The sequence below is a fragment of the Lepidochelys kempii genome, chromosome 7, assembly GCF_965140285.1.
Source record: "Lepidochelys kempii isolate rLepKem1 chromosome 7, rLepKem1.hap1, whole genome shotgun sequence".
NCBI classification, from domain to species: Eukaryota; Metazoa; Chordata; order Testudines; family Cheloniidae; genus Lepidochelys; species Lepidochelys kempii.
This window is the reverse complement of record NC_136386.1, coordinates 11,347,334-11,403,801: the sequence shown is the minus strand read 5'-3', so window position 1 is coordinate 11,403,801 and position 56,468 is coordinate 11,347,334. Positions and strand designations below refer to the sequence as shown.

Here is a 56,468-nt window from a genome sequence, read left to right as displayed (position 1 = left end):
GAAAATTTATGTTCAAGAGTTTATAAATAAGAAATGTTAGTTAATCAAACAGTTTTTGAACAAAACTATGCAAACAAATATTTTTAAAAATTACAGAAACTCAGATTTTCAATGCTTTCCATTACTTGTAATGGAAAAGCTGATCCTTTCAGTTTGAAACTCTGATTTGGCAAACAGCAATGTGCTTAATTTTGAGCATGGGTGGTTCCCATCAATGTATTAAAGTCAATGGGACTACTCACATGCCTAAAATTAAGCACATATGTAGGAATTTACAGGATGAGGACATTAGATTGAACATCATCAAATGGGACTTCTGCCGGGAAGTTTAACTGAAATGACAGCCTCCGCTGACGGAGAAAACAGATCCAGGAAGTGAATACAGATACTGAAGAAGTGTGATGGACTTCTAAAAGCAGTTTTAGAAATGTCTTTTCAATATATATTCTTGTAATGGTCCATAAATTTCCCTACACAAAAACCCACAGAGGACAAACACCACAACTCTGCAAGCGTGGTGGTAAAATCTGTGCAGTCTTCCCCATACTTCCCTGGACTGGGTCTCAGAATCAGCAGGGGTGTAAACTGGCCTATGAACAAGTCCCTAAAATTGAAGCAGAGAGGCCTGGGATTCATGGGAATCTGAGCCCCCAGATCTGCAGATTTTAACCAGCCAGCCAGTAAACGTGTCTACTGTGAACACTTCTGTAGAATTGAGGCACCCATGGTGATTATTCCTAGAAGGAAATGGAAATGCCCATAAAAATGAAGTTGTAAATATAGTAGCCAAATATTGCAGTCAACTGTTATTCTAGGCATATGTGAGCTGGCACATCTGCTGTAATTTACTATTAGGTAAAATCCTGAATAGGCCTGTATCATCTCCCATGTGCTACCCCAGATCTGTATATGCAGAGACGTGTGCATATAGATTTCCCTCCTCTCACACAAAAAGGGGCAAGGGGGAATCAGCGGCCTCTGTGGCACCATCCTTCCTCCTCCCACCACCAACTTTTCCTGAAAGTCCAGAGTATGTATAGCATGAGATGGAGATTTGACAGCCTACGAGGAAGAGTGGGAGGGCCAGAGCATGGCTGGTCATGACATACATTGTCCACTCTCCAGCCCCAGCAAGATTTCCTGGAAAAGATAATACAGCCTCAGGTTGTGTTATCTTTTCTGTATAGTCCAGTCCAGAGTCCTTGATAGAACAACTCCACTAGAGCTGCATTGCCAGGAAGCTGGTGTGGTGGCATAGGAGATTACCCAGATTTGTGTACAGTCTATTCTCTGGATAAAGGCAAAACCAATAATCCTGACAATAATACAGAGTGCTCTGGCTGAGGGCTACCTAAGCTCCCCTGTGTGAGTTTTGGCATGGGGCGGGGATGATCCAGTTCCTAGAATCTAACAATGTCCTCAGGCATGTTTTTTCTACAAAGAAGGGAACCACAACCCTTATTTTAGAACTTCATGCGTTCTAGAATTGAGAACCTTGTAGAAATTTTGGACCTTAGAGTACTATTTAATAGTGAGAATAATGCTAGTTAGCACTTCATATTTACAACATAGTGTACAAAGCAGCTATTTTGTGATGCAATGTAAAAAATATGCTTAGTTTAAACACACTGTATAAAAAGAATTCTAAATGTTTTGTAAACTCTCTAAAATATTTTTCAAACGTATAGAAGTATCTCAGATTTAACACTTTGCAGTTCTCCCTGGCTGAATCTGGAAACCTGGTAATAACCCAAAGGCAGTAGTTGAACTGTAAACATTTTACAAAAGAATGTTATTTTTCATGCCATCGGTCATTCCTCAATTTTAAAAAGAAAAACAGCATTGCTCCCTGAACTCAATTTCAAGAGAAAAACAGCATTAATGAGAATAATAGTACTTAGGATTTGCATACTGCAGCATTTTTCATTTGCAAGGTATTTTCCGCACATTACGTAATTCTAGCATCCTTTAAGTATCATTAGCTCCATTATACACATAAGCAAACTGAGGAAAAGAAGCTGTGATTTGCTCAAGCCATGGAGGGAATCAGTGTCTGAACTGGAGTTAGAATGCTGGAGTTCCCAGCTCCCAGTCCTGTGCTATGCCGACGCTACTCCCTCAGGAGATCTATAGTGGAAAGTTGAGTGGCAGTGAAAGGAGGAAGGAATGTTCCCACTGGGAAAATCATTACTGGTTTTGTTCCTGCTAAGTTGGTCACCCCATATTGTTAAAATTTTTCATTACTGGTGATTTTGCCCTTGTAGCATTTGTTGCCATCGGCCACTTTAGTTTTGTGCATGGGGGAACATGAAGGTGGAGCAGGGGGTCTGCGCTATAGCAAACTGTCCATCAAGCTGCAGTTAGTTCAAGTGGCTCATTGCCACGCTTGTGGGCAAATCATTACATTAAAAACCTTTACAAATTAAAGCAATGTTTATTTGCTTTTATCTTAGGGCAATATTCTGCTCTCTCGTTCATTGATATTCTTAACCAGTAACATCACTGGGAGGGCCACATGTAGAACTAGTGCAAAATCTGTCGTAACGGGAGGAGATCCGCATCATAGCTCTACCGCAGTGGAGGAAGGAGAGAATTTTGCCCACCAACTAAGTTGAGGGCAGGAGAAGGATTTCAAGGCAAGGAATGGATATGCAGTAGCAAATGTAAGTGTTGTGGCTTGTGAGCAGATACACCAGCAAGGAGAAGGGAAAATAAAGGTCAAACCACAGTTCAGCCTAAGTTCCTTTCCCTAGCGCCTGCCCTGCTGTATTAACCTAAAGGAGATGCCAAAACACAAAGTAGCACAAAACACTAGCAACAGCCAAGTAAGTCTCCAGCTTTCACCAAGCAGGGAGGGAGGAAGCTTCTCCTAACTATCTCCTTATGATCCATTACAATTCCCCCATGAACTAACTTCTCTAGAGCTCTCCTAGCCCTTATAAAGTTCCCAAAGGTGGTCACCTGATTCTCTGATCACGTGACCTTGACTCGGTTCCGTGTGGGGGAACTACATTTCCCAGAACACTTGTTTTTAAAGGGCCTATGAGTCATAACAGACATACTGGGACGTATGCATGGGCCCTGTTACATTGCCCACTGCAGAAACATTAGTAGGCCAAATCAGCTGGCCTGTGCAACACCCTTCCATTCACTGGTGTTATGGAGATCAGCCTATGGCCCATATTCTAAGTGTCCATTTGAAAAATTATGTACCAGCCTGGGTCAAAACAAAACAAACAAACAGAAAGTTCCCAGGAAACTTGTGTTAAAATAGCTCAATGTAGTTCACTGAAAAGCACGTTACAGACAACGAGGACTGGGTTTTCTCTACTCTGTGAATATTTCATTCGGTACTATACTGCTATCAAATACAAATCCTCATCAGCCTAATTTGTAATAGAATTATACAACCCCAATACAGTTTTTATTGAATATTTCATTTCTGAGCCCAGAGAAATACTTCAGTGCCATAAACTGGGATTGTGGAAGATTCGGGTTTGTCTTCTAGAACCTGGCAAACAAGTTCTGGGGATGAATGCAGAATTGTCTCAATGTTAGTTGGCTGACCCTTCTCATTTAAAGATCAGATTGAAATTCTAGTTTCTTATTGTACTTGCATTTGGAGCATGGTCTTTTGGACTTGTGTTTTACATTATTGACAAGTTATACAGTCCATTGGCTTTGCTGTGTGAGAAGGATATTGCTATCTTAGGAGGTAGGAAAAGTCATTAGTGGCCACCATTGCCACAATTACAGGAGGATGTAAGTCACCACACTCCTCCCTACAGGATCTGACTGTTAGAAAAAAGGCTACTTGCAGCTTCTCCACACATGGGTCTTGTTATCTTATGAGTTGGAAGTAACCAAGGGCCTCTGATCTAAACCTGTCAGAGGGAAAAGAAACAGCTTACCAGCACCAGTTCCTCAATGAGCTCCTCTGGTTTGTAGCACTCACCACTTGCGTGTGTATCTTGGCATATTAAATAAGACAGTGTAATGTGTCCTTGGTACAACAGAAGAAAGAATGTTGCTTCACAATGCAGGAGAGTTTTAACCAAGGAGCACACTAAACCTCATTCTTCACAGTCTTGCAACTTGTGTAGTCCTTTACATCTGTGCAGACTGGGAGTAAAACGCTACCATATCAGAATGGTACCATTTTTCACCTTGAACAGATATATAACTATGCAAGGAGCAGGGCAGTGGAGAATTGGGCCCATTGGATCCTGTCATCTTGACTTATGTGGGTAATCCCATTCAAGGTAATAAGACTAATCACATAGTTAACAGTTGCAGGACACTGTGTCAGGCTGTGACACTGGCAGACCAGGTGCCAGCTCTTGCCAAGGTTGTAGGCTTCAGCTAGGCACTGACAAATTCATAGCTGGAAACCAAACTAGTTCACCTATATGTTAGTATTCAAAAGAGGTATTAGACTTATAAGGATGTGTTTAGACTCTATGGAATGCTTGTAAGTTGCTGCATGCTTTAATTTCACTTGTAATGTCTGTATCCCATGCTATAAGGTGATATGTAAGTTTTGCTTTATAACTGTAAAAATGCTTGCTCTGAATCTGTGAACCAATAAGAATGGTCCATGGCCCATCAAGGACTACCAAAAGTAAATGGGCCATTGTGGAATATCATGATACAAAGACTTGGTTAATGGTCCTCTCACACCCATGAAGGTGCTCCATGTAAAAAAGCTCATCTCATCAGCTTGAATTCTGGAAGAAGGAAATAAAGATAGCTGACAAGAACATTTTAAATCTCTTTTTGCTGTTTGGACTCTCACAGGGCTGGAGCTTGGAAACAGAAACAGAGATCAACTTGGGTTAGCCCTAAAAGACATTCAGTGCTCATGGGCGCCAAGTTTGTATAATTTTTGGTGGTGCCCAGAACGGGTCTAAGCAGAGCTGTCTCATCCATAGGACGGACTGGGGCAACTGCCCCAGGCCCCATGCTTTGGGGGGCCCCATGCTTCAGGGGGATGCCGGGTCCAGGGCAGCCTCGGGGGTTAGTGGGGAGCCTGGCACCAGCAGAAGCGAACAACCCGGCCTCAGCCTGCCCAGCTCCACCCCACTGGCTCCCGGCATCACTCGGGGGAAGGGATGGAAGCCAGAAAGAGGCAGGGTGGAGGTGGGGGCTTGGGGGAAGGCATGGAATGGGGGTGGAGAGAGGGTGGGAACAGGCAGGGTGGGGGCTTAGGGAAAGGGGTGGAGTGGGGCAGGGTGGGGGCAGAGCAAGGGTAGCAGAGGCGGGGCGGAGCGGAGCAGGGAGGGCTGGGGCTGGGTCGCTCGCTGCTGCCAGTGCCAGGCCCCCCGCTCACCCTCCAGGTCTCCCTGGACCCCACATCTCCCTGAAGCACAGGGCCCCGCAAAGCCCCGGTCTATCCTATGGACAGGATGGCTCTGAAAATGTAGGCCCAAACACTGGTGGAGTGGGGCCCATGTTCCTGAATATTGGTGAAGCATGAGCACCACAGGCCCATATAACTCATCTCCTATGTGGATTGCTGACAGATTCTACAAGTCTGTCACCTTTTAAAAATACAGACTCATTTGTGCATATACGTTGCCTGCTTTAACCTGTACATAACTATCATTTCTTTTTTATAGTTAATAAATCATTAGTTAGCTTACTATAGGGTTAACTACAAGTGTTGTCTTTAAGTGTGAACTCTGAGGTACAAATTGATCTGGGGTAAGTGACTGGTCTCTCGAGACTGGAAGCAATCTGTATCTTTTGTGATCTTTGGTACATAGCAACCAACTATCACTAAGTCAAGCTTGCCTAGGTAGCAAGGTAAACTGGAATGCCCAAGGGGACTGCCTGTGACTCCTTGGTAAGATGGTTATAGTGCTTCAGGAGTTCACATTTGTTACTGGGTTGGCGAAGTCTGATTATAAAATATACAACCAGGTAGGGGTCTCTGCCCTCCTTTTTGACAGTCTGCCTTGAGGATGGCACTCACAGTCAGGAACCATTCCAGGCAGGGTAACACAGGCCCATAACTGTATTGTCACCCACACAGTCACTGAAAACCAAAGTCTGGAAATCAGGCAAAACTCCAAATGTTGATTACAAATACAGGTATCTGAGACTTAGAATCAGTAGAAGAAAGCATTAATCATACTGACAGTTGAAAAGAGGAATATTACTAGATTTGGAACTGTTTCTTTCAGAGCTGCAAGAAAGATAATGGAACCTATGCCCTGAAGATATTACATTATCATAGGCTAACATGTTTATTACGTTGTGGGAAATCTGTTGGAGTTCACAGAGCTCCCTATTGGCGCTTACATGGTTTTGGTCTTGTACAGCTTAATCTGCCTCCATGTAAGCAGTGTCAGGATGAGCTCCACCCTGACATCTGGTGGTGAGGTGTGGCAAGTTGTGGAAAAGAACTTCAGGGGCCGATCTCATTTGCATAGGCACACCCACCACGCCTAGAATGAGACCATAGCTGCCCAAATGGTCACTTTGGCTGCTGTGGGATCCCCAGTGTCTCTGTTATTGGGGCAGGAAGAATAAATTGTTATTACCCTGATTATGGGAACTGTGCTTGGAACTGTACGTGGCCTTTTGTTACGATGGAGGGATTCACCATCATCTAAGTAGCACTCGCTAGGCAAGGGTCATGGGTTCCAAAACTGTGTGAATGGAGAGAGGCTGGGGACAAGTATTAATACTGGGTGGCATGGGCCCCTTGGTGAGGGCCTTACATGCTGATTGCACTTCCTCCTCTCTCCACTGTGGAATATCAGAGCTAATTTTGATTTAATTAGAAGTCTAGTTATAGGCTGCTGAGCTCACTTTGGGCTGACAGTGCACCAGCACTGGGGCTCCCCTACTATAAGCTGAATTCACCTAAGAGCTGAAATCACTGAGTGTTGTGTTAAGTAGTGGGGGAGCCTGAAGATATATTGTGGAGCAGTTTGCGGGACAGCTGGTGAAGCGGTTCGACGCGGAGCAGTGTGTGGATGGCAGGAGCTGCTTGTGGGCCATGGAGCTGAGCGAAGGAGTTCGTGGGGCGGCTGGCGGAGCGGAGCGCAGCTGAGCGAAGGAGTTCGTGGGGCGGCTGGCGGAGCGGAGCGCAGCTGAGCGAAGGAGTTCGTGGGGCGGCTGGCGGAGCGGAGCGCAGCTGAGCGAAGGAGTTCGTGGGGCGGCTGGCGGAGCGGAGCGCAGCTGAGCGAAGGAGTTCGTGGGGCGCATGGTGGAGCGGAGCGGAGCGCCGCTATGGAGCTATGGGGCGGTCAGCTTCAGATCACGTAAGGTGCCTCTTACCCCCGTCCCATTTCCACCCAGGTTGGGAGGTAAAGCTCCGCCGATAAACTTTCGAACTCTGGGGCTGCCCTGACCAGGGACAGAGACTTTTGGGGCATTGGACTTTTGGGGTTGCTGGACTCAAGAACCAAAGGGAAAAGGGCATGCCCCAATTTGCCTGGGGTGGGGTTGTTTTTGCTCATGGGTTGTGTTATGAATCCGGTTGGTGGTGTTTCCCCAACATAATGCCACATTGTTTCTCTCTGTTATTAAAAGACTTTTGCTACACTCAGACTATGTGCTTGCGAGAGGGGAAGTATTGCCTCTTGGAGGCGCCCAGCGGGGGTGGTATATATTTGTCCCAGGTCACTGGGTGGGGGCTCGAGCCGGTTTGCATTGTGTTATTGGAATGGAACCCCTAGATATTGAACCCGGCCCTTGTTGCTGCCAACTCTGACGGGCAGAAGGGTTACATTTTTGGGGGCTCGTCCGGGATCGCCTGGGTCAGTACCCCTCGCAAGCACCTGTTGAGTGATCCACTACATTGGGAAACAATTTATATTTTTTTTTGTTTGTGCTTATATTTTGAGGAAATTACTGTTTGTATAATGGCTAATATGTCAGGTTTGTTGGGCCCTGGCTCAGCAGCTTCCAGCTCGGAGGCTGCAGCCTCGGCTGATGATTGGACAAAAGCTCTGGGGCAAATATTGGAAAAGGTTGTGCTGCCCCATGCTGAGTCAGACTCTTGTCGTAAGTTAAGATTATTTGCTGGGGAGGAGGAGTTTGAACCCTGGTTAGAGCATACCACTGAAATGCTGCAAGAGTGGGCCGTACCAGATGCAGAAAAGCGAAGATGCCTTATAGAGAGCCTTGGCGGCCCAGCATTAGATGTGATTCGCACCCTGAAGCTCATTGACCCTGGGGTCAGTGTGAAGGACTGCCTAGAGGCCCTTGAACACAACTTTGGGAGCATAGAGGGCCCTGAAGACAGCTACTGTAAGTTCCTTAATTCCCGACAACAAAAGGGCGAGAAGGCTTCAGCCTACATACAGAGACTGGAGAGACTGCTTCAGAGAGCTGTCATGAGGGGAGCAGTGACTGCTGAGCAGATGGATCAGACCAGACTGGCTCAAATTGTAAGAGGAACTCAGTATCAGAACCCGATTCTACTTCATCTCCGGCTAAGAGAACGACGGGAACATCCCCCAAGTTACTCCCAGCTGATAAAAGAGGTCCGAGAGGAGGAAGAAAGGCAGGCTGCCAGTGAGTTTTGGGAAGCCCAAACATCGGAGCCAGCCAGCACAACACCACTGCAAATGGCCAGTGTACTGATGGTGAGCACCAGAGAGGAACTTGCCCAACAAATGCAGGTCCTGATGGAACGGATAGCTGAGCTGCAAAGTACCGTTGACCGAGTTAAGACTTCTAGGAATAAGAAGCCTCAAACTGTGGCGATTGAGAAGCCCGCACTTAGAGCCACCATCCCCCCCAGGCGAAGGGGGAAAGGTCAATTCTTCTGCTACCGATGTGGTCAGGATGGACACAGTGCTGCCAAGTGCCATAATGAAGAAAACCCCTCCTTAGTGTATGGAAAGCTGAGGATCAGTTGGGAGAGATCCGGTAGCTGCCAGAGGGTCTGGGGACGGAGACCCCCCAGGTCTGCAGGATTTGAAGATTCCCCCAGAAAAGACTGTCCAGCTGGGATCCCTGCAGGACTGATAGGGCCTCGAGCAGAGGTCATGGTGAGGATCGAAGGGGTGGAGTGTAAAGCAGTGCTTGACACTGGATCTCAAGTGACTATTATATTTCAGTCATTCTACCAACAGATGCTTAGGCACCTGCCTATACAGCCACTGACTGGCCTTGGCCTATGTGGCCTCAGCATGGATGAATACCCCTATCAAGGGTATGTCATAGTGCACCTGGAATTCCCAGAGGAGGTTGCTGGGGTAAGAGAAGAGGTAGACACAGCTGCCTTAATATGCCCTGACCCTAAAGGGACTTCTGATGTGTCTGTGCTGATAGGGACCAACTCCAGTCTCTTCAAGGTACTCGCGGATTACTGCAGAAGGCGGGCTGGGGACCAGTACCTGAATACCCTGATGATCCATACGCTTTGTGCTGAAGCCTATAGGAAAATTGAGAGCGCTAAAAGGGACACATCTGAGCTACCGCTTGGGGCACTGAAGTACGCGGGCACAACCCCCTTAGTAGTGCCTGCAAGGACGGAGCAAGAAGTGCTTGTCATGAGTACCTGTCTGAAAGGCAGTAAAGGGACGTTAGCAATGATAGAGCAGCCGATGGGAGGAGAGCTCCCTGAAGGAGTGCTGGTCCCCAGTGGAGTCATAACCCTACCTGCTGAAGCCCAGGAAAGGGTGACTATACTGATTGCTAATGAAACGAGTCGTGATATTTTTGTGAAGCAAGGACAAAAGATAGCAGACCTCTTTGAGCCTGAGTCGATTGTAAAACCCCAGTATGAAACTCCAGTTCCGGCAATAGACCCAGCAAAGTTTGACTTTGGAGATTCACCAGTGTCCGAGGACTGGAAAGATCGCCTGAGGAAGAAACTTTGTGAAAGATCCAAGGTGTTCTCACTGCATGAGTGGGATGTGGGATGTGCAAAAGGAGTAGAGCATAATATCAGACTACATGACTCTCGACCTTTCAGGGAGAGATCTAGGAAGATTGCTCTCTCTGAGATGGAAGATGTGCGACATCATCTTCAGGAGCTGGCTGCGAATGGCATCATTACAGAGTCCCGCAGCCCATACGCCTCACCCATTGTGGTAGTCCGCAAAAAGAATGGGAAAATCCGGATGTGTATTGACTACCGCACCCTAAACAGCCGTACGGTGGTCGACCAGTACACTATGCCTCGAGTGCAAGACGCCTTAGACTGTTTGCTGGGAAGCCAGTGGTTCTCTGTGTTGGATCTTCGAAGTGGATACTACCAGATCCCTCTGGGAGAAGAAGATAAGGAGAAGACAGCCTTCATCTGCCCATTAGGGTTTTATCAGTTCGAACGCATGCCCCAAGGGATTTCTGGAGCACCTGCCACCTTTCAACGTCTCATGGAGAAAGTTGTGGGAGACATGAATTTACTGCAAGTGTTAGTTTATTTGGATGACCTGATTGTGTTTGGAAGAACCTTAGAGGAGCATGAAGAAAGACTTCTTAAAGTGCTTGATAGGTTGGAGGATTATGGTCTGAAGCTTTCAATTGACAAATGCCAGTTCTGCAGAACCTCAGTGAAGTATGTGGGTCACATTGTGTCCCAAGAAGGTGTGAGTACTGATCCTGATAAAATAGAAGCACTCACTACATGGCCACGTCCAAGTAACTACAGAGAACTCAAGACCTTCCTTGGATTTAGTGGCTACTACCGCAGATTTGTGAAAAACTATGCTACGATTGTAAAGCCTCTGAATGATCTTACCAGGGGACATCAGTTCAGCAAGAACAAATCTAAGTCCAAGAATAAGGGGAGGTCCCCAAAGCCTCCTGTGCAGAGACACAATGGCCCCTTTGCACCATTTGGGCCACGGTGGGATGAGAGATGTGAAAGGGCTTTTCAAGAAATCATTACTTGCCTAACTCATGCTCCAGTCCTAGTTTTTGCTGACCCAAGCAAACCATTTATCCTGCATACTGATGCCAGTTTGGAGGGTCTGGGAGCAGTCCTGTACCAGGAAGTGGAAGGCAAATGTAAACCTGTAGCCTTTGCCAGCCGAGGATTGTCTGATAGTGAAACTCGCTATCCCACCCACAAGCTGGAGTTTTTGGCCTTGAAATGGGCCATCACTGAGAAATTTCGAGACTACTTGTATGGTGCTCAGTTCCAGGTGTGGACAGATAACAATCCACTGACTTATGTGTTAACAAGTGCTAAGCTGGATGCTACAGGGCAGAGATGGGTGGCCGCCTTGGCTAGCTATGAGTTCAGCATTCAGTACCGATCAGGGAGAAGCAATGTAGATGCAGATGCATTGTCCAGGCGTCCGCAGGCTCCAGAAGTTGCTGTGATACCCACAGATGGAGTGAGAGCTATTTGCAGTGTGAGTCGCCGAGAGCCAGAGGCCCGTGAAGACTTTCAGGGATGTGTTGCAGAAGCTTTGGGCCTGCCCCCTGAATGCATGCCTTCTGCTTCGGTGAACTATATTGCATTAGACCAATCTCCTTTGCCCATGCTTAATGCGGCTGACTGGCAAGAAGCCCAGCGGCAAGATATTGACATTCGTGATACACTACTTGCCAAAAGGGAGGGGCGAAGCCCAACTGCGGTTGTCCCACCTAACCCGGAGGGTAAACTACTATTGAGAGAATGGACCAAACTAAAACTGATTCAGGGAGTGCTACACCGAATGACCACTGACCCTTTACAAAAACAACGAGCACAACTAGTACTGCCAAAAAAGTACAGAGCCCTGGCCATGAGGGCCCTGCATGATGACTTTGGGCATTTAGGGATGGAGAGGACCCTGGAACTTATTCGTAGTAGGTTCTATTGGCCCCGAATGGCTGAAGATGTTCGCAGGAAATGTGAGACTTGCGCTCGATGTGTTCAAAGGAAAACTCTGCCCACGAGGGCTGCATATCTCAAGAACATCACCAGCAACAAACCTTTGGAGTTGGTATGCATTGATTTCTTGTCTGTAGAGGTAGACAAGAGGAATGTTGGAAACATTCTAGTAGTGACTGACCATTTTACACGGTATGCACAAGCATATCCCACACGTGATCAGAGGGCCACCACCATTGCTCGAGTATTGTGGGACAAATATTTCTCAGTCTATGGATTCCCGGCTCGGATACACTCTGATCAGGGGCGGGATTTTGAGAGTCACCTTCTGAAGGAGGTGCTGAAGATAGCAGGAATTAAAAAGTCTAGGACAACGCCTTATCACCCCCAAGGTGATCCTCAGCCAGAGAGGTTCAATCGAACCCTATTAGATATGTTGGGAACTTTGCGACCAGAGCAGAAGGCAACCTGGAGCCAGCATGTCGCATTTCTGGTGCATACCTACAATGCCACAAAGAACGATGCTACGGGAGTCACCCCATATCTCTTGATGTTTGGGCGAGAACCAAGATTACCCATAGACTTGTGCTTTGGTGTATCAGAGGATGGAGATAGCTATGAAACTCATCAGCAATATGTATCCCGACTAAGAGAAAAGCTGCGGGATGCTTATCGCTTAGCTACCGCTGCGGCTCGGAAGAACGCAGACCGCAACAAACATCGATATGATGCTAGAGTGCGTTCGCAGGAGCTCCAGCCGGGGGACAGAGTCCTGCTGCGAAATTTGGGTATTGCTGGCAAACACAAGATAGCTGACAGATGGAAGGCAATACCTTACCTGGTGATGGAAAAGCTGGGAGATCTGCCGGTCTACAAGATCAAACCTGAAGACGGTCCAGGGCAAATAAAGACGGTGCATAGAAACCTTTTGCTCCCTGTGGGGGAATTGGTAAGCACCCCTTGTGAGATGGGCCACGGCAGGGCCGCCGGGCAGAACAGAGATGCTAGACCAAAGCCGCCATCCAACACAGACAGTGGGCCCCCTGCAGCTAACTTACCCCTATTCTGCACATCTGAGAGTGAGTCTGAGGAGGAAGACACAACCCTGGTGTATCCAGGGATGGAGACAAGATTTCAGTCTCGATCAGCTGAACCAAACGAGAGTTTTCCCTCTTCTGCCCTAAACCCAATGGCGGAACTATTTAGGCCCCTTTCTGATACCCCGGTGCTGCTGATGAGACCCCCCTGTGATGACACACACAGGTTATTGGACAATGGGGACAGACAGGTAGAGGATGTCCTGGGCACCTTGGACCCTCCAGCGTTAGAACTAGGAGTGCAGGGGCCTACGCCAGTAGCCGAGGGACCCTCCAGGGAAGCCTCTCCATCCGTCACTCAAGAGGATGTTCCCCTTACTTCGGCAACAAAGATTCTCAATAGACGAGACAGGGTGATAAGACCAGTGAAACGGTTAACTTATGATGCACCTGGGGTGACTAGTGAGGAGCCAATGCATTTAGCACACAGGCTTGTGGAAGCTAAAGTGGGCTTCCTGAGGCCCTTTGGAGGAAACCAATGAGTTGGTATAAAGGGAGTGTGATTTGTCGGGACGACAAAGTCTCGGCTGGGGGGAGGATGTAAGCAGTGTCAGGATGAGCTCCACCCTGACATCTGGTGGTGAGGTGTGGCAAGTTGTGGAAAAGAACTTCAGGGGCCGATCTCATTTGCATAGGCACACCCACCACGCCTAGAATGAGACCATAGCTGCCCAAATGGTCACTTTGGCTGCTGTGGGATCCCCAGTGTCTCTGTTATTGGGGCAGGAAGAATAAATTGTTATTACCCCGATTATGGGAACTGTGCTTGGAACTGTACGTGGCCTTTTGTTACGATGGAGGGATTCACCATCATCTAAGTAGCACTCGCTAGGCAAGGGTCATGGGTTCCAAAACTGTGTGAATGGAGAGAGGCTGGGGACAAGTATTAATACTGGGTGGCATGGGCCCCTTGGTGAGGGCCTTACATGCTGATTGCACTTCCTCCTCTCTCCACTGTGGAATATCAGAGCTAATTTTGATTTAATTAGAAGTCTAGTTATAGGTTGCTGTGCTTACCCCCGTCCCATTTCCACCCAGGTTGGGAGGTAAAGCTCCGCCGATAAACTTTCGAACTCTGGTGCTGCCCTGACCAGGGACAGAGACTTTTGGGGCATTGGACTTTTGGGGTTGCTGGACTCAAGAACCAAAGGGAAAAGGGCATGCCCCAATTTGCCCGGGGTGGGGTTGTTTTTGCTCATGGGTTGTGTTATGAATCCGGTTGGTGGTGTTTCCCCAACATAATGCCACATTGTTTCTCTCTGTTATTAAAAGACTTTTGCTACACTCAGACTATGTGCTTGCGAGAGGGGAAGTATTGCCTCTTGGAGGCGCCCAGCGGGGGTGGTATATATTTGTCCCAGGTCACTGGGTGGGGGCTCGAGCCGGTTTGCATTGTGTTATTGGAATGGAACCCCTAGATATTGAACCCGGCCCTTGTTGCTGCCAACTCTGACGGGCAGAAGGGTTACATCCATATCCTTGTACACCTATGTCGCACCACAGTCCCTGCAACTCAGCATTCTGGTGATGTTTTCCTCTTTTAGGATATGTTTTCCTTTCACTTTGTCATTTTCCTCATCGACATGCTGCGCTATCAGTTTGGATTTCACAGATTGTAAAATTAGTGTGGAACAACATTGTATGAGCAGCTGTGAAACTTAATAGCATTTGCAAAAAGAAAAGGCGGACTTGTGGCACCTTAGAGACTAACCAATTTATTTGAGCATAAGCTGTAGCTCACAAAAGCTTATGCTCAAATAAATTTGTTAGGTTCTAAGGCGCCACAAGTCCGCCTTTTCTTTTTGTGGATACAGATTAACACGGCTGCTACTCTGAAACCTTAATAGCATTTGTGTGCATAAGAGGTTTGCCCCAGTCTCCATATTGCTGTTTGAAGAAAACAGTGAATGATTCTGTTTGTATATCTGATGACTACACAAGAGGAGCAGAAAGGAATCAATTATTAACCCTTCCCTTTCTATATATTTTCACTTTAATATGTTCATAAATCTTAGTTGGGGGAAAGAAAACTTTATGTCCTGTGATCCTCAGAACATAATTAAGCACTGAGCCCTAATTAACTAACTTAATGGAGGCATTAAGTCCGACCAATTTACATTGGTTAACAAAGAACCTAATATTCAGGCCCTACTTCTGTACTGCTTTCCCCCTTGTGCAATGCTTTATCCTGGGCAAAGTGAGCGTAAAACTCTACCCAATCAAAATGGTCAAGTAGACATCCACTTTGTAAGCAGCAGCATTCAATGCAATGTCTTTTTGTTGAAAAATGCCAGTTATTCAAAAATGAAATTTATCATGAAAAAAGTTAAAGCCTAAGTTTGACCTTAACCAGTTAAGCACATGCCAGAGAACAATCACTTTGTCTTGGCCCGAGTTTTGAAAGTGTTAGTTAGATCAAGCTGGATAACATGGTCTAACATCACACTTTTAAATACTAGTCTAGACCCGGCCTAAAACCCCAATGCTGGAATTATTCATGTAATAAAGTTAGTACAGTGCATAAGAGTTTGCAGGATCAGGGTCTAAGGCTTTGTCTAAATGGGAAAGATTTTTCAGTATGACCTCAAGTGTGAATTTAAATAGATATAATTACACTGATATAAGCCTCCCAAATGGACATTCTTATTCCAGTATAAAAGTGACTCTCTGTGATTTAGCTTGCAAAGCAAAAAAAGCCACTTTTATAGCAGAATAAGAGTGCACACATGAGAGGTTATACCAGTGTAAGTATACATGTATCGCTGATAGAACTTTCCCTTATTGCTGAAAATGTGTAATGTTGAAAGTGTTACTTTCAGAGCTACAATAACATTTCCACTTTTAAAAATAACACTGGCCCTCACTTCTTTACTTTTTCTTTAATTGAGAAAAGGTAACACAAAAATCACACGTGGACTTTATTCCAGTGGGAAAATAAAAATTAAAAGAGAATGCTTTCCCCCACCCCCATCTTTTCCTTTTTCAGTTAGGTCCCTTTTTAAATAGGAAAAAAATGGGGGGGGGGGAAGGCGGGAGGACAATTAAACAAAAGGTGAGAAAGTGGGATATTTAAAAAAAATTGAAATGGAGACATATTCAAATAAAATCCCAGCTGGAATATATAAAGCACATAACAGGCCCTGCCATTGATTTGTTGTGTGACCTTGAGTTAACCCATTTGGACATCAGCTTCCTTATCTGTAAAATGGGTATGATATTTTCCCTTCTTTGTGAAGTGCTTTTAGATCCTTGGAGTAGAGAGATCATATGTGCAGAATGTGGCTATGCTTTGTATGAGCTCCTCTTGTGTTGCTTTTTGAGTATTTACGGAGGGTTAAGCACACTGCACCTCCTTTTCTATTTTGGCAGGTATGTTTGTTGCTAGTCACACAATATTACAGTGATGAGACTTTCTTTCATGTCAAATTGTTTTCTACCCCAGGTTTTGTTTTTCCAGCAAAGCAATTTCGTCCAACGGTAATTACCACACGGTTGAGAATTCTTACCTTCTATTTTCATATGGTGCATGTTGCTGATTTTTTCAACATGTGTGAATCCAGGTGTAAGATCAAGGATTTTGAATGGTTGTTTATTGACCCCTTAAGTTTAGGCGTAAAGCTGATTCAATACATTTTAAAGTAAAGAAAATAAAAAAACTTGACAAAAACCCATTTCGTTTTCACTTACTCATTACATGTAACTTTGTTTTTGTGATTTTTTTTTTTAATACTAGAATTTTAATACAAACAGGAAAACAAACCATGACTGGAGCTGATCTTACTTTCCTTGGAAACCCAAAACTCCCACTTGTGTGAGAATTTTGAGTGCCCAGAGAATGAAGGATCAGGCCCCATATGTGATAATATTAATCCATCTCTGCACACAGGGAGTGGGATTACACTTTTGTAACTCCAGAGCAGACTTTGGCCTGATAGGAATTCATTATGCCCATATGCCAGAGGGCAGAATTGGGCTCTAACTTCCCCTAGTGAGGCAATGCACAATTAAGACTGCATATTTGAGCCTTATTGTGCTGAGATATTGCAGTTTTTTGATTTGTAGGAGATCACTCACTCCCAGGTTTCACGTGCCCATTAATACTAAGGCAGTTTAGAGTGACCTAACCGAAGAGTGACAATATTATGGCCAGATCATGCTCTAAATGGAAGGGAAAAAGACAGAAACTCAGTGCTATGAGATCCTCTGGAATCATCCTGTCAGGGACGAAGGTTTGTCCTACCTGGGGTGGAAGGTGTGTAGTTGTCCCCCAGCAGCAGTAGAAAGTCTGCTTCTTGAGTCCTAGCATTGTAAGACTTTTTAAAGGTTCCATGGAATTATACACTGGAGAACTCCCAAGGCACAGCATGATCATCAATAGGCCTAACTGATTAAAATGATGTAAGGCATGTGCCCAGCAGTTACCTTTGCTTTTAGTTAATCAAGCTCAGATTAGGTATCTAGGGATCTTTGACCTGACCTAGAATAATTTAATTCATTAGAGTGTGACAGCAAGGTGTGTGGCACTTCAATTTAGTCTGAACTAAAATTGATTAGTACACTGAAAGACTCTGTAACTAATTGATGTAATATCAATTAATCCAGGAGTGTATACCGCAGAGATAGGCGAACAAGTTCATAGCAAAATAAGAACGGCCATACTGGGTCAGACCATCTACCCAGTATCCTGTCTTCCGAAAGTGGCCAAATGCCAGGTGCTTCAGAGGGAATGAACAGAACAGGTAATCATCAAGTGATCCATTCCCTGCTTCTGGCAAAGAGAGGCTAGGGACACTTCAGACCAAGGTTTTGCATCCCTGCCCATCCTGGCTAATAGCCATTGATGGACCTATCCTCCATGAACTTATCTAGTTCTTTTTTAAACCCTGTTATAGTCTTAGACTTCACAACATCCTCTGGCAAGGAGTTCCACAGATTGACTGTGCATTGTCAGAAGAAATCCTTCCTTTTGTTTGTTTGTTTTAAACCTGCTGCCTATTAATGTCATTTGGTGACCCCTTGTGTTGTGAGAAGTAAACAACACATTTACTTTTTCCACACCAGTCATGATTTTATAGACCTTTATCATATGCCCCCTTAGCTGTCTCTTTTTTAAGCTGAAAAGTCCCAGTCTCATTAATCTCTCCTCATATGGAAGTCGTTCCATACCCCTAATCATTTTTGTTGCCCTTTTCTGTACCTTTTCCAATTCCAATATATCTTTTTTGAGATGGGGCGACCAGATCTGCACTCAGGGAAGATGTGAGGTCCTTCCCTCTTATCCCATGACAGCTTACTTTGCTTAAGAGCCTTTGGTGGGGGACCTTGTCAAAGGCCTTCTTAAAATGTAAGTACACTATATCCACATTCTCTAATGCACATTTACTAGCAGTCAATAGCAAAGCACATGCCGGAAGAACTGTCTCTCTCCACACAGCCAGCTGCCACAAGCTTTCCTCCCCTCCATACCCCAACCTAGGAAACGGAAAACCTCTTACAGGGAGCTATCATGAACCAGGGTGCCATTCAAGTTAAAACCTAGACTTGTACCATTCCCACTTGAAGACTTTAATGTGTGCAGAAGTAGGGGTCCAGGTTAGCCTGCCCCAGCTCCACTCAGGATTTATTAAGGTGCACCAAAACGAGCCCTACGCTTGGAGATGTGTAGCTGGAGAAGGCACTTGCTTTGCAATAAGTCCGAAGATCCACCCCAGCAGGGGATCAGTCAGTTTTCTTTGAGCTGCTTTCCGTGCCGCCCTCCCCCATTTGGAAGTCACGTTCCATAGCCTTCAGCTGGCCATTTGCATGGCACAAAGTAGATTTATGAACAACTTTACAAAAGCAAAGTGACGCAGTCATTTGCCTGGCTGCATGATCCATAGTAAAAGGGACCTTGCTTAGGATACTGTGACATTCATTCCATGAAATATAGAAACCATACCATCACATTCCTGAGTTGTCTGGCTCCCTGCCATCACACCGTGGGAGGGACGACGGCAGCACATCTAGTGGTTAGAGTAGCGGACTGAGTCTGTTGTCAGTTCTGTCACTAAGGCCTGGTCTACACACAGATTTTGTACCTGTGTAAGAATTTCAGTTAGGGATGTAATGATTTGTTTCCCTATAGTTACTGGTATAACCTCAAGTGTAGATGCAAGAACACTAGTACAAGTGTGCTTAAACAGGACAGCTTATCCCCTTTTTCTTATGGGAATAAGCCCATTTCTACTGCTACAGCTATGTCTACACTAAGGGGCTCATACCACTTTAACTGTGCTGGTATAGTTACAGTGGTACAATTTGTCTGTGTAAACAAGTCCATACGTGCGTAACTCAGTGTTACCTTGGGTAAGTCACATAACATTAAATCTATAAAATGGGGATAAAATGGTAAAGCACTAGATCCTCCGCTGAAAGATATTATGAATTATTATTGTGCAACACAAGGCATTTTTCATAAATTCTTCAGGTTTATAGAAAAAACCTTTCTGCTCATTCAGTTTTCAGATGGGAAATGCCAATTTATCATTGCATTAAATGACTAACGCGACCCTGAAATTCTTGAATCGCTTTATAGTACAGTATGGATTTGCATACATCTCACAATCCTGTCCAGGAGGAACCAGTGAGGACAACTGCTTTCCAGATAATAATAATAATGTGTTAGTAAATGAAATACCGTTTAGTGCCGAGTTTGTAGTTGCATTTTCAGGAGCACTTTCGTTTCTCTGGCATAGCAGCATCATTTGTAAAACATTTAAATGGTGATTAGAACAGGTATTTTGTTAGGATCTGAAGCTGGGCTGAAAGTTCCATGTTATATCCTCTGCCCTTTGAAATTTGTTAGTACCTACGAAGAAGACATTTTAAAAACAAAAATTGATCTTGACAACCAATAACTATCCAAATACTCAGAAGAAATGAATGGAAAAATTTAGCAAATTGTTTCAAATGCGGAGGAGGAAGAGTTTATTATCTCCCGTAGCATTTAGCAAAGTCCTAAATCACATTTTGGTAAGTGTACTCCTGTGTGCAATTGAACTGAGATGGGACTTAACCCCCATTACCTACAAGACTAACAAATACACCCAGTTAGGCATGCTCTTCTGCACTTGGAGGTGAGTAGCTAATTGGCTCCCAGACAGAAGGGGCAGAACTAAGCCATACTAAGTAAACTGTAGGAGCTCAGTTGAGGAAAGATTAGTCTCTCTGGCCCAGGGCAGGGTAACAGACAATGATAATCAGGGCAATGCAGGCTCCTGAAAGGGAAGGTCCGAAACAAATTTTTACAAGTACAAGACCACCACTTCAGTAGCCCAAGGGGACGAAAGAATTATCCAGATTAATTTGAACTTGTCCAGGATACTCTGGAAGGGGTTTGAACTTTGTGACTTGGCCAAAGGGTGGAGCCCCAGAAGAACTGGAGTCAGAGGCAGCCAGCCAGAGGCGCCCTCTAAGGGTAAGCGAGCGCAACTACACAGACAATATGATGTACAGCTAGATATTGCTCAGATGGAATTAAAGCTACAGATCTGGCTTTGTTGGTCCAAGTGCCCAAGACTAGAGCTGGCTAAAGAACGATAATTCCATTTTGCGGCACTTTCAAGGTTTGGTTTTGTTCCATACTGGAATGAAAACAAACCTTAAGTGTTTCTGTAAAACACAATTGCATCAAAATAGAACCGTGTCAAAACATCTGTTTTTGGAATGGACAGGTCAGGTTCTCATTTAGTTTCACTCTTTCTGGAGAGCCCACCCTGGACCTCAAAACCCTTCCCATTCAAAATGTAATCAGAACCGATGCACCTCTGCCAGCGGCTCTCAAACTTCAGTGCACTGCCACTCTCTTCTGAGAACAAAAATTTACACGACCCCAGGAGGAGGGACTGAAGCCTGAGTCCACCCCAGCCCTGATGCCTCAGGCGGGGGGGTGGAGGGGAATCCCAAGCCCCACCACCTCGGGGGGAAGTGGCAATGGCAAAGCCAAAGCCTTCAGCCTCAGGTGAGGGGGCCTGTAACCTAATCCCCATTACCCTCAGGCTCAGGCTTCGGCTCTGGGTCCCAGCAAGTCTACCACCAGCCCTGGTGACCCCATTAAAATGGGGTTGTGACCCACTTTGGGGTCCTGACTTGTAGTTTGAGAACAACTGTTCTCTGCAAAACTTTCAGCTTTGATAAGACAGCATACTTCAATGAAAAAAATCTTTTGTTCTGACTAGCTCTTCCCATGACAAAAAATACCCATATTCACATTTGAAAGCAAAGTGCTGGAGATTGCTAATCAAACTAACACGAGCCTTTCTCCAGTCTTTCCATTCGGTGGAACACATTGTTCCTTTACAACCTTCTAATGGATCCATCCACGCTCTCGACACCTCAATTCCCTATGGCTTGGTTAATACCTGTGGACGGCCGGAAAGCACTCTTCAACCATTAGCAGTCAACAGAGAACCACTTTATTACATAATTGGCCCAATCCTGCTCTCACTACAGTCATTAGGAGTTCTGTCCTTGACTTTAAAAGGAGGAGTAGGCCCAACGTGCAATACAAATGAGCAATGCCATAGAACAGTATCTGATTGCCTTTATCGCCTTCCAAAAAGGAGACCTCACCATACAGATACTGGTCTGGTTGCAGAAAGATTGGTAATTTTCTGTCCTGCAGAGAAGTACCAGGGAAGCCAATTCAAACCCAGTAGTGATGGTACAGAGATTGAGTTCATAAGAAGGCAGATACTACAAGGAAAGACAACACAGGGTAATGCAGAATCAGTAGGGAAAGGAAAAGAAATTATACTGAATCCTGCAAGTACATGTACAACTGAAGATCTCTACTATTTTACTTAATATGAAACTAAGAACTTGTTTTACAGTGAATACACATCTTCTGTCATACCACTAAGTCAAGTGAGAAAGGAACAGGGTCTCTTGTTATTATGAAGGAAATGCATATATTTAGTCCCTTTCAGTAGCCATATTTAGTTATTATCTTGCTGGAACAGGTCCAATTTTCTTTGTTAAATTCAATGAGCGCTAGCAGAGGACAAATTTCCCTTTAGGCCAAATCCCTGCACATGCCATTTATCTTGAACAGATAAGACCTTTAAAGACACACAGCATAACAAAGAATTTACAAGGCAGAAATGTATTCAAAAGAAAGTTCATTGAGGTCTGATGTCAATTTTATACAAGCTAGCTCCCTAAGAAAAAGAATATGATTGAAATAAACAAGAGGGGGGTGGGGGGAGAAGACATAATACAGATTAAGTGCCCAATGTGCCCTCAGTTATGCACATACAATCCCTTGAGGTCAGTGGGCCAAATTCATTGTTGGTGAAAGAGGGTGCAACTCTGCAGGTGTATTTGGTCCAATGGGACTACACAGATGTATTAGGGGGGCAGTTTGACCTGGAACATTTAGGATTTAGTCTTCATTGCTACATTTTAAAAAAAAAAAAAAAATCCACAAAATGTAATTTGAAAAACCAACAAAATCTTATGTTTTAGTCTTAAAGCATGTTATGGAAGAATAAGGTTTTGTACTTCAAACTATAACTTTATTGTTGAAAATAAGTTAACAGAAATTGATCATTTATAGTAAATATGCAACATATTAAGAACAGCCTAATACAGAACTGCATAACTACACTGTAATACGCAGCTACTGCCAAACCTCCATTGTGTTGTGCATGTAGGTGGTAGGGCAAAATATGGTCCTTAAAGTAACGAGACCTATTACTGTGATCCTTTTAATTTGTTCTGATTTAAACAAAAAAACAAACAAAAACAAAAACAAAAACAAAAACAGACATGAAAATGTGGAGTTTGCTTAAAAGTTCATTTATTTATACTGTAAGCCAAAGAATCTTAAACATAGAAATGCACTGCGATGCCTCCTTGGGAGCTATAAACAATTGGTGCACTTGTCAGATAAAAATATACAAGCATTTAAATGATACAGAAATTGATCATAATTATTTACACACATACACACGTGCACACGCACACCAAAAATGGTTTCCAGTTTCCACCTGTAAAGAACAGAAACTATAGCAAAGCTATCTAGCTCACTTTGCCAGGTGCAGTCAAATAGCCAAAAATCCCTCACATTATAAAATGGTGCAAACAAATGCCTCCCCCACTGGCAGTTCCTCACTGTATAATGTGTATTTTTATTCTGACACTTCCTTAAAAGGCTTAGGGCTGAAAGGAGGTGCTCAGCACCGCTCAGTGTCAGGCCCTTATTTGTATAACTTTAGCAAGTTCAAGTACAGCACAGCAAATTTAAAACCTGGAAATGAGCATTATAGCCCAGATCATGCCAACACTTAGGCACATGCTTCTTTTTATACACTCCGAGTAGTTCCACTGACTGCAATGGGGCTACTCACAGTGTGAAAAGTTTAAGCACATGCGTAAGTCTTTGCAGGATCACAGCCTGTGTTCAAATAACTAGCGCACAGTTCTTTAGGCTGTACGGTACCACACTGTTCTGAATACAGCAGATGAATTTTTCTTCATGAAATCTGGGTTACAAACACTCTGAATGTGCCAAAGAATGAATTTGTATTCATCTACAGATAAATATTTTGGTGTTCCCTCTTTTAGTGCTAATACGTTATGGTGTCATTGCTTAGTGTGGTACATGAAAAATGGTATTCTGTTTTGTTGCTTTTTTTTTAGTTACCAATACAATAATAGTACATATGAGGGGAGGAAAAAATATATAAATCCTACATAAGTATTTACATAGTTCCATTATTAAAATAAATGAGGCTAAATTACAAGTAATTAGCGATGCGTATGGAGTGTGATTAAAGTAAGCTTAATATTAAAACCAACTGCTGTTGAAATTAAGATAAATGTTTTTTGGAAGCAGTAGTAAAATATAAATTAATAATTCTAGTCAGCATGAAAAAACAAAATTATGTAACTTTAAAAAAAAAAAGGCTTTGGAGTTTTCAAATTACAGCTCAATTTTTTCAGAAAAATACCAAAAAAAAGGTACTTTTTCCTGCATAATCGCCTTCACATTACACTGAAAGCTATTTTCACGTTAAAATGTATACTTCATATACCTTATACAACAGTTAACATAATATTGTTCTTTATAAAAATATAGCACCTCCTGTAAACACTGTTTTAATCTCCAATAACTTTATAAGTAATAATGCTTTTTTCTGTTATTAACTATAGTATCTTATTGGATTCCTTCATTACAAATACGTTCCCATGGTTCCAAGTTCGCCTGAATCATAATGGACTGAATCATAAGCTACTAAGCGTCTGTGAGTTAGCAACTCTGCTGCTGTATATGAGAGGCATTGTTCTAAAATGCAGAGTTCCAAGTTCTGGGCAAGGCAACTTTTTCTCTACAAACTTCTGTGGCTTGTAGATACCACAGAGATGAGCAATTTAGAAATACTCTGAGGATGTCTAATCTAACCAAACATGACCTACAGACAGTCTGCTTTATTCTGATTTAGGAAATCAAGCTATTTTTTTTTAAGTGTCCACGACTGCCAACCCCAAAATGTTTAAAAATCATGAATCAAGCTCCCAGACAGCATGGGAGTATTTTAAATATCATGAAGCTTTTAAAATAATGCACTTTGGGTTCTTTTTATTTGTTTTCTAGCTTTTAAGTAGCTAGGGTGCACTCGGGTCACATTTTCAAGCTCTTCTCCACAACCACAAGAGGCAAAAACTTACGTTTCTTTTTAAATGAAAACTGAGATTCTGAAGAAAACATCTGACTCCAGGAGTTGGGGCTTGAAGAAAAATGCTAAATATTTCAAGCCTGCACTATATGGGTTTAAATGCCTTTCTGGTCCCCGTTAAGAGGGACAGCTGTAAGACTGGTCAGAATGATTGCTTCTGTCCATTGCTAGTTAAGGTACTTTGATCTCTTACACAGTAAGAGCATAAGATAATGTGAGGATGAGAGCCAGAAATGAGCAAATTGTGTGCGTGGGGGGGAAGGGGGCTGAGGGTCCTATTAGGCCTTGTGTCAAAGAACTGATCTTTTGTCTGTTGTGTCTCTTCTGAAGACTAGTCCAGCCCTGGGGCGAAATCATTGACTTTAGTGGGGCCAGGACTTCAAGTTTGGTATTCTGGGCTCTTCCATTTCACTCTACTCGGACACTTCCCTAGTGCTGCTCTGTGTCATGCCATGCCATTCTCTCAGTGTGCCTACGGAGGTGTCACATATGTTTTCAAACCCCATTCATTTGTAAAAGGTTTCCACAGGCACTTACTGCTGCGTACAGCCTGCCTGTTTGACAGCCTTAGCGGCCAGCAAACCTCAGTCAAGGGACAGGGAGAAGGGGTGGTCAGGGAAAACAGGTGGTTGGATGGGGTAGGGGTCCCGGGGGGGGGGCAGTCAGGAATGAGAGGAGGAGGAGAGGTTGGATGAGGCGGCAGGGGGTCCGGGGGCGGTCAGGGAGACAGAGAGCTGGGGGGGTGGTGGTGGTGGATGGGGCAAGGGTCCCGGGGAGCCGTCAGGGAACGGGGCAGTTGAATGGGGCAGGAATCCTGGGGGGGCCGTGAGGGGGCGAGAAGGGGGGGGTCGGGGGCCGTGTCATACCTAGCTGTTTGGGGAGGCACAGCCTCCCCTAACCAGCCCTCCATACAATTTCAGAAACCCGATGCGGCCCTCAGGCCAAAAAGTTTGCCCGCCCCTGTTCTAAACTCTAATGACAGTGACATGCCCCTAGCACACACCAGCCACGCAAGGTAAGTATGTATGCCTGGAAAGCCACTGGGATTACATGCATATTATAATGCAGTCGAAAGCAACTTTTTCATTACAGAATAGTTTCCCCTCAACACCTTGCATACTAGACATAAAAGACAGTTCCAAGTGATGGCTGATTTTTCTGCTGAACAGGTAAGGTAAGCCAGTCTATTCAGTTGCCTTCCACATGCTGAACAATATAACCTTTCAACGGCATACATCCCTCAAGATTTTCACTTACAAAGTGTCTTTTAAAATTTCCTAAGTTTCAGGTTTCCTACAGCTTCTGCTGAGCATCTTTTAACTACTGCAAGTTTTAATGAGCTGTGTAACACTGTCTGTAACCTTCAGTCTAACTACTTACAACATGAACATGCTTTTGAAATCTAACCTAAATTAAATATTTTTAACTAAAACAAACATCAAAGCTATCTTGTATCCCATTTCACTTTGAGACTATTAGTTAAAATCCTGGCAGAGATGCTGAACTTCAAGGGATGAAAGTGCCAAGCAGAGATGTGGAGATTTTTTTCTTTTTAATGTCGAAGAACAAGTGGATTTTTGGCATATTGGAAAAAGCAGTCAGAGACAACAATCTCTGTCTCTCAGTAACGCTGTGCTGGAAGAAAGGTTTTCAGTGGTACGGAATTATTCCCAAGCAGTAAGTAGTAATTAAAGAAGGTTAATGGGGAAAACAGTTCAATAGTACATGTTTTCCTACAGTTCATTCACAGTGTTCTTGGCCTGTTTTTAACACAATTAAAACCAAGAAAAAGGTAATGTATTTAAAATGGGAAGAAAAAAAGACCAAAACCATGTTCCCACAGAGAGCGGAATTTAAAACAGACACTTGAAATCTAGGTACTTTCAGCAAGTGAGTTAACACTAGTTTCGAGTCCTGTACTTATCTCTACATCCCTCTCCCAATATTTGTGCATATGTTCTTCTTAGTGGCTTTAATGGGTCTCCCTCCTGTTGCGGTGTGAAAGGCCCACACAAAACAGGGAAAGTAGGCCAGGGAACAATGATACTCACTAGACACAAAATGCTGTCAAATACACAAAGTAAACAAACAGACCCCCCCCCCACTTCAGTGATTTCTAAGCAGATGGTTTCCCTTTAATACAGTCATGTTTAACTAAGCCTGTCATGATGGTTTGAGCATCTATTTTTAAGTCAGTGATGCTGTCAATTTAAATCTAGACCCAAATTTAAATCTTGTGGGATGAAAAAAAAATTTTTTTTATAAAATATAATACAGATGTTTCCACAACTGAATAACACCTCCAATTAAAATAGTTGTTTTTAAACACACAAACATTCCCCTGAAGTGTTTAAACTTAAACATGACAGAACTAAAAACAAACTCATTCTAGGGACGGTCAAACCATTGATTCTTCTTGTTCAAAGGGAGAGAAATGCAGGAAGTGAACAAAGAGCATAAGAAGTGGCAGTCTGAATGGATTTTAAAATTCCATTTTAATAATTTAAAGAGTTATTAATAAAACAGGGAAATTCATGAATTCCAAGGCCAGAAGGGACAACTGTGGAAATCTTGTCAGACCTCCTGTATTACACAGGCCATAGAACTTCTCCAAAATAATTCCTAGAGCAGATCTTTCAGAAAAAACACCCAATCTTGATTTAAAAGTGGTCAGTAATGGAGAATCCACCATGATCGTTTGTGAACTGTTCCAATTTAGATAATTTTTGTTAACAACATGAATTTTAAACTGACGGTGCCCCTTTAATTTATCTGCCTCAAATGATTTGGCTACAAGGATGAAAAAATTACCATATAAAGTATAGCTATGTTTAGTATCTGTAGTTGGCTCCCACGTGAACAATGACACGATTTTCATAAACCTTCTTCATCGTTTTTTCAATCTGCTTCAGAAAAACTTGTGGAATTCGCCCACATAAAGTGTGTACAGTATCCAGAAACTTAGACTGAAGTGGGTAGTACAAGGACTGGAAGAGATTGTCTTCAAAGGGAAACTGAAGCGGGAGGAGAGCAGAGAAGAAAAACGATTATTTTCAGTAGCTATAAATGACATTTGAAAAGTTTAAAACCACTTTTAGTTGCGAGATGTAACACAGATATTCACAGGGAGCTAAATGTCCTCAACGGCCACAGGGCCACTATTCAACCCATAAAAAGGAGCAGGAATAGGCCCTATAGAAATTGGCACTGGCTTGCTCCTGAGTCGCCACTGACTTCCAATGTATTGAAACCACTTGTCAATCCATTTAAGACTACTGACTTTCAGAAAGCTCTGCCGAGCCACGTTGTCTGGCACAGCCAGCTTCACCGAAACCGCATGTTTAAAGCCCAGGCTAGGGGGTAAGTGTAATTCAGTTGGAGCCAGGCATGTTCTTGGAGTTTACACTTATGCTCACTGATAGAGATTTTCTTCCACAGTGTTGTCTGAAGCAGCTCTATGCCAATCCTTGAGGTACTACAGAACACTATGTATAAACAGCTCCTTTACTCAGAGGTGGAAGGATAGGCTGTTGTAAAGATCCCCAACTGGAGTCAGCAGCTGAGACTGAACCAGGGACTTCAGCCCTGAAAGCACAAGCCTATGCCACTTGAGCTATAAGTAACTTCATTAATTGGCTGCAGTAGCAGGCTGTTATCCTGTATGCAGACCTGTCGCTACATGAGACCATGACACATGTAGGCAGCCTGCTAAGTAGCACAAAGGCAGAGTAACTGAAGATATTTTGCTGGGCTTATGCTACTTATACACAGGTTCTATTAACAAAAAAAGGGAGAGAACTAAATCCAGCATCTCAAGAAGAAACAAAAGGAACCCCTGAAACACTTAACAAAAAAACCAGCACAGAGTCTGAAGTTAGAATTCCATCCCACAAAATGGAAACATGGGACCAATTCTACAAGGTGCTGAGCACCCTGCACTCCCCTGGGAGGTGAAGAGTATTTGAGGGTCCTCAGCCCTGTCAGGATCAGGCTCCATATAACAGTTGTGCAGTCACAGTTATAACACCGTAGTTAAGGATGTAAGATCGAGTTCATTCAAATCCCTGTTTCCATTAATACACTACAGAAGCAGTTTACCAGGCCTTAGGATTTGAAGTTTGTTTTAACATTGAGGAGGATGGTTTCAACCATCCCTTGTACACACACACTGTGAGGTGGAAGAGTCCAACACAGAGTGTTTTGTGAACACTGTGTATACACACAGTACCCTTTTCCTCAGACTTGGGCTATTCAGGCCATTGAGGGCTCTGCCATAACATCTTGCACTGCTTTGTATCAAATAAAAAAAATACCAAAGAGGAGAACACTTACATCACGTATCACTTCATATAGTGCCTTAAAAGTAGGCTGCTTGTCATCATGGTAGACGCCTCTATTACCATGAAGAACAGATATGCCTTCCTCTTCTGCGCCTTTACAGTTACTCCCATACATACAGTGATCGGGCCGGTAATTCCACTGACAGGGAAACACATAGAGACTCTCTGGCAATATCAATGAGAGAGAGAAAGAGAGAGACATTGAACTAAACAATTACCGCAAGTTAATCACATTGCTAAGAAAATGGTGGGGTTGTCAGTCAGGAAGATTTTCGGTCATTTTGTTGGTAGTGACTCAGGGTAACAGCCTAGAATTCTAACCGGGTTTTCTTCAGGGGATGACTGTGTGTAAGTCCCATCACTGTTGGGTTGGGGATTGTTACAATAGGAGACTTGGCCCATAGCAAAACTGGGAGGAAAGAGAAACTGGAGACAGAAAAAAAAAGGCGGGGGGGAGGAAGGGTGCTTTTCAGAGCTACAAATGACAGAACAAGGCCTAGATCCTACACAATGTGTAGCTCCCTCGTCCAGCATCCTCTCTAGTTGTGTCTGTGTAATTGCAAGGCCATGGAATGAGAGGGAGGCAGCGCAAGTCACCATCACCTGCATCAGATCTGTAGTGGTTGGCTAAATTTTGACTTCTATTAGAGCCAGTGGGACAAAGCTTTTAAACAATATCCATGCTTACCACTGAAACTCTCATTTAGGCTGTTGACATGCCAAGCCAAAGGATGACAATTTGTTGTACAATGGATTCCCAGAGCATGCGATGAGATAATTTATTCACAAATGCTGCCATGGGAATCTGTTGGTCACTAACATACAAAGCCACCATACACACACTGAAATACAATCCCCGTTTCAAAGCCCTTCTGTCTGTTACGTCTACAGTTCCAGATTAATTCCAAAAGCAAATTAATTACTTGCAAAGTGCCTTATGAACGGGCTCCTCCTGCTATTCCTCTTCTCTTAATTTACTCTGTACATTCCCAGCATCTGCAGCACGCTACGATAAATCATGACAAGTCCTGTGGGTCATCTCCCAGCCAGGGAGTAGAGCTGTACTGGTCCCCGCTCCATGACGGCAGAATCACGGCTGTACCGTAAGCACCAAAGACTGAATACTTCATTTGGCCTTTCCTGGGGCTCCACTCATCCTGCCCAGTACAGCTGTGACTGGTCCTCAGGTGAGTTCCTAAGAGGGCAGAGGGAAAAGCAGGAGCGCTTTTCCCCTTCACCACACCCAATGAAGGAGGTGGTCGCAACGGCCCTTTTCCGAGCTCATTCTGGTCAGCCTGACATTTCTCATGCTTCGCTCCAGCCAAACGCTCAGTGCTAGAATCAGTGGAAGGGGAAGCTGCACGGGCCTGATCCAAATCCAATGAATGTCAATAAGAGCTCCAATTGGCTCCAATGAGCTGTAGATCGAGGCCTCTATCAGCAAGATGCCAGCACTCAGCGTTTGCACAAGCACAGCTCCTCCCCAGGCCCTTAATTCTGAACAAGGGCACCACGTCGCTTATCAGTTTTCACATGTGGTGCTCGCCCATTCTCCTCTCCCCCACCACTCAGCTATGCTAGCGCTCAACTTTTGCTGTCACAATGAGGTGCTGATTCTAGTCACTCCTTCAAGTCTATTAATATCAGGGATGCCTTGGGGATTTTGTACTGCAAGGACTATTTGACTGGATTCTGACTGTTTCTTTTGCATGGCTGGGTTATTTCAGGGGACAGAGGTTATACTTTCCCAGGTAAAATTGCGAGGTATATGCCTGGCTAATTCATTGGAAAAGCTGCAGTGGGCTGGCGTAGATAAATTAATTGTCCTTCTCGAATGTCTGAGATTTTGAATTGATAGCTCTTTACAATAGGGCTTTCTAAACTGGCATGGGAAGGAAAGTTTTGTTGTTTGTTCTGAAAATACTTGAGATACTAAATAGTTCCTAGGAGCGTATTTATCAGATGTGAGGAAAAGACAAGGCCTATGGAATGAAGAAGGATATTCACATGTGGTGCTAATCAGGAGTTTGCTAGTCTCAGAATTCAAGTGGTTTCTCATTTTTCTCTCCCACTTTAAATGATCATCGTGAATTTGAAGTAGATGCGTCGTCTTCTTTCCTTCCCCAGGTACTGCAGCACAAGGCCATATTGCCCAGGTATCTTGGGATGTCTGCCTCTTTTTGGAAACTATTATAACCTTTAATAATGAGTACACAGTTTTTGGACTGCGCCACATTAGCATTTTCCTAGGATTATGAGGTTATTACTTGTTGCAACCAAAAGACTAATTTAGGGCATCTGTCTGCATTAAATAGCTGTTGTTGTAACAGTTGTTTTATTGCTTTGCATTTCTCCTGCCTCAATTTTTTGATTTTTGTCTGGATTTTATTATAGCCCTTGTCACTTGACTGAAGATTTGAACAGAGAGGCAAAAAGGAACAGAATAATGGTACCTCCATGTTTATGCTGTGCTCAAGATCATGCTAGGGCAAAAGGGGAAAGCGAAAGCAGATCAGAGTGGATACTGGCATATCAGCATGATGGTACAGGTCCCGGACAAAGGTCCCAACTTTTCCGAGCAAGCAGGGGCCGTACCACAGAACTTCGGACTAAGTTTTCAAAAGTGGTAGTGATTTCAGAAAAGTCTGAGTCTTTCAACTACCTGAAGGGGGGTTCCAAAGAGAATGGATCTAGACTGTTCTCAGTGGTAGCTGATGACGGAACAATGAGTAATGGTCTCAAGTTGCAGTGGGGGAGGTTTAGGTTGGATATTAGGAAAAACTTTTTCGCTAGGAGGGTAGTCAAACACTGGAATGCGTTACCTAGGGAGGTGGTGCATATTTTTAAGGTCAGGCTTGACAAAGCCCTGGCTGGGATGATTTAGTTGGGGATTGGTCTTGCTTTGAGCAGGGCGTTGGACTAGATGACCTCCTGAGGTCCCTTCCAACCCTGATATTCTATGATTCTATGAGTCCAACTTGAGGCCCTTTCAAGGGGCCTGATTTTCACAGGTGGGTGCTTAGCACTTTCTGAAAATGAGACCCCTTTCAAATTGAGGCACCCAAAATCACTAGGCGCTTGAAAACATACACCTATGTGACTATGACCTGAATTCAGGAGGAACTATGTGAAAAGCCAAAAATAGAGCAAGTTGTTTCAAAAGACCCTGTACAAAGCTGGTGGGCATAAGTCAGATCCAAACCAAAAAAAACGTACTTGTGTTCATGGCCCACATTTGTAGGTCACACTGCCCCTCTGCTTGCTCTTATCCACTCTCTCGGGCAGGTGTGGTATCTAACATGCTCTCTGACAACAAAAGTTCTTGTAGGATTTTCATATCCTTCCTGTTCACAGGCCCAGAGCAGGCAGGAAAAAGGGAGAGCAGAAAACGCAACACAGCTGGGAGTGCAAACGATCCAAACATCCTGAGGTCACCGGGATGGGTAACTCAGCTGAAGAGCTGGAACGTTGTCTCATTGGAAGGTCTGGCTTTATAGAACAGGTTTAGGAAGGGGAGAGATTTTTCAAGGGGGGGGGGGAAGGAGTTTTAAAATATTTTTTTCAGAGCAGAGTCAGTGTTGCATCTGTTGGCTTTGACATTGTCACCCCTTTAATAAATATTGGGGTTGAGCCAAATGTCAGAAAATAGATATGGATTTGGACAAAGATGAGTAATTTCAGGTTCAGACAAATATCCGTGCATATGAAGACAAACATGTTGCTTAGCTGGGCTCTAATGCAGCAAAGCAAGTAAGTACATGCCTGACTAACTTCAGCCCAGGATTCAGCCTGCAGTTAGTACCATGCCTAGAAAACTCTTCTAAACTTTCCAGTTTAGAGAATATAGTTGGGCATCTGCACTGGAAGTAGGCCCCAGTCCCAACAACACTTATGCCCATAGTAGTCCCAGTGGGTATAAATCCCATTGCAGTCTAAGGACCTCAGGTTTATTCATTTCAGGCCAGAATTCAATCTCATGTATATTTTTCAATCATAACAATCCCATTTTTGGATTATACAAGGTCTAGCCATTCTCTTGTTACAGACAAGCATGAGACTAATAGGAATCATTACATACCTGGGTTAAAGTAAAAAATAATATTTAGCAAGTCCTGGTCTCCCCATGTAATGTAATTTTTGTACTTTTGGTATAATGGGTACAACATTTCCTCCCACATCAGGCCTGTTGGTATCATGCTGTTCTACAAGGCAGAAAGTAATCAGAGGAAGCGGGTTAATGTTTTACCAAACAACAGGGTAATAAAGTCATAGTTTAATGCCCATGCCCACATATGCAGAACTCTCCCAAACCCTCCTGTACCCAGAGGAGAGGAGGAGCACTGTGAGGAAGTGTTAGGCCTGGCTAGGAGTGGAGTGGCAGGACTCACTGAAGGGTGGGCTGTGCTCTTGTCTTACTCAGCTGAACAGGGAAGCAGGACCACTTGGGTCTCAGACTGGCATGGTGCGCAGCCCCTGCTCTCCAGATACTTGCCATTGAGAGCAATTGGCCAGGGAGCTGGTGAAGAAGAGCAGGAGTGGGTACAGCATTAGCTCCTGCCTTCCTACTCACTGGCCAAAGTAGGGACCAGGTGCAAGTTGGGGGATGTATGCTGCACCTTCCCAAGGGCTATGGTAACTTTTACTTCAGGGAAGAAGAGGGATCATAACTTTGGAGGCACAATTCTTTCCTGGGGCTGCCCCTAAGGTGACATAGCTATGCACTGATCCTTACTCAGGGCTGACCTGAAAGGCTCAATCTAGCCTGGGTAAGGGTATCAGGACCAGATCCTTTTGGCAAGGTCGTGGAACATTTCTTCACATTGCTGGGCACTTACTCACAAGAGTAGTTAATCCAAGGAACAAGTGCTCACCAAGGTAAATAAAAGGTTCCACAACCAAGGCCCTTTGACATGGAAAGGACAAAGCCAATTTGAAAATCATTCTCTTCATTTCCACCAGTATCTCCATTGACATCCACTCGTAATTTGCAGGGGTGTCAGGGAGCTCAAGAGCAAGCCTCATTCAATATAAATAAAACAGATTATTCCCTATGTTATTCATACCACCTTGTATATTACCAGTGAGAGGTATTTTTTAAAGTCCAGAATACTCAGCACTACCGATCCTTGGGTTTCTTTTTCCATGCATCTCAGATGGGAGAGCAGGGCAACAAATGCCATCAGCTTTCCTTTTGCTTTTAGGCTGTTGCACTTTTAGGGTTTTAAAACTCTGGCTTTTGGGGAAATGTTTATTTGTTAAATATAATCACTCACTGTTTTTTTTGCTTTTGTTTTTGTTTTTTTTAAAATATCAGGAAATCTTTCTACTAGTTTTTCTAAAAGCTTGGTTCTGACAGTTTGTCCAGCATCCTTTTTCAATTCTATACAGTACAAGTTGTTTTATGCAAGCACATGTATCCCTAAAAGTTTACTTTAAAAAAAGAAAGTAAATTTCTACAGCAGTGTTTCACCTTGAACGGTGTGTTTCTTATCCGGGTTAAATTCATCAGCATGACTCCGGAATTGACTCCAGTTGTTCCATAGTAAGGGTGGCGAGCAAATCGACTATACCAACCAATCTTTGGTATTTCATGCTCTGGGGCCATAGCAGCCAACTGTGTGGAGTTGAACTCTTTCAGAAAGCTCCAAATGTCATCAATGGGCCTCAGGAAGAGAACGTCAGTGTCCACGTAGAGAAGAGAATCCACATCCTTTAAAATCACCTTTGGAGGTTGTGGGATGGGGAAATGAGGGAAGATGGAAAAGGAGACCAGACAGACAGAAAAAGGAAATCGATTACTGCTCAGGAATTACTTGTATTTTAAATTATGCATTCATGCAAACGACAGAGTTATCAACTGACATCACCAACTGTTGTGGGAGTCACAAACAGTAGGTAGATTTAAAAAAGAAAAAGAAAAAAAAAAAGCAACCAGCATTGCAAAATAGCTAGAGCAAAGTGCAAAAATCAAGGGCTATTCTTTACACAAAACAATAATCAGCTTAGTGTCATAACAACCTGAGATCTAACTCCCATATGAAATAAAACTTGTATTTTACTAACAAAACACCTACCTTCTGTACTAGTATAGTGTTGCTAGTTTTTTCAAAGACTAGGAAGTTGTGCGATTACTGCAGAATGTGGGTATGTAATTTAGGCATTGATATGGCAATGTTTTGGAAAGTAATTATAAAAAAACCCAACATTTTACAACTATACACACACACACACACACAAATATATATATAGCCACAATATGCACCAGGGTCTCTTGGCATGAGACCCTTCCATGGTCTAGCCCAAGGGAGGGCAAACTTTTTGGCCTGAGGGCCGCATCGGGTTTTGGAAATTGTATGGAGGGCCAGTTAGGGGAGGGGGTAATGGCCTGGCCCCCACCTCCTAGCACCTCCCCATCCCCCGGGGACCCCTGCCTCATCCAACCCCCCCTGTTCCCTGATGACCCCCCCCCGGGACCCCTGCCCCATTCACACACCCCCGACCGCCCCCAGGCCCCCGCCCCAACTGCCCCATCCAACCCCTCCTCCCATTCCTGACTGCCCCATCTAACCACCCCTTCTCCCTGCCCCCTGACGGCCCCATCCAACCCCCCCCATTCCTGACTGCCCCCCCCCGGGACCCCTGCCCCAATTCAACCCCCTGTTCCCGCCCCGACCCCTATCCACACCCCTGCCCTTTGACCACCACCCTGAACTCCCCTGCCCTCTATCCAACCCCCCCGCTCCATGCCCCCTTACCGCACTGCCTGGAGCACCGGTGGCTGGCGGCCCTACAGCCGCGCCGCCTGTCTGGAGCCGGGCCACGCCGCCGCCACGCAGCGCAGAGCACCGGGTCAGGCCGGGCTCTGCAGCTGCGCTGCCCCAAGAGCTCACAGCCCCGCCGCCCAGAGCATGGCGCCAGCAGCAAGGTGAGGCTGCGAGGGAGGGGCCGGGGACAGCCTCCCCAGCCAGGAGCTCAGGGGCTGGGCAGGAGGGTCCCGCGGGCCGTAGTTTGCCCAACTCTGGTCTAGCCAGACAGCCAAACCTAGATCCCAGGTTGGCTAGCATGGACCTCCTCCTCCCCAATGAATCAGGGGGGGCACCATGTTCTAATGCAGCAGAAAAGAAAATGTAAGGTAGTTGATAACAGAACAGTTTCCCCTCTCCTTTTGATCTTGTGTTTCCTTGCTCCCGGCCATGGCTACTTTTCCTGTTACAGCTCTCTGCCCCCTCACTGAGTAAATTACATTCACTTATTGACATGAATTAAAGCCATATGTTTCCGTGCAGTTTAATTTAAAAACGTTAACTGTGGATCACCTGCACTGAAGTGTTTTTAATTCCTTGCTTTTTAGGAAACTATGCCGCCAGCCAAATAAAAGAAGTCTTAAAAAGGAGGTTGTGGGCCATAGTCTCATCTCAGTTACCACAGTGTAAGTCAGGCAATACTGCAGTTAATTCAGTTACACCAGTGTAAAACTGCTCTATGGGAGAGTAGAATCAGGCCCATCATATCTAGTTTATTCTTGCTTGCAATATGCCCCCTGGTGGAAATCCAGTAACTTATACATTCATTGATAATTTTAGCAGGGAGATAATACGGAACTTTAAAGGTGTGAAAATTCCCTTGACCTTCACAGAGACATGCAGATATTCATTATACTGTTTGCTAAACAGCAAACGCTATTAGTTAAAGCTGAAAATCAGTTACAATTATAACCTTCCCATGCCTCCCCATTTTTATTTGCTAAAACGGTCCAAAAAGCTGAAGGGCTGACATTTACTAGCCTGAGTCTCACCCAAAAGTTTTGTTTGTTTGGCACTTCTGTTCAGTCATTGATTGCAGTCAGGTTGGGGAAGGAAACAAACAATCCCTAGTCCAATTGCAAAGACAAAGCATCCACATTTCCCTCCTTACTCAGGTAACTCAAAAACCAGTTGAACTTGTAAACGGTGCTCGCTGAGGTGTACCCCGTCCCCTCGCCTTGCAACCATGTATGGGATAAACTGGGTTATTAATATTGAAGTGATAAGTGACAGAAAAAACACTTCTGAGCATGCTCAATAGGCTCCTGTTAACACTGGACCGAATCCTTGAATGCCAACCTCAATGCGATTTTGTCCTGGCTCAAGGCTTCAGCATTTGGCTCAACACTTAGCCTAGTTTAATGACAGCTCCACCCCATTTCTGACATCACAAAGGCACATTCTCCCTGGCCAGCCTGACAAGCCAAAGGGGTGCCTGCACTTTTTAAAGTGGAAAATAATGTCTCTGATGAGGGCTCCGTGCAGACAATTACTCGCTTGGTTATTGAATAATACATTTGGCTCTAACTTACTGTAGATAATGGCACACACAATATCTAAGTGGCACAGAACAGTTTTTCCCTCTGAACGGGCACCTGTAGTTACTAGACAACACAACCTGTGACAGGAAGATAGCAATAAAACTATATAATATTATTAGTCCAATACTATAGATTAAAGAGGCAGAGGCTTGAGTTAGACTAGGAGTCAGGACTCCTGGGGCAGTGAAACTCAGAGAACTGGGCCCTGAGTTTCTCTTGCTAGCTCTGGAGGAAGCTAAAAGATGATAAGCTGAAACACGCTTCCTTGTCAGCTGCCCCAGGATGTTCACCACACTGTAGAGTCAATTATTATTTATTATTAGAATTACTCTAGCACTTAGAAACCCTGGTCAAGACCCAGAACCCCACTGTGCTAGATGTGGTACAAACACAGAACAGGAAGGCAGTCCTTACCCTGAAGAACTTACAAGCTGAGACTTGTCTGCAGTACGATGAGTATAGTGGCACAGATATAGCACCGCAGTCATGCTGGCATAACCCAGTAGTGAAGATGCAACCTACAACAATGGAAGGTGTTTTTCCATGGATGTATGAATAGCACCCCCACCCCCCGCCCGCCGAGCAACAGTAACTATGTCAATGGAGGCATTCTTCTGTCAACCTACCTGCGTCTATTCTGGAAGTTATGTCAGCATAGCTATGGCACTCAGATGGTTGGATTTTTCATACCCCTGACTGATGAAACTGTCGGCCTAACTTTTAAGTGTAGACTAGGCTTAAGTATAAGACAAGAGCTAACAGATGGACACAGACGGTACAAGGCAACAATGAGACAATACTGGTCAACATGATAGGCAGTAGTCTCATCACACCAGCGGCCCAACCACAATCAAGTTTTTGTAGGCGTCATGGAAAAGGAGAGTTTTAAGGATCTGCAAAACGAACTCATTATCCTCCTTCAAAACCTTCCTTGCAGGCTGGAAGGGGAGTGCTGCTATTTCTTCGAAGCCTTTAGAACTTTCCTTGTTCACATAGGAAGTGTGAAAAATCATCTTTAAGCTGCAGAGGTCAGTGTGATTAGACCACATCTCTTCCTGGAGGTAAACTGCTGTGCCCAAGGCCAAGTCATACGCAACTTCTAGAATAATGTGGCCAAATGAGTCCCTCATGTAACTTCACTGCAGTCAGTGGGGTTAAACCAGGGAGGGAATTCATTTTAAACTCTGGTGCTTCCCACAATCAAGTCAAATGTAGTATTTACAATAATCTTTGAGCTCTGCTAGAGTGAGATTTTCATAAGCAGCTAAAGGAGACAGGCACTCCCTTCTCACTGAAAGCCAAAGGGAGTTGGATGCCCTAACTCACTTAGTTGCTTTTGAAAAACCCAGTTTTAATGTCTCACTTTGGCAATAGCAGATGTACTCGATACTAACAAACAAGTCTCCAGACAAGATTTTTGAGTCAGGATGTGATAGAATTCCTCCTAGTTGTGTGACTTTTGAACATGACCAACTGGGAATATGAGAGTGCTGCTTTTCCTTGTCCCCTTCCTTCCCCCTCCAATCCATTTACAGTTTAGAAGAGCATAATCTCCATGTTTTTCACAGCTGTGTAGCGTTTTGCTAATAAATCTTTTGAGAGTTCTCTTCAGAACTTGCTATATTTAGCTTGACACTTCAGTTAAATACTCAATTATCTGTAATTTGATTCCACAACTTCTGTCTCTGTGGATTCTCCCTATGTTAGCAAGGCTGGCAAGTAATAACATGCTGGCAGGTAAGCTTATAGTGGTACCGAGAGACACAGTGCTGCCGATAAGTTCCAACTGGCCAGCGGGTCCATACTCCTGCGCTTTGTCCAGATCCTAGGGCTGACCCGTGACCAGGCTCATAGGTTTGGGGAATGTCTACGTTAGCACCCACAAACATCTTAGTTAACGGATTTCCAATTAAACTGAGCTACCTCCAGTTACAAGAGAGCCAAAAACTCCAGTCAGGACAATGTCCTGGGGTCTATTCCCAGTTCTGCCACTGATCCACTATGTGGCCCTTGGCAAGTCATTTCAACAGACTCACGTTAGTTACCTGTAAAGTGCAGATGACACTAATCTCCCTCACAGGCTTCTATGTGTGAAGAGCTTGGAGAATCTGGGATGGAAGATTCTGCGTACATGTTAGTTACTATTAAGACTGAAACCTTCCTTAAGCCCTCTGCATATTTATAGTATTTTTATAATTCCACGCAGCAATGTGAAAGGGCCACCCCAGCTCTCTAGATGGGATATAGCATCTGTGCGTCCAAGACAAACAGCGTGTTTTCACCCAGATGTCTGTAAATTGCTCCCGCAAGCAGGGCTCCATCTCTGCAGCTTCTTGCTCAGTGGAAAAGTAGATGCTTGTTATTTATTATTTGTTTGGAGCCTTTTTCATGGACAAGGTGCCCACTGTGTTAGGCGCCGTACAACCACAAAACAAGCGATGGTCCCTGCCCCAAGGAGCTCACCCCTTCCCAAGCCACTGCCGATGTTCCCAGTGAAATGACCAGGGCAGGTATTCAAAAGCAATGCAGCCAACAACCCACTGACGAGGCTGAGAGCATCACTGGACAGGAAGGCAGCAATTTTCCTTTGGGGAGGCAGAATGGGCTTGCGGTTCAGGCACAGGACAAGCAGGCAGAAGGCTTTGCTATAGGCTTCCTGCATGACTCTGAGGAAGAGAAAAAGGTTAAGGGAACTGCTCCGTCCCCATATCTGTGAAATGTGGACAGCATTTAGCTCACTCACAGGGCCACCAGGGCAATGAAAAAGGGCCAGATTTTGCAAGCTTTCCTCAAACTGCACAGCACCCATCTCAGGGTTTTATATTGCCGCCCATCACCATCACATCTGAGTGCACTGAAGTCAAGGGGACTACCAGTGGCGTAAGATGGTATCTAGCGGGGGTGAAGGTGCCACCACCTGACTACTGATGCTTGCACAGATATTGCAGATACTCAGATGGAACTTCCTAGAAATATTATTATTCCCATGGAACGGTTAACCCTGCTACCCACCCACCCTGAACAGGTTGGTAACATGAATGTACCCTTAATATCTCAACGTAATTTTGTTTTAAAAGCCCGTTATTTGTAATCATTTTAAGAGCCGATCTGCAGCTCCCTTGATTTGGTTTTACAGAGATAGACTGCAGCCAGAACATCAATGTAAACTTGATTTCATATTACCCTTAGGTTCAGTCCATCTACCCTATGCCTGATATGACAGGTTTATAATCCGACGCTGTGACTTCCCCCTCTTGGCATCTACTGTGGATCTTCCTTAACATTTTAGTCTCTGGTAGCTTCTACAAAAATCAGGAATGCCAGCATTAGTCTGCCACTCAAAATGAAACACTTCATTATCTGGGGTTACAGGGACAACACATGGCCTTAGCATTATTAGCTATGAAATTCACATTGAAACTTCCTTGTACAAGGCCCCTTCAGTGCACGCTTGTACATTTCTTTCCAGTTTCACAGGTCTGTTGGCATTCCATAAAGAAAAGATATTTAATTGGCAGGGAAGTTCAAAGGAGAGTAAACCAAAGCCTCGAATTCTGACCTGAGATTAGCACATGTATTAGCTGAACCAAGATAATGTGTGTATCTTAGGGGGTACATAGCCTGTGCTCTCAGCTGCTGTTCCCTTGGGACTCTCCAAAAAAAAAAAAAAAAAGTGTTAACGTTTTATGCAGTTCCACTCAGAGATCCGTAGGACATGGAGTCATTTGAAGAAAGGGGGAAGGGTTTATTTATTTGCGCACTTGCCTGTCAACATCAGTAGGCTAATTTATTTAACACATGTCTCAACTTAATGGTTTAAACAGACGGAATGTAGAAAGGGCATTAAAAGAACGCCACCCCCACCCAGCTCAGGACATCCTCTCAGAAGAAGCCTGAGTGAATAGACGGGTCTTGAGGCACATCCTGAGGACCAACTAAGTTGATCTCTGTTGGACTCCAGAGGGGAATTCTCAAGCTGAGGGCCTTCAACTTCGGATGCTCTTCCACCACTCAAACATAAGGTCTGATAGCTTGAAAGCTCTGAGATATCATGGGCCAGATCCTCAGCTTGTATAAATGGTCCCTTATTTCAACTGTTGAGGTTATACAGGATGAGAGAGCTGGTCACTGAGATAGTCAAGAGCCAAACCATGAAGAGCTTTCTAGGTGTAAAGCAAACACCTTGGACTCCATGATGAAACAAACTGGGAGCCAGTGCAACCTCCGCATCACATGTGTAATATTCTTCAGTGAAACATTTGCCTTCTGCACTAGCTGAATTGTCTCAGCCAGTTTTAGGTCTGGGCAAACATAGCATGTGCTGCAGTGATTCAGCCTGAGGGGACAAAGTTATGAATGTGGACATCGTTATGGGTATTCATGAGCAAGGGCTGGAACCCTGTGGGTAAGCACAGATGAATAAAGCTTTAACTAAAGCTCTGTTCATCCAGAAACAGCTCAGGATCCAGTAAGACTCCAGACTATGAACCTGAGTAACAAAAGTTAGGTGTACTCCCCTCAACCAAAGGGTCACTTACCACCTCAGCCATTTCCACCACTTGTTTTTCCCAGCTCATCATCACCTTAGTTTCAGTCCCAACGGTCCTCAGCCACCTAGCTCTCATCCATGCCCCAGTCTCAGTCAGACACTAGGAAAAAACCAACTGATTTGGTCTGAGAAAACAGACCGAGCTGGGGCTGCAGAGCACTCAATCATGTCGCTATCTCCTCACAAGCACCTTAAACCTGAGGAATGACAGGACAGAACCTCAGGGCACCCTACACAAGTTAGCCCTTGGAGCTGACAAGCACTTGTCCTATATTCCCTTCTGCATCCTCTCAGAGAACAACGCCACTCAAGAACCAACTCCACCTGTCCCTGGTAGGGTGTGCAAGTTCCACCACCACCACCTTGAGGCAGAAAGCTGCTGATAGACCGAAAAGCATCAACGTGGACACCTAACCTTTGTCCACCACCAGAAGGATGGATGGAGATCAGCAGTCAATAACAACAGAGCAGTCTTTCTGCCCCAAAAGGCTCAATCCAGGTGGCATAAATGACTACAGAGGTACAAGGCATGAAGGATCAGGCGCATTCACAGCATGGCTCTTCTTAAACTGGGTAATGAAAATGCTGTTCCATGAACACACTTAGGGGTCCGTTTTCCTGGTGTTTAGCTACAAGACTCCTACACAGTCAAGGCTGTATCTATGAGAATACAGGCTCCGAACATGTGCCGTGGGCGGGGTGTGAATGCAGTGCTCCAGCTACTACCATGGCTGGTGTACACACTTCACAGGGACTCTCAGCTGTCTGCCTCTAGCCCCAACATTCCCTTGTGTCTGCAGTTGACTTTCCATGGGAATTGGGCACCCAACTGGTCTTTATGCCTTTGAAAGCCTCCCCCCTAAATGTTACTAAACAAATAGAATCGTTGGCAGTACAAGTTAAGGGAGAGGGTGCCAATTCAACGTGCGCAGAGGCTGGAGGAGCTAACATAGGGGCTTTTTACACGCCATGATTTTGAGAGTCTCACATGGGATCACATTTTTCTGAACCATGGAATTGCATTCTCTAGGGACAACCCTGAGAAAATGCTTCCTGGATGTATAAGAAGAGTCCTAAAAAAACCCTCCATTCTAATGGGGCACATAGGGAATATGGTCCCTAAGGGGACCAAGGACTGCATCTTTAAAGGAGTGTGACGTTTAGAAAGCACACAGCACCTACATCCAAACAACACTGACACTGAACCCCAACAGGCAAAAGGAGCTGGCATCAAACAAGAAGCATGCATTCTTTGCCAGGGGGAGGAATGGTAAGATTGTGTTTTAAGTGGATAAAGAAACAGATAAAGATGTCCTAGAAAGGAAATTTCAGCTGGAAAAATGTTTTCAATCTCACATTGGCAAAGCTTCCTTACTTTAAAACAGACCTTTTCCCGAAGCTCATATTCAGAAATCCAGGTGCCTTACCGGAAGAAAGAGGCGCTGGGCAGCACAAGGTTTGAATAATTTTTTCCATTCCTGAGCATTTCCTACTGAAAAAGCAATTGGGTAGACACTGTATTCAAACTTCTTGGTGTAAGAGGAAGGCCATTCCCTTAACTGAAAAACATGGGGGACAGGATTAAAATTCAGATACAGAGACAGGTTTCTGCAATACTATTAAATAATCAAACAATTTAAAAAAAGAAAAGCCTGTACAGATCATGGTTAGTAACAAGCCCTCACATTTTTTTTTTTAAAAAGATCCGATCCACTAATTAACTTGTTGATATCCATGTATTTGTTATCAGACATTTGCAGGCTACAACCATTGCATTGTTTTTGAAAATGAGAAAGAAGCAGATACACCTTCTTCTCAAATTCAGGCTTCAGGGAATCCTCAGCAAAGATGTGAAACTTAAGCTTCCTGTAGCTAAACAGAACTGCCGATTTCAGCATGATAAGAGTCTCTTCCAGCCGGTCGCCACACGCCACAACTGCCAGGTGCATCCATTGCAGAGATGGAAGTTCTTTCAAGTGTTTCTGTTCCCCAGGTCTTCTAAAAAATAAATATAAATAAAAAACATGCAATTGAAGTGAGTGGGGGTGGAGGAGTTTTTTTGGGCATCTACATTAAAAGAGCATTATATCTATTTAAAAAAAAAAATGGTGAATTCGTTAGAGTGGAGCTTGTTAACAGGATGTAGAATGTGAGTCACTGGGTCCAATCAAGAATGTGATCATGAGAACATGAAGAAATAGGCTAGTTATTTTCTGTATCTTTAACTAGAACGGGTTTGATAGTTCTTCCTGTCCGCATACATCTGTACCACGCAAGTTACACTGAATTAACAGCACAGAAAGTCACTGTTTGGCTTTTGAAGAGCGAGTGAGGTTTTTATTCTAGATTCAGTGATTTTAAAGACAAAAGGGACCATTATCATCATCTAGTCTGACCTTCTGCATCAAGCCCATTATGTCCGTTTGAGTAGAGCACGTCTCCCATCTGAATTTTTTTTTAAGTTTTAGAATGCTTGACCAGTATATAAAAGGCGAACATACATATCCAAACCTGATGTGTAAAAGGCATTTTCAGAGGCCCTTTATACTCATCCTGTTCCCATTGTATCTTGGGTCATGAACTCCACTGAGAAAAGGGATTGGCCCATTGCATCAATTTAAAAAGTGACTAGTGATTTCAGGTGCTTCAATTTTCTGCGTGTTAAACCTGAGACAGTTTCAAGGGGCCTGATATTTACAGATTGAGTGCCCAGCACTTTCTGAAAATCAGGCCCCTTTATAACAAATAAGGATACCTAAAAGCCCTATATGAGAGTTAAGGCATCTCAAATTGGGAACGAAGAATCAGTAGTCATTTTTGAAAACTTTGGCCTTTGTATTTTCATTTATTGGTATAGAAATAAAGTCATTCCTAGAATGATTTTCTCTTGGTTTGTCCTGTTTGCATGCCGATCTGAACCACATTAACATGCTGCTATCCAGATGCATAGAAAAAATAAGTAAATCACAAGCATCACAGTTATCACTGGGTTGTTCAAAAGGATAAAGGTGATATATCGCTGAAGTGAGGAAATAAATCCTAGCCTGGTCCCAGCTCAATATACACAAACTGACATGCACAAAATCAATTAGTGCAGCTAGTATTACCAACAAAACAAAAGGCCTAAAGAAATTACAAAGAGAAAATGGCAATTAATTAATAAAACTCGGGATGTCTCTTTCCAGAAACTAACAATGTTCATAATGACCTCAGCATGATAGCTGTCGTCCTGTACTGCAGAATAATCTGCTTATGCTTTAAGCCCCCAGTACTTTACAGACCGCACAAAGCAACATGTTTCACTAATGGTTTAAAAGTCTTGGTCTTTAGTCATAATTAAACCTCAATTTCAACAGTGTATAAATAATGAAACACTACGTTTATGTGAAGTGGTATTTACTTTCCAGACTATCAGTGTAAAAACCACTGAATTATTAAAATGAATAATTGGCTCCTCATACAGATCCTGTTTCCCGCTCCCTCCTTCTAACCATCTCTTTAATGTTTCCGCTTAATTGAGTCTCTAAATCAAGCCATATGTAGAATATAAATGTGAATTACTTTGATATAGCTTATGGCCACAGACTTCAATGGGAGCAGGACAAAGCTCTAACCTCATATTAGGACATTTCAGGTGCCCGTGCCAAAGCCCAAAGCGCTGTTGTGCGCATTTTTAACCACTATCAATTCTCGGCCACACATGCAGAGAGTGAACTCAAAGGGCAACCTCCCAAGCTATGTAAAAAGGGTCTTCCAGCCAAGGTATGCTGAACACAGACTCAATGGGTTCAGCCCAAAGGAGGTTCCCTTTTGGTCCACCTAGAACAGCTGCTGTCTTCAGGCCTGATCTACACTTAAAACGTCGCTACATCGCTCAGCACAGTGAAAAATTTGATACCCTGTGTGATGTAGTTAAGTCGACTTAACCTCTGCTGTCAATACAGCTTGGTCGATGGGAGAATTATTCCATTAGCCCAGCTATCACCTCTCCAGTGGGTGGATTTACTAGAGTTATGGAAAAAACTCTTCCGTCACTGGAGAAACTGTCTACAGTACAGCACCAGAGATTAGCTACTGCAGCGCTTGTAATATAGATATACCCTTAGTTTCAGTCTGGGCAGAAGTAACGTACAGCATGTGTGCATACCACAAGTCCCTTGTCTAGATAGGGGATCACACTAAATGGTTACTGTTGCTTGAGTATAAGGTTAGCAAGTGGTAGACCGGATCAGCTCTTACAGGTCACCATGGGCTGTGAAGAGAGATACAGAGCCAGATCCTCAACGTGGGTAAACTGATGCAGCTTCATTAACTTCAATGCAGGTACAGCCATTTACCTCGGCTAAGGATCTGGCACAGAACATTCAGCACAAAGTGCACAGGTTTCTACCACTTAAGCTAAAGAAGAAAATTCATTAGCTGGTAGCAGCAGTAGGATCTTATCCTCTGTGTAGAAGAGCCACTAGTGATGGACACAACACACTTAGATAGTGTTACACACTGAGCTTCCAAAAAGGAGGAGGAAAGATACACTGTTAGCTCACTTAACAGAGTTGTTATTTTGGGACAAGAGGGGTCTACTTTGAATCTGGGCCGCAGTCTTGTACAGGGGCCATACTCAGTGAATCCAGCTATTATATAAAGCCTTCTCTAATTGGTTAGTATTTAACCATGAATTGGCACAACTACATTTGGAAGCAGACAGTTTTCCGACACTTTGTCTGGCTGGAAACTGCTACATCAGTCAATAAGACGATTGATGCAAATTAAACGCCTGAAAAAAAAATGCTTTAACAAAAAAACGCATATTTGTTAAATACTGTGGTAACCTTCATAAAGGCTCTAGGATTTGTTTAAGTGAGACATAAGCAATTGGTAAAGCCAAAGAAACAAATACTGATCCGATGAAGTCACCAGTTTAAGATATTAAAATATTTTCATTATGGAGAGGCATAACTAATAGTTATGATCTGAAATGGATGGGGAACCAAGAATTCCATCTTTGATACTGTCCCTATGAGGCTTTCATCAAGTCTTGATGACTTTGTTTCCTCATCTGTAAAATGGGGATTATAATAGCTACCACAGGAGTCTCAAGGAGATTAATTAGCATTTGCAAAACACTCTGATGCTACAAAGCACTAGATTATTATTAGCAAACCCTTACTCTGTTTGCATATTTGTGTTCATTCATTTATAATCTGATTGATTGGTCACTGAAGTAGTTCCTTGTTTTTAATGATTGTTACACACGTGGATTTTATCATTTTCTTTCCATTCTTAAATGATTGGAATATTTCACTTTAAAATATTAGTCTAAAGTAGATGACATTTGATGGGTTTTAAAACAGTCAACCAAAGTGATTACATAAAATGGGAGCTTTCTGCTATCTTGAGCTCCTTTTACTAAGACCAATAAATAAACCTAGTTTGGGCAGGTGTATTTAGGCAGAGCAAGGAGCAAGAGGAAAGACAGGAGAAAAGAAACAGACAGATAGGATTAATTCAGAACAGAGACTTCCCTACAGTATCCATATAAGACAGATTCTAATATGCCATCAGCAGCCTCATTACATACTAGTCCAAGTACAGATAGCTTTAACATTAAGCACTACATAAAGCCCTGACAAGCACTTGCAAAGCATATCATAAACATTTAGCATCTGTCATAGAAAAGTTTAAGACAGCTCTGTTAGCACACAATAGGATATAATAATGCTGTCAGCATTAGGCCTCTCAAGGATACAGCATCACCAACCTCTACGCAGTTGCTTAACTGTTGGCTTTAACACGGTTTGTATTCATGGTTTCCTTGGGTGGAACAGAGATAGTGGCAAGAAACTGAGATCCCAAGAACAACAGTACACTTTCCTCTCTCCATGGGTTTAGATTAAATCTAATTTTCTCATTTGTCACAGCCAGAGGCTTTACCATAATCAGACCATCACCTGTCCAGAACCAATCCAGATCCATACAAGACAACACATCCTTGCCTCCTTACACAACCTGCTAATCTATTCAAGCCTGCAAATTTTCTTAGAGGAAGGTAAATTCCACGCAGCATCCCTATAGGATGCAATTTAATACTTCAAAAAAGTCTCATGTTATGATCTCATCATATCTCACAATATAAACACGGTTACATTTAGGCAATACTTGGAGAGTTGATCCAAAAAGGAAAACCTTACAGGGACTGGTGATTCATTAAATAAGCTTCTTTCCTGGGAGTCAGCACTGAAACAATGGTTGTGGTATAGGGATAGATGAAATAAAAACACATTCAGTGACACTTAAAAAATATATATACTAGAGATGCCCAAAATTTTCTGAATTAAAAATATGATCATTTTTGCCAACCAGCTATACATTAGACGTGACTGAAATTTTTTGATGATCAAAAAGTTTTGTTGAAATTTTAACGTTTTTCTAAATTTGGTAATGGGGAAAAACAGTAAAAAAAAAAAATTAAAAATTCTCACAAGTTTTTGGGATTTTTTAAAACTTTTGCTGTTTTGGGTTGATGAAGATCCAATCAAAGTTCGTTTTAAAAAGGAATAGTATTATACTATACAAAGAAAGAGCATCTTACTAGATCACACCTTTCTTTAAAGGAAACACTTTTGGGAGGCCTAAACATGTTGACAAGTATCTTTTTAAGACTTTACAGTCCCACTTCCCAAGTCTTGCCACCTTAACTAACCATAGATCCTAGTTTGTTTGTTTGTTTGTTTTCCCCTTAGAGGTGAGACAACCTTTTGCATACTTGGGGCCAGAACCTGCTAACCCTCATTTAGATCAGTAATCCCACTGAAAGTTATGGGACTCATTACTCACAAGTGTAAGGATTCACAAGATCAGGCTCTTAGCCAACTGCTGAAATAGAGAACAACTTTAAAAGCACAACAGAACTTTGCAAACAATGCTGAGCTTTAAGAGACGCCTACAAAAAATAATCCAAAAACCATAATTAACCAAAATAGAACAAGTGAGGATGTTCAGTTCTGTCCTTGGAACTTCAGCAGGTGAAAATATGGGCTCAGTGAAGGCCTCACCTTCTAAAACCTTGTCCATATTAGGAAAAATGGTATGTTTTTAAAACTCAACAGCTAACACATTTTAATCTTCTAATGTAGACGGAGCAAGTGGTAGTAGCTAACACATTAAGATTACCATTTACTCTGTCTACACTAAGATTTTAAAACGTGTTAGCTATTACATTTTAAAACCATGCTTTTTTCTATCATTGACACACTGTAATGCCCTGTCTACATGAGCCAAAAAAGGGTGCATTTTTCCCAATCAAGCTACGCTAACTCAACTGAGTTAAGTCAATTAATTCCCCCTCAATGCCCATGTAGACAAAGTTTCATTCTTTAAGATCATTTGAACATACCTAGAAAGTCTGGTCGTGTTGCAGCCTACATACTTCCAGGTCAAATGATTTTAAAGGTGTGAAATGATGTCCTCACTACAGGTACGTTAAAGGAATTATGGAACTGGGGTTTCAATCAATTAGCTTAACTCAGGTGAAAAAATAAAACCACCTTTTTTTGCCTGTGTAGAGTATGGCAGGGACCAAATGGCCTAAGGCCCTGATTCATCAAGTTACATAAACTTGCGTTACATAAACTGTAAGCATATGTAAGCCCCAGCTAAATGCATGGGACTACTCACATGCCTAAAGTTAGACAGAGGCATAACAAACTTACCGAATCAGGGCCTATTTCTCCAGAGCCTGATTCCAGCCCTTCGAAATTAGAGACTTTCTGTTGACTTCAGTGAGATTTGAATTAGATCCCTAGAAACCAAGCAGATCATCTCAGCAGGCTAGTGAGAGAGAGGTGCAGCCCAGGGGTTCTAAACCTTCACTGCACCACAACCCCCTTCTGACAACACAAATTATTACATGACCGAAGCCTGAGCCCGCCAAAGCTCCATCGCTCTGGGGAGGTCCAAAGCCAAAGCCAAAGCCAAAGCCAAAGCCAAAGCCAAAGCCCCACCACCCCGGGCGGGGCAGGGTGGGGGGCGTCAAAGCCCAAGAGCTTCAGCCCCAGGCAGGGGGCCTGTAACCTGAGTCCCGTTGCCCAGGGCTGAAGCCCTCAGGTTTCAGTTTCTGCCCTACATAGTGGGGCTCAGGCTTCGGTCCCAGGCCCCAGCAAGTCTAAGCCAGCCCTGGTGACCCCATTAAAAGAAGGTCCTGACCCACTTTGGGGTCCTGACCCACAATTTGAGAACTGCTGGTCTAGCCTAAACCTGGGTCTGTCACTGGTCTTCTAACTATTTAGAGAAATAAGAATTTTTTTTTCTAGCCATGACATAACTTTTACATGCTTTGCAAATTATACCCTGACTTGAACTGAGTAATACTCTCTGGCAGTAGTCCCAGAAAAAACAATGGAATGGCTAGTGCAATAAAGAACTGATCAGCAAGGGTATCAGAATTGGACCCTAACTATCTGCTCCTGCTCCCAGTGAAATCAGTGACCTAACTCCCATTAACCTCAGTGGTGCAGGATCACGCCTTAAGAGCACAGAAATTTAATGAAAGCAGAAGAAAATGCAGTGTTTAAATGCAGCTTCTTTACTTTTTTTTTTTTTGGGGGGGGGGGAGGCAGTACTCCTGATTAACAAGGTTTCCTTGTGCAGACCTTGTAAAACGTACTTGAAAATGCAATAAACAAGCAAAACCCAGATAATATCAAATTTTCAGAACATAAGATGATTCTTATTCATTGAAATGGGAGGGTTGTTTACCCTCTTCAGAAGATTTTGCTACTTTCGCTCTTCATTCTTTTAGTATTGTCCATGATTTCCATGATAATCTAAGAGATATGCTCCAAAGAAAAATGACTTCAGGAGGTACAGTTGCTAATGTAAATAATCCAGCTTTAATACATCAATTTGAATTCTGTTCATGATCCATTGCCAGTCACAGTAAACATCACTTGCGCTCAATATAGATACAATGCTTGTAAGAAACCAACTGCTTTAATAACTTAAAGAATAAGATCTTATAAAACGGGACAGTCTTTCAGTCAGCAAAAGGAAAAGGAGTACCTGTGGCACCTTAGAGACTAACCAATTTATTTGAGCATCTCTGTGAAATCATGAATCAAAGACATACAAAGTTCATTTGATAGTTCAGTCACATTCACCATAATACAGCTAAAATGCAGAGGAGAAAAAGAGTCGTCTACCCACAGAAAAAAAAACAGTGCAAATATTTGTACTTTTCTGATTCATAATCACAGTAACTTCTTAAAAAAATATTCTAGTTGCAAAATATTTTAAAAGCTAGCTCACATTAAATCAAACATCATTCAGCAAAGTTTTCTTAACAGCACTCATATATAAAAAACAATGGTAAAACAAGAAGTATTCATTGTTCTCTTAACTGTTTAATGCCAACTCATTATATAAAATATATTAGAATGTTATTAATGCCATACACAAATAGCTATTCACCTTTCATCTGATTTCATTTTGTTTTCACTCACTTTCAATACAAAATGAGCACAAGTTTAGCCATTGCGGTTGACAGAAATTTCTCACCTATTTGTAATCTATCACTACCAAATTACACTTTTTATTTTTTTTTAAAATCAGCTTTATACTTCCAAAGAAGCACAAAACCAGTCAGAATGGTTTTGCTTATGAAGGCTGCTTTCTCACAAAGGTGAGCCACACACGTCTGTTACCTGTACAGAAATGGGAATTCTTTTCTACAGGTTAAAAACAGAACCTCTGCATGGCACTTCCAAACATTTCCATGGGGTCTCAGACACTGATGTTTCAAGGAAAAGTCGATTAGGAGACAGGAGAAGCAGTTTATACGCTTCCCGTTATTGTGTGCAGTGCAACTAATCCGTGGCCTTGCAACCTAAAGAGGGAGAGCGCGTGATGTATTTGCCAAACTCAAGAGTGAAAAAAAAAAAAAAAACTGGGCTATTTGAGCAGGAATTCAAAAGCAAAGGAAAAGGTCAGTGTGCGACTCAAACCAGAGAGGTTCAAGTTAGTGACAGGACATAGAAAGTTCTTCCCCAGGGAAGTGCATTCTGGTGCAGTTTTGCCACGACTCGACCCGCGAGGAGTCCAACGCTGAAGCTGACCCGGGGCACCACACATTCCACAAAACACATTACAGGGGCTGCTGCTCCATGCCAAGATATTGTCGAGGAAGGATCCCGCTTCCAACCAAGGAAGCTCTGATCCAAACCGCTGCCGTCCGAGCAGCAGAATCGGGATCTCTAGATCCCGGACCAACCCTCCCTGCAAACTTACCCCGGAAATTTCCCTCCCTCCCGCCGCCCCCAATCCTCTATTGTTGCAGCCAAGCCCCGGAAAAAAAAATAAAATAAAACAAAAGCAGCCGCATTTACCGAACGTTTGCAAACTTCCCTCTCGCAGGACTCCGCTTGCCGGGGTTTTTGCTGAGACGTGGCTCCCGCTTGGAAATCTGAGCTGCCGCCGCCGCCTGCACGGGCTGGAAATGTGCAAAGAGTGGGTGGGCGCGGCCCCCCGGTCCGGGGGAAACGGGCAGCAGCGGCAAGCGGGTTTCTCTGGCCCCTTGCAGCGGCGGCTCATCCGCGTTGCCCACGAAGAGATAGAGCAGCAGCAGGATCCCCAGGCACAGCAGGATGGCCACCACCTTGCAGTAGAGTTTCATGGTGCAGCGGGAGGGAGGCTCAGTCCCCGGGGAACGCCTCGCACGAGCTCCTCATCCCGCGCGCTGGCCAGCGGGAGCCGGACTGGACGCCCTGGGGCCGGCTGGGCGCAGCCCAAGGCACCGTGCGCGGGGCGCCTGCCCGGCTCGCATTGCTGCGCCGCGCTGGCTGCTCCGGGGCCGGGGGAGGAGAGGGTAAACCGGGGCGGAGCTCACCCCTACCGTACTGTGTGGAATAGCAGCTCTCCCAAGCTCCCCCCCGCTCCGCGGTACTAGCCACAGGCTGCCTCCATTGGAGGGAGGGAGCCTGGGCTGATGGTGAGGGCAGGGGGCGCCTGGGCTGGGGCTCTAGGAAGGCAGAGGGATCTAGTGGTCAGAGCAGGCTGCTGGGGAGCAGGGATGGGGCTCTGTTCCCAGTGTCACTGAGTATTTTGTCTGCGGGGAGTCACCCAGGGATGGCTCTTGTCAATGCTCTGTGCCAGCCCGCATGGGGAGTTCTGGGGCTGGGGCCTTCCCTTTTCTGTGCTTCTCGGTCCCCCCCATCCGTAAAACAGGGATGCTAATCCTGAAATAAACCCATAGCCTGCTAGGAGTTCACAGCTGTCCCGAGGGGTACCTCCGCCCTGTGGCGGAAGGTGTCGTTTCCATCTGGGGGGAGTCAGACCCCTGCTCACTGGCATGGAGCAAGCATGCTGGAAATAGCAGTTCGGCTGGGGCACTGAGCTGCCAACCCTGGGGTATGCACTAGGGCGGCTAGCTGCTGCTGCTGCTGCCGCCTGTGTATTCACACCACTATTGGTACAGTGCTAGCTTGACGAAAGTAGTGTAGGTCTGTCTACTCAAGCCAGAAATTACACCCCTACCTGCAGTGTAGACATACCCTAAACAGCATGTCCTGGCCACGCAGAACTTTGTGCTGGCAGCAGGGACAGGATTCCAGTCCTCTTGCTCCAAAACACAGGCCCCTGCCCTTTGAGCTCAAAAAGAATCCCGGTAGCAATTAGGAGTGTAGGTCCTGTGACACACAGAACTGTGGAATTCTAATTCCATACAGACTAACTGGTTCACTGGAGCACTGTCCTACTGCCAAGAGGTGTTTCACACATAATTCACTGTTAGAGACCCTTTGGTCAGGGATGCAATCAATGTAAAAGTCCTGTTTGGTGGTGAGAACAGGAACTGAGAATCAGGATTCCTGGGTTCTACCACTGACTTATCACTGTATTATGCAGAGCTAGACTTATGACTGGCAGGTCCTCAAAGTGCCATGGTTATGTGAGTGTGCATGTGGGGTGTGGAGGACAGGAGGTGGATGGGGATAAATCAGTCCCTGAAATACATTTCTTCTGTCTGTGCTGCCAGATTGGGAAATCAGGCACTGAGATGCTGTCTACTATACACCTCAACACACATCTGCACCTTATCACACACACACTATTTGCATCCCATTTGCCAGAGGTAGATTATGATGGGTGGTGAGTTGTGAAACTTTCATGGGAGTGCTGGAATGCAAGAATCCACTTACTTTTCTTGTGTTTTGGACTTGCCTTGCTGTGACTGTGGGCAAATTATTTCACCCACCAATGCAAGATCAATGGAGATGATAATATTGACCTACCTTACAGATTAGGGAATCAAACTCAGTGAGGTCTGTGAATTGATTTGTGATCTTTGGATGAAAGGTTTTATAGAAATGCAAGTATTAATATTATGCCTTATGGCTAGAATTTAACTATCCAAAGGATGGAGGCATTACAGTCACAAATCTCTGAAGTAACAGCTGTTCTAGGGAAATAGGGCCCCCAAGTTTTCTCTTTAAGGGTGTGTGCTTGATACAAGATCTGCAGCAGAGCCACAGCTGGCCCAGGTCAACTGACTTGAGCTCACAGGGCTTGGGCTGTGGCGCTTCGAAACTGCAGTGTAGATGTTTGGGCTCAGGCTGGAGCCTTGGTTCTCGGACCTTCCCCCTACAAGGAGTCCCAGAGCCCAGCTTCAGCCCTAGTCCGAATGTGTGCAGTGCTGTTTATAGACTCGCTGAACCTGAGTCAGCTGACCCAGGCCAGCCCCAGGTCTTTCATATCTTAAGACACATTTAATTCCTGAAACAAACTGGAATTGTGTCTGCTCAGTGTTGTCTTATGGTTTCATTGAGTATCTTTAAGTTATTTGTGTAGTGCTGAAGTATGCTGGAGTCAGGTTGTATGCCTGATGCCTCCTGATGCCCTCAGGAAAACTAAATGTGTTTCTCAGGAGACTGTTTCAACGGCAGGCTTTTAAACAAAGGGCCTAGCTGCTGCAACACTTACTAATTTGACAGGTTTCAGAGTAACAGCCGTGTTAGTCTGTATTCGCAAAAAGAAAAGGAGTACTTGTGGCACCTTAGAGACTAACCAATTTATTTGCGCATAAGCTTTCGTGCACGAAAGCTTATGCGCAAATAAATTGGTTAGTCTCTAAGGTGCCACAAGTACTCCTTTTCTTTTTGCTAATTTGAGTAACCCCACTGAAATCACAGCACTGCTCCTGTGAGCAAAGGATAGGCCCCAGATAAAGTGGTCTCACTTTTCTGAAATGACGCCTGCACTCCACAATGTGCTTTTTCTTATACCAGACACACAGGTAGTGAAGGAGCCAGTACATTGTACATGATGCATCCAGTGCAAAAGTGTGAGATGACTAGGTATTCAGTTCCATATGTTACAATGCTCTATGCTTTTAAAATCAGATTTGCTTTTAGGATCAAATGCTGCCAAAACGAGGAGTAAGAATGGCAGGAGTTGGATCTTCATACGTAAAGAATAAATGTTGAGAAAAGAACATTGTCAGTCACTCTGCTGAAAATGTGAGAACTGATCAAAAATCTGGCAGAACGAGTCCTTTTGGAGAATCTCCTTTGGATATTCTGTTAGCTACATACGTGTTTCTTTTGCTTGACTCGAAGTCACAGCTCTTTTCTTGGTTAAATAGATTGGGCCAGATCTCTGGGGCCAGATGAAATATGCTCAATGTAGGAACCAGAAAGGACTGAGAAAGACAAGCTACCTTTCTGTTCCCCTGATCCTAGTACAGACCGGAGACCAAGCTAAGGGCTGGCTGCTGTGCACTGTGTTGGCAAGAATGCTCCCTCGGAGGATTGCTGCACTGACAAGAGATTACTGGAGCCTAGTGTGCCCCAAACTCATCCCCTCCTGCTTTCTGTCACATCCCTGATCCCCCACATCAAGGAAGTTACACCAACTTTATGCGACCCAGGGAATCCATTGATATCCTGTCAGGGCAGCTCTCCATCCTGTTTGCACTGATCCAGCTGTGATTTAGTTTTCTTGTACTGTTAATTAATAAATGCATAATTTGCCCAGCATGTTTGGCCCTGGTCTTTCTAAACATTATTTTAATGCATTTTTAATGATCTATACATCTATGTATCTATGCATCAATGTTGCAAATAAGTTTTCTCCCCCACGCTGAGTATACAGGTGCAATTAGGAAAAAGATAATTACTTAAAGATAGTCAGAAAGGATTATTAAAAGGTCAGTGTCAGGTAGTTTAGGACCCAAGTTTAGATTTTATAAATAAAATAACGGATCATCCCATGTTTGTACCGTGCCTTAGCACAGTGGAGCTCTGATCTTGACTGGCATCTAAGAATGGCCGCCATAATACAAATAACAATTAATAATAAAAGGTAACAAAACACTTTTAAAGGATTTGTCCAAGTACTTGGGAGATTGCCCATGGCAGCTGTACATTCAGGAAGAAGACTCAGGATTCAAGTCAGGATTGTACATGTATATCTGATAATGTGCAAGTACTGGTCTGAGACACTGGTACCTGTTTCTTATTAGTAACTACTCCCTTAAGATTGTTATAGAGATTCCAGTTAGGAGACTGAATGTTGCTGGGTAATAGTAATTTAAGATACAAAATTTAAAAGAATTCAAGCATTTTTTTTTAAATAAAGAAAATAAT

The 56,468-nt window shown here is 43.9% G+C and overlaps 1 protein-coding gene across 2 annotated transcripts; it reads right to left on the bottom strand.

The window, feature by feature from the left end:
- Nucleotides 1-22,701: 22,701 nt before the first annotated feature.
- On the bottom strand, nt 22,702-52,668 carry GXYLT2 (glucoside xylosyltransferase 2). Of its 2 annotated transcripts, XM_073351126.2 has the most exons (8): nt 52,215-52,668; nt 43,644-43,833; nt 43,263-43,394; nt 34,413-34,664; nt 33,021-33,144; nt 28,935-29,107; nt 27,414-27,616; nt 22,702-26,237 (listed from the first exon to the last, which is right to left on the bottom strand). In XM_073351126.2, exons 1-7 carry the CDS (start codon nt 52,499-52,501, stop codon nt 27,434-27,436), a joined length of 1,341 nt encoding a protein of 446 aa, XP_073207227.1. In that variant the 5' UTR covers nt 52,502-52,668; the 3' UTR covers nt 22,702-26,237; nt 27,414-27,433. The 2 variants fall into 2 exon arrangements, with proteins under 2 accessions (XP_073207227.1, XP_073207226.1); XM_073351125.2 differs by having other exon boundaries at nt 22,702-27,616.
- Between the last annotated feature and the right edge of the window lie 3,800 nt (nt 52,669-56,468).

Coding starts and splice junctions, on each gene's coding strand:
- GXYLT2 (XM_073351125.2), bottom strand. CDS start 52,501: ATGAAACTCTACTGCAAGGTGGTGGCCATCCTGCTGTGCCTGGGGATC. Junction 43,834..52,214: donor GGGAAGTTTGCAAACGTTCG/GTAAATGCGGCT, acceptor TTTATTTTTTAG/AAGACCTGGGGAACAGAAAC. Junction 34,665..43,262: donor CCCAGCGCCTCTTTCTTCCG/GTAAGGCACCTG, acceptor CAACCTCCAAAG/GTGATTTTAAAGGATGTGGA.